Source organism: Pseudoliparis swirei, unplaced genomic scaffold (assembly GCF_029220125.1).
Source record: "Pseudoliparis swirei isolate HS2019 ecotype Mariana Trench unplaced genomic scaffold, NWPU_hadal_v1 hadal_42, whole genome shotgun sequence".
NCBI classification, from domain to species: domain Eukaryota; kingdom Metazoa; phylum Chordata; class Actinopteri; order Perciformes; family Liparidae; genus Pseudoliparis; species Pseudoliparis swirei.
In genome coordinates this window covers 1-54608 of record NW_026613278.1, presented here as the reverse complement: position 1 = coordinate 54608, position 54608 = coordinate 1, and the positions used below count along the sequence as shown (strand labels likewise).

At 50.5% G+C, this 54608-nt stretch overlaps 4 protein-coding genes, 1 long non-coding RNA gene and 1 pseudogene across 9 annotated transcripts; 2 read left to right on the top strand and 4 right to left on the bottom strand.

The window, feature by feature from the left end:
• Positions 1 to 10519: 10519 nt before the first annotated feature.
• LOC130191386 (U6 spliceosomal RNA) lies at positions 10520 to 10582 on the bottom strand (annotated as a pseudogene).
• A 2962-nt stretch (positions 10583 to 13544) lies between these two features.
• srd5a2a (steroid-5-alpha-reductase, alpha polypeptide 2a) lies at positions 13545 to 31327 on the top strand. Of its 5 annotated transcripts, XM_056411028.1 has the most exons (7): positions 13545 to 13575; positions 14825 to 14878; positions 23024 to 23410; positions 23840 to 24015; positions 24084 to 24191; positions 24583 to 24733; positions 27957 to 28066. In XM_056411028.1, the coding sequence occupies exons 3-7, from the start codon at positions 23148 to 23150 to the stop codon at positions 28021 to 28023; spliced, it is 765 nt and encodes a 254-aa protein (XP_056267003.1). In that variant the 5' UTR covers positions 13545 to 13575; positions 14825 to 14878; positions 23024 to 23147; the 3' UTR covers positions 28024 to 28066. The 5 variants fall into 5 exon arrangements, with proteins under 5 accessions (XP_056267003.1, XP_056267004.1, XP_056267006.1 ...); XM_056411029.1 differs by lacking the exon at positions 14825 to 14878 and having other exon boundaries at positions 13547 to 13575; XM_056411031.1 differs by lacking the exons at positions 13545 to 13575; positions 27957 to 28066 and adding an exon at positions 31230 to 31327 and having other exon boundaries at positions 14767 to 14878.
• On the top strand, positions 31271 to 40116 carry dpy30 (dpy-30 histone methyltransferase complex regulatory subunit). Its single transcript, XM_056411033.1, has 5 exons — positions 31271 to 31333; positions 38385 to 38425; positions 38898 to 38945; positions 39016 to 39158; positions 39959 to 40116. The coding sequence occupies exons 1-5, from the start codon at positions 31324 to 31326 to the stop codon at positions 40029 to 40031; spliced, it is 315 nt and encodes a 104-aa protein (XP_056267008.1). The 5' UTR covers positions 31271 to 31323; the 3' UTR covers positions 40032 to 40116.
• LOC130191384 (uncharacterized) lies at positions 34555 to 35779 on the bottom strand. The gene is made up of 2 exons (XR_008831194.1): positions 35385 to 35779; positions 34555 to 35221 (listed from the first exon to the last, which is right to left on the bottom strand). It is a non-coding gene; the product is annotated as an uncharacterized LOC130191384 (long non-coding RNA).
• Positions 40117 to 40490: 374 nt separating the features above from the next.
• Positions 40491 to 49593, bottom strand: psen2 (presenilin 2). Its single transcript, XM_056411027.1, has 11 exons — positions 49489 to 49593; positions 46694 to 46831; positions 46427 to 46632; positions 46060 to 46201; positions 45869 to 45936; positions 45567 to 45787; positions 45386 to 45484; positions 45231 to 45296; positions 45015 to 45101; positions 44820 to 44935; positions 40491 to 40951 (listed from the first exon to the last, which is right to left on the bottom strand). Exons 2-11 carry the CDS (start codon positions 46823 to 46825, stop codon positions 40796 to 40798), a joined length of 1293 nt encoding a protein of 430 aa, XP_056267002.1. The 5' UTR covers positions 46826 to 46831; positions 49489 to 49593; the 3' UTR covers positions 40491 to 40795.
• Positions 49594 to 50159: 566 nt separating this feature from the next.
• LOC130191380 (sodium/calcium exchanger 1-like) lies at positions 50160 to 54576 on the bottom strand. The gene is made up of 7 exons (XM_056411024.1): positions 53574 to 54576; positions 53447 to 53464; positions 52767 to 52835; positions 52513 to 52640; positions 52206 to 52305; positions 51542 to 51808; positions 50160 to 51161 (listed from the first exon to the last, which is right to left on the bottom strand). The coding sequence occupies exons 1-7, from the start codon at positions 53689 to 53691 to the stop codon at positions 50785 to 50787; spliced, it is 1077 nt and encodes a 358-aa protein (XP_056266999.1). The 5' UTR covers positions 53692 to 54576; the 3' UTR covers positions 50160 to 50784.
• Between the last annotated feature and the right edge of the window lie 32 nt (positions 54577 to 54608).

Genomic DNA, 54608 nt, shown 5'->3' with positions numbered 1-54608 from the left:
CATCATCATCATCACCACCATGTGCTTCTGGTCCCAGAGGCTCACCAGGAAGCACATGAAGTCCAGGGCCAGCACGGTGGGCACGCCCCCGAAGGGGAGGCCCTGCAGCACGGTGCTGCGGATGCGGGCCGAGTAGCAGTAGTCTTTGGACTCGCTGTGGGCGGAGCAGTTCTCCTGGCCGCTGCACGCCTCGCCGCCGCCCAGCACCGCCATGGTGAGGATCAGCACGCCCAGCATCACTGCTGCATGCTGGGAACCTGGGGGGACACGGACCCGTTAGACAAGGTGACCTTTGACCTTTCACCCTTGTGTACCGAGAAAAGGTCCTGATCTCCTCTAGCCTGATAGCTTAGACCTGCACTAGTTTAGATTATTTAAAGGTTTCAGGAGATTCTGATAAACAGCGAAACGTTCAGGAACCAAATAAAGAAACCGTCTCCTCACCACTTCCTGCGCCTGCAACCCAAAGATAACGAGACGAAGAGCCTGAACACATCATGAGATTATGAAGGCCTCAGGGCCTCGTTCATGCTCACCTCAAGAGTGATGTCATGTGACCAGATGAGCAATAGATGTCATGTGACCAGATGATCAATAGATGTCATGTGACCAGATGAACAATAGATGTCATGTGACCAGATGAACAATATATGTCATGTGACCAGGTGAACAATAGATGTCATGTGACCAGATGAACACTATAACAGTTAAACAATTCAATGCTATAGTTTATTATCGTGTTATATGTGTTATTTTCGTACTGTGTGTGTGTGTGTGTGTGTGTGTGTGTGTGTCAGTGTGTTAGTGTGTGTGTTAATGTGTGTGTGCCAGCGAGTGTGTGTTATTCCGGTGGTCCTCTCCCGGGAAGCAGCGGCTCTGCTGCGGTCTCGTCGCCGTTTGAGCTCCGGTCAGTCCGAGGTGACGTCACATCGTGGCTGCAGACAGACGTGCAGACAGACGTGCAGACAGCTCGGTGTCCCCCCCCACCCCCACACACACACCCCGGAGCCGGCCGGAGGCTGATGGATGCGGTCCGGGGAAACAGCGCGCTGCAGGCCGCCGGTGAGGCTGCAGCAGCGGCCTCACCGGCGGCCTGCAGCCGCTAATCGACCCGCCGAGGAGATCAAACTAAGCCGTCTTATGAAGAGCCAAAGCCGCGTAACAAATAAGCCCCATCAGAATCAAGCCGGTACCTGACCACCAGATACCGCCCCTCCTCTGCACCGCTAAATCGGGACCAATTCCCCGCAGAAAGAAGACCTCGCAGCGCCTCACAGGCGCCGCGCCGCCATCCGAGGGAGAAACGGCGGATTCAGACCCGAGGAAGTCGCGCGTCTGTCCGGGGGGTCGCTGGGGGAATCCCGCTGCAGAGCGTGTCCCTCCGCGGCCGCTGAGTCCGCCGCGGGCCGCTGGTCCTGCGCCGGGGTTCGGTGTTAAAATGGAGGCGGTCTCTCCGGTGAGAGACGGAACGGAACCACTGCAGCTGCACGGGCCGCCGCTGGGGGGCGCACAGCAGACACCACCGGGGCCCTTCAGAATAAGAGTCTGTCAGAGTTGTATTAGTTATTATTGTATAATCTATTGTGTTTGTCATAATCGTGGTCCTCGTGAGGACGTTGGCCTCATCATATCCCAAACATCACACATGTCCAGGTCGGACCTGCTCTACAAATAATCAATCATGGCATTAAAATGCAACAAATCAGATTTCCCGCCATTTTGAATTTTGGAAAAATAGACATGTCCATCTCCTCCTAAACGCTGGGTCAGATTATAAAAAACTGTCTGTGGTTCATTATTGGTTCAATGTCATAAAAGGTCTTCAAAAGCTTGTTGACGTCTCTTTGCATCAGAAGATATGGACCAATGAGCTTCGAAGGGGTGTGGCCAGATCACTTGGCCTATCCTCACCTAATTGCTCGCCTCTGTCTACATGGCATCCCTAAACATGCCATATTTGTCCATACATTAAAAGAATTACAGGTCGCTGCAATCAATCCCTCAATATCTGCATTGTTTGCCTTTTTTCACATTTTCGGGAGTTTTAAAATATCAAATTCCTCGAGAGAATAAACCCGATTCATCCCAAACTCGGCAGTCTGGTCTTGAGACAATAGCAGTCAAATCCTGTTGTAAGATTTAAAAAATATTCAACTATGTGCGTTCGGGGAGGTTCCGGTTATGACGTGGACGTGAGTAGTCGCAGAACCCATGTGCTCCGGCAAAATATATCATATATAAATGTAAACCCGTTCGTTTGAGTTAGCAAAAAGTCTTAGTCGAGTGATATAAGTGCACGATATAAGGAGGATCCAAAATGAAGCAGAGTAAAACAAGTTCAAGAGGTAAAGAGAGGAAGAAAGACGGCGAGTTGGAGTTGACACATGGACCAGCGAAGCTACAGAAGCCCAAGCTAGAGACGATGGAATCCTAGCAGCTATTCACGCTCTTCGAAAAGACTTCTCAGCCCAGCTCAAAGAAGTTATCACCTCAAATCACGAGATCAAAGATGCCTTGGAGTCATTCTCCGGAAGACTTGGTGGAGCAGAATCCCGAATAAGTTCCGCGGAGGACCAACTGAACAACTTAGCTAGCGTCTCTGCAACCACTCAAAGAAAGATGCTAGCACTCGCCAGATCAGTGGAGACCTTGGGAAACCAGCCGCCTGAACGTGAGACTGGTGGCCTGCCAGAAAACGCAGAGGGAGGTGACCTGGTGTCCTTCCTCAACAGGTGGTGACCCGACCTCCTTGGTAAAGACAATTTACTGACGCCACCTTCCATCGACCAAGCCTTCAGACTTCCAAAAGCAGCCACAGCTAACGCTAAAGCTAACAAGCCAAACCGTAAACCTCTTCCTCGGGCGATTCTCGTGAAACTCCGCTGGCTGGCCGACAGAGACCGGGTGATGAAGGCCGCTCGCAAGAAGAAAACGCTGCAGTTCGAGGAGAATCGTGTGATGTTGTTTCCAGACCTTTCCGCGGAGATCCAGCAGCAGAGGAGAATGTTCGACGGCGTGAAAACCCGACTGCATAAACTGGATATCGAGTTTGGATTACAGTTCCCAGCAAAGATGAGAATCTACCACAAGGGTAAAATGCTTAAGTTTCTTGCTCCATCAGATGTGGAGGTCTTCATCCGCGAGATCGAGACCGCGCGGTCTCGGACGGAACGGGACGTGAGTGAGGGAGTCCGGCTAGATCTCGCTGGCTCGCTCGGATCCAAAGCGGATGAAAGATAGACTGAGCTTGTTTGGATAAGAGTGCGTATCACATTGGCTGTGTTATTGCTGGCCCTTGGTTTGATAGTAGCAATACGTTTGGTTTCATTTTACATAATGTCACGGGTCAGTAATCGTACATACTTGGGTTTTTGTTTTATTTTATTATATACTTAAAATGTTTGCCGGACGTGGGTGCTGCCCATTTGTGTTCAATGGTTTGTATCTGCTCTTTAGTTAAGGATCAATGCAAGTTGTCCGGAATGTCAGCGTATTGCAGGAGGGTGAGAGGGGACTGTGCAATTAGGGGGCAGGGATGTAGGAGAGCTCCCTCCGTTCGAGAGGGCGTTTGTTCCTGTTTTTTCTTTTTTTTCTTTTCTTTATTACCTTTGCATTGAAAATGCCGGAAGGTTATGTTTTGATCGCCGTGTATTTATTTATTTATTTATTTATTTATGTGTATGTGTGTTATTCGCAAAACTCAAAAAGTATTGAACCGAATCGCATGAAATTTGGTGGGATGATTGTTTATTATCCGGGGACCAGTTGATTAGATTTTGGGATCGATCGGGTCAAAGGTCAAAGGTCATGAACAGGTCAAAATCTTTCGCAGAACTCAAAAAGTATTGAACCGAATCGCATGAAATTTGGTGGGATGATTGTTTATTATCCGGGGACCAATTGACTAGATTTTGGGATCGATCGGGTCAAAGGTCAAGGTCAAAGGTCATGAACAGGTCAAAATGTTCTTGAATCGCATGAAATTTGGTGGGATGATTGGTTATTATCCGGGGACCATTTGATTAGATTTTGGGATCAATTGGGTCAAAGGTCAAGGTCAAGGTCATGGAAAGGTCAAACTCTTTTTTTACCATAGCACGATAAATTTTTGTCCAATTGGCATGCAACTAATGCCAACATGTTCATAATTCAATGCCCAATCTTGTGATATGCGAAGGTATGCGCTCTACCGAGTGCCCATTCTAGTTTTTCATGTTTTGATGGCACAGTGGTCTCCAAGGGTATAAGAGGAGTTGTAGATATAACGATAATATTACTTAGACTGGGTTATGAGAAATGCTCCGTATCTCAATATTACTTCATGGAATGTCAGAGGTATGAGAAAATTGGTTAAAATTAAACTATGTGCGTTCGGTGCAGCGGCAAAAAATCCCCATTTGCCATGAACATTTAAGTTGTTGTAGCTCGGACATACATTATGTGACCTTCAGACCTGCTCAAGGACAATCATGTTGAGTCACGTGTTTCTGTTGTAACCTTTGACTTCTGTCTGAAGGACCGAGTTTTTATTATCATGTCCCCATTAAGCCAATCTGTATTTACACCAAAGTTCTAAATAAATATGATACGAGTAATAATACGTCGTACAAACATGTGACGTAACAGCAGAACTCTGACTCCTGGACCTGACGTCATAGTTCACCTGGAGACAGGGATGGATTAACCAACGGGCCTACCGGGCCTGAGCCTCCGCGCGTGACGTCGCTGTTATTACCTTCGCATTGAAAATGCCGGAAGGTTATGTTTTGATCGCCGTGTATTTATTTATTTATTTGTATGCGTGTTATTCGCAAATCTCAAAAAGTATTGAACCGAATCGCATGAAATTTGGTGGGATGATTGTTTATTATCCGGGGACCAGTTGATTAGATTTTGGGATCGATCGGGTCAAAGGTCAAAGGTCATGAACAGGTCAAAATCCTTCGCAGAACTCAAAAAGTATTGAACCGAATCGCATGAAATTTGGTGGGATGATTGTTTATTATCCGGGGACCAGTTGATTAGATTTTGGGATCGATCGGGTCAAAGGTCAAAGGTCATGAACAGGTCAAAATCTTTCGCAGAACTCAAAAAGTATTGAACCGAATCGCATGAAATTTGGTGGGATGATTGTTTATTATCCGGGGACCAGTTGATTAGATTTTGGGATCGATCGGGTCAAGGTCAAAGGTCATGAACAGGTCAAAATGTTCGCAGAACTGAAAAAGTATTGAACCGAATCGCATGAAATTTGGTGGGATGATTGTTTATTATCCGGGGACCAATTGACTAGATTTTGGGATCGATCGGGTCAAAGGTCAAGGTCAAAGGTCATGAACAGGTCAAAATGTTCTTGAATCGCATGAAATTTGGTGGGATGATTGGTTATTATCCGGGACCATTTGATTAGATTTTGGGATCAATCGGGTCAAAGGTCAAGGTCATGGAAAGGTCAAACTATTTTTTTACCATAGCACGATACATTTTTGTCCAATTGGCATGCAACTAATGCCAAAATGTTCATAATTCAATGCCCAATCTTGTGATATGCGAAGGTATGCGCTCTACCGAGTGCCCATTCTAGTTAACATTGTATTGATATGAATATGATGATATGACACGATGCGCCGTAGCTGGTATATGCTAGGCTTAAGTCATTCATGTCAGTAACAGGGCCCCAATAGTCCTACTGAGGGATGGATTACCGAACGAGCCTACTGGCACCAGGGGCCCCTGAGCTCAGGGGGCCCCTAAGCCAGAGCCTCTGCGTGAAGTAGCCGTTATTAACTTTGTATTGATATGATGATATGACACGATGCGCCATAGCCGGTATATGCTAGGCTTAAGTCATTCATGTCATGGTCATATAATTCGCGTTATGTTGTCTGCTCAGCTCCAGTATCGTTTTTTGCGGGGCCTTGACACGTCCAGGCCCAGGGGCCCGTGGTTTCTTAATCCGTCCATGCCTGGAGAGAGGACCGAGGACCCGGACCGCCCGTCTCTCCGTGGTTCTCCGGTGTCACGAGGAGCTCCGTCAGACAGAAACTCTCGTTTCCTCTCGCGAGCTTTGAGGAACGAGAGTTTCTCTCTCGGAGTTCTTCACATCACTGTCTCGTGACGTCACCGCCGCAGTACCGACAGCGGCCGCAGCCACCATGGCGGCGCCGTCTCACCCACATGCAAAGGAACAAGAGTCAAATCAGAGATAAATCATAATAAAATCATAAATAAGGAACGCTTCACGAATTTGCGTGTCATCCTTTTTTTGCGCCCTTACGGGGTCCTTCTTCAGGCCTCCCTGGGTTCTCCTCTGCCCTTCCCAGGGAGGCCCGCCCTCGCCTCAGATTGGCTCGGTCTCCCCTGATTGCTGTTCCCAATCCATCATCATTGGACGGTCTCCCCAAAAGTGAAATTTACGTGAGCTTTTGATTGGCTGCTGAGTGGAAACCCGCGAAGGTGAAGCACCTCCCTCATTCTCCAGGTGGACAGCGCTCAGTCCGACACTAGCGGGAAAACACCAGCGGCACAGGCAGCAACATTTCCCTGCGACACCGGACAGCTTTATAACGGTAAAGAAACACTCTGAAACTGTATGCACTCTTACCTGAGCAGGTAACTGAACGAACCGCCCTTTCCCGTCTACCGGAGGACAATATAATTACTGGTTTAATATCTAAAGTCTACAATGTGCGTCATTGCCGTGTTATACTGTATATTTACTGGTTTAATATCTAAAGTCTACAATGTGCGTCATTGCCGTGTTATACTGTATATTTACTGGTTTAATATCTAAAGTCTATAAATTGCTTCTGTATATAGCCTGTATATTTACTGGTTTAATATCTAAAGTCTACAATGTTTGTCAGTTATACTAATATATTTACTGGTTTTACTGGTAAAGTCTACAAGTCTACATCATTGCCGTGTTATACTGTATATTTAAATATTAAACAGTAAAGTTAACGGACTAAAATGTGCATTATTTCCATGTGATACAGGATATTTACTGGTTTAATATGTGCATTATTTCCATGTGATACAGGATATTTACTGGTTTAATATGTGCATTATTTCCATGTTATACAGGATATTTACTGATTTAATATCTACATTAATTAAATGTTAAACAGTAAAAAGCAGTAGGGTTCTCAGAGGTACGTAGTGGACCAGCGCTGCTCTGTGGATCTCGTGGTCCAGATGAGTCCTGATGATTCTCTGTGTTACAGATTCCTCCTCAGAGCTGATGGATGCTGCTGCTCAATACGAGCTTTCCCTTTCTTCAGATGAAGACCATGACGTCGCTCCACCTGCTCCGGCCCAGAGGAGTCGACCTGCCCGTCTCCCAGCGGATGTCAGTCCTGATAGAATCCAAACACATGTTGTAAGTTGTGATGCTGTTTGTTAACGTGGTTTCTATATGTGTGTGTGTGTGTTACAGGTTCTGCTCCCAGACACCTGGAAGAGAACTCTTCCCAGGGTGCAGCACGGCTGGGTGAGCCAGGCTTTGTTCACCAGGGACAAGGCTGGGAAGCCCGTGCTCAAGGCGGAGCTGCAGACCTGGTACTACCCTCCTGGACCTCGCCGGATGTACTACCAGCCTCCGGCCTCGCTCGACGCCTTCTTCCAGCGGCCGTCCTTCCTCTGGGTTCCCTACAGGATGTGGCAGTGCCCCATCAGCTGCCCAATCTGTACCCATAAGATGACCGGCTGCGGTCTGTACAAGACCGTCCGCAAGGTCCTGGACAGAGACGGCTGGTACGACATGGGCACAGAGTACCTGGAGTGCCACCGCTGTGGGAAGAAGTTGGCGTCCTGGTCCATGAGCATCATGGCCCAGCTGGACGAGGGGTACAGGATGCAGTTCCCAGCAGTGCTCAAATACAGGTACATCAAAGACTTCAATCTCTAAGGGGAGTTTGAACTCTGGAGGGAAGGGCGTGAGGAGGGGGAGGGGTGTGAGGAGCCACCACTTCACACCTCTCAAAGCTCACAACAAAGGAACAAGTGTTCACTCAGGACTCCTTTGTTCAAGGTCAAAGGGCATCTTCCCCAGCAGGAGCTGCTTAGATCTTCTCTCTGAGGAGCTGAGGTGGTTTACTTGTTATCTTCCATGACCAGTTCTGTGGTTTTCTAAATGTCTCGTTGTCTCTGCAGGCTGTCGTGTGACAAGCGGGTGGTCATGCAGATGAGCGGCCGGACGCTGGGCAACAGTGCCACCAGTCTGCGCTCCTACCTGGTGGAGCAGCACACGGCGGCCTGGTGCAAACGCGTCATCGCCTACTACTCCATCTATGGAAAATTTGTGATGCCGGGAGTGACTGTTCCTCCTCCTCTAGCCATCCCAGAGATGGAGCTGGTCCCCACCAGCAGGTGGGTGCTCTCGGCCTACATCGCCGACAGCTTCTCCCGTCTGGGGGAGATGAGAGCCAAGGTGACCTCCGTCTTTGGCTCCATCATAAAAATGGACTCCACTAAGAAGGTAGAATGTTACTTCAAGTCATTCACAATGAGAGCATCTTGACCCGATTCTCCCCCAGGATCACTGGAGTCCTTCTGCTTGTGTAGTTCACCAGGAAGCTGTCGGGCCGCGCTGCAGGGACGGCCCAGTGGATGACCAACGTGGGCAACGAGCACGGCCAGGTGCTCATGTCGGTCCTCACTGCAGCCGAGGGCTACGGGCTGAAGGAGATGACCTCTGGGCTGGTCAGGCGGTACCAGCAGGCCGGGGAGGAGCCGCCTGTGGTCCTCTACGTGGACAGGGACTGCTGCGCCGTCACCGGGGGTTCAGCAGCAGCCGCTCTGTTCCCAGAGTGGACGCAGCTCATGGTCCGGCTGGACAGCTGGCACTTTGTGAGGAGGCTGGCAGCGATGGTCACCACCGAGAGCCACCCCCTCTACGCCCACTTCATGCGCCGCCTGTCCGTCTGCCTGTCCGTCTGGGACCCGGAGGACGTGGCCCTGCTGAAGAGAGCCAAGGAGGCCGAGCGAGCCGGCAGCCGGAGGGCCGTCTCCCTCAAGGAGACGGCTCGGCACTGTCGCCGCCGCACACGCGGGGCGCAGGAGAGCGTCTCATGGAGGAGGCCCTGGGCCACTTCAAGGCGTCCTGCTGCTGGACCAGGAGAGGGTGAAGGGCCTCTGCAGTGCAGTGCCTCCAGGACCCACCGGGGCTGCAGCTGTACACCAGGACGGGCTGGCTGACCCGGGGAGGAGTCAGCCTGCCGCTGTACCGCTGCGCCCGCGGCTCCACCTCCACCTCAACAGGTTCATCCCTGGTGAGTGTCTGGAGCCTCACAAGTTAATGTTCTCTGAGAGTCTCTGCTCACCTCACTCTTCTGTCACGGTCCAGGAACCAGTGCCAACGCCATGCACTTCCAGATCTACCTGCTGGAGGGCCTGACGCGGTGGAACGAGGACCGCATGCGTGCCGCGGTGGATCGGAGTTTCAAGCCGCAGCAGCAGCAGCGAGCTCGTGTCCGAACGCCTGGCCAGGATGAGGCTGTTTCACACCTACACCCGGACGATGGACTACACAGGTACCTGCTGAGGGAGGAGCTTAGGAGGTGCGAGGACATTTGACTGTGTTCTTAATCTGGTTTTCTGTGCTGCCACAGGAGAGTTGATCGGGGTCAACTACCTGTACTCCCAGACCGGCCGGGCGCTGCAGGAGATACCGGAGGACCCCGACGTCCCAGAGGAGGAGACGGAGGAGGAGGAGGAGGAGGACGAGGAGGAGGACGAGGACGACTACTGATGGCTGCCGTTACAGGTGCGGTGGTGGTCAACAGTACTTTGATCTGATTGGCTTGGCTGACACACTGCTCTTGTGACTATGCATGTGTCTAAACTTGTGTGTGTGTGTGTGTCTCTCTCTGTGTGTGTGTGTGTGTGTGTGTGTGTATGTATGTATATAGATTCGTTCCGGGCAGCCTGACAGGTGCTGGAGACAGAGGACCTGCAACTCCTGCAAATGTAAATTGTAATTGTGTGGGATTTAAATTGTAATTGTGTGCGTGTGTGATTTAATGTGTGTGTAATTTGTCTTTAAGTTTATTTTATAAATATAAATTATGTGTGAAATAAAGATATTTTTTATTGAAATAAACACATGTATTTGTGCTTCATCTTCATGCATCATATTGAACATATTCAAAATATATGAATAAGTTTATTTTATACATATAAATTATGTGTGAAATAAAGATATTTTTTATTGAAATAAACATGTATTTGTGCTTCATGCATCATATTGAACATATTCAGAATATATGAATGCTGGTTAATGAATTTGCATTGGGAGGTGGTGAGGTTGGCAGCAGCAGGCAATGTCCTCCACCAGCAGGGGGAGTCAAGAACATTCCGGGGCTCCGACGCCCTCCGCTGACAGCTCCCCTGCTCCACTTGCTCTACCTGTCAGTCAAGGGTCCTCCATGGCGCTGCAGCTCTTGCTTTTTAGTTGGACCCCTGCTTTTGACAGGTGCTTGGCCAGCAGGGGCCGCCTGACCATTGCGTCACTTTTTCTAGGGGCCATGCTAATCTTCTCTGTATCGTTCCAATTGTAGTATTTGTGCTATCGAAATAACACAACTATACTAAGTCTCTGGAGGGGAAATAAGGCCTTCTGGCCGGGCTCGACCTCCATGAGGGTGCTGGAGCCCGGGACCCCGTGAGGGGCACAACACCGCTTCAGAGGCCTCTCTGTGGGCAGGAGGCACCGGGCTGGGAGCTGCCTGGGAGGCCCGCAGCTGCACTGGCTCCACCACCTGGTCCCGCCCGGTCTGACCCACTTCAGGTTCTGCTGAGAGGAACCCAAGAGGCTGCTGGGAAATCTAGGCAGCGAGAGTGCCTACTTCAGTGCTTCAGGATTGGTGAGCTGCACACCGGAGGACAAAAGGATCTGCTCACAGCTCCGCCTGCATTCCTGAGGCGACCTTTGACCCCCCACAGCCCCCAGGACTAAGAGGGGGGGGGGGAGAGAGAGAGAGAGAGGGGGGAGAAGGGGAGGGTCCTCTCGTCCTCTCGTCCTCCCGTCCTCTCGTCCCCCCGTCCTCTCATCCTCTCGTCCTCCCGTCCTCTCGTCCTCTCGTCCTCCCGTCCTCTCGTCCTCTCGTCCTCCCGTCCTCTCGTCCTCTCGTCCTCCCGTCCTCTCGTCCTCTCGTCCTCCCGTCCTCTCGTCCTCTCGTCCTCCCGTCTCCCCCTCCCGTCCTCTCGTCCTCTGGTCCTCTCGTCCTCCCGTCCTCTCCGTCCTCCCGTCCTCTCGTCCTCCCGTCCTCTCGTCCTCCCGTCTCCCCCTCCCGTCCTCTCCGTCCTCTCGTCCTCTCGTCCTCCCGTCCTCTCGTCCTCTCGTCCTCCCCGTCCTCCCGTCCTCCCGTCCTCTCGTCCTCCCGTCCTCTCGTCCTCTCGTCCTCTCGTCCTCCCGTCCTCTCGTCCTCTCATCCTCTCATCCTCTCGTCTCCCCCTCCCGTCCCCTCATCCTCTCATCCTCTCGTCCTCTCATCCTCTCATCCTCTCGTCCTCCCGTCCTCTCATCCTCTCATCCTCTCGTCCTCTCGTCTCCCCGTCCTCCCGTCCTCTCGTCCTCTCGTCATCCCTGTCCTCCCGTCCCCCGTCCTCCCATCCTCCCGTCCTCTTGTCCTCTCGTCCTCCCGTCCTCTTTTCCTCTCGTCCTCCCGTCCTCTCGTCTCCCCGTCCTCCCATCCTCCCGTCCTCTTGTCCTCTCATCCTCCCGTCCTCTTTTCCTCTCGTCCTCCCGTCCTCTCGTCATCCCCGTCCTCCCGTCCTCCCCGTCCTCTCATCCTCTCGTCCTCCCGTCTCCCCGTCCTCCCGTCCCCCCGTCCTCTCGTCCTCTCGTCCTCCCCATCCTCCCGTCCTCTCGTCTCCCCCTCCCATCCTCTCGTCCTCTCATCCTCTCGTCCTCTCGTCCTCCGTCCTCCTCCCCCGTCCTCTCATCCTCTCGTCCTCTCATCCCTCCCGTCCTCCGTCCTCTCCTCCTCTCGTCCTCTCCTCATCCTCCTCTCGTCCTCCTCTCCTCTCGTCCTCCCGTCTCCCCGTCCTCCCGTCCTCTCATCCTCTCGTCCTCTCATCATCCCCGTCCTCCCGTCCCCCGTCCTCTCATCCTCTCGTCCTCTCCTCCGTCTCCTGGGTCCTCCTCCCAGTCCTCTCGTCCTCTCGTCTCCCCGTCCTCCCATCCTCCTCCCGTCCTCTTTTCCTCTCGTCCTCCCGTCCTCTCGTCTCCCCGTCCTCTCATCCTCTCGTCCTCTCATCATCCCCGTCCTCCCGTCCCCCGTCCTCTCATCCTCTCGTCCTCTCGTCTCCCCGTCCTCCCGTCCTCTCGTCCTCTCGTCCTCTCATCCTCTCGTCTCCCGTCCCCGTCCTCTCATCCTCTCATCCTCTCCTCCCTCCGTCCCCGTCCTCTCGTCCTCTCGTCCTCCCCATCCTCCCGTCCGTCCTCTCGTCTCCCCCTCCCATCCTCTCGTCCTCTCATCCTCTCGTCCTCTCGTCCTCCCCGTCCTCCCGTCCCCCGTCCTCTCATCCTCTCATCCTCTCGTCCTCCCCATCCTCCCATCCTCTCGTCCTCTCATCCTCTCGTCCTCTCGTCTCCCCGTCCTCCCGTCCTCTCGTCCTCTCATCCTCTCGTCCTCCCGTCTCCCCGTCCTCCCGTCCTCCCGTCCCCGTCCTCTCATCCTCTCGTCCTCTCATCATCCCCGTCCTCCCGTCCCCCGTCCTCTCATCCTCTCGTCCTCTCGTCTCCCCGTCCTCTCGTCCTCTCGTCCTCTCATCATCCCCGTCCTCCCGTCCCCCGTCCTCTCATCCTCTCGTCCTCTCGTCCTCCTCCTGTCCTCGTCTCCTCCCCCTCCCATCCTCTCGTCATCTCATCCTCTCATCCTCTCGTCCTCTCGTCTCCCCGTCCTCTCGTCTCCCCCTCCCATCCTCTCGTCATCTCATCCTCTCATCCTCTCGTCCTCTCGTCTCCCCCTCCCATCCTCTCGTCCTCTCATCCTCTCGTCCTCCCGTCCTCTGGACTCCCAGGACCAGACTCCAGAAGAACACCAGTCTGTACTCGGTGTTCTTTGAGTTGAGAAACGGTTGTTGACTTAATGGGGACATGATAATAGAAACGAGGTCCTTCAGACAGAGGTCAAAGGTCACAGAAGCATGTGGTTCAAGGTGACTGAGCAGGTCAGAGACAGAGAAGTGTTGGTAGAGAAACACTTCACACACAAATAAAGAGAGAACAGGTAGCCGACGGGAAGGCTGGTGGTGGTCCGCCACAGAGGAGGAGCCAAGGAGTCAGCCTACGTGTGGGAGGAGCCAAGGAGTCAGCGTCCGTGTGGGAGGAGCCAAGGAGTCAGCGTCCGTGTGGGAGGAGCCATGGAGTCAGCGTCTGTGTGGGAGGAGCCAAGGAGTCAGCGTCCGTGTGGGAGGAGCCAAGGAGTCAGCGTCCGTGTGGGAGCCATGGAGTCAGCGTCCGTGTGGGAGGAGCCAAGGAGTCAGCGTTCGTGTGGGAGGAGCCATGGAGTCAGCGTCCGTGTGGGAGGAGCCAAAGAGTCAACGTCTCCCCTCTGTAGGGGGTCTCTGGTACTCTGTAGGGGGTCTCTGGTAGTCTGTAGGGGGTCTCTGGTACTCTGTAGGGGGTCTCTGGTACTCTGTAGGGGGTCTCTGGTAGTCTGTAGGGGGTCTCTGGTACTCTGTAGGGGGTCTCTGGTACTCTGTAGGGGGTCTCTGGTACTCTGTAGGGGGTCTCTGGTAGTCTGTAGGGGGTCTCTGGTACTCTGTAGGGGGTCTCTGGTACTCCGGACCAACAGGCCTCCCAGGGTTTCTTTGTTCTTCATCAAAACTCTTCATCGTCTCGTTGGTTATGAAACATTGCATCACAGCAGGAGGAGCAAAGAGGAGTTTGTTGAGGACAATCAAACTCCTCTCTCCTTCCTTTACTCCTTCCTTTACTCCTCTCTCCTTCCTTTACTCCTTACTTTACTCCTCTCTCCTTCCTTTACTCCTTCCTTTACTCCTCTCTCCTTCCTTTACTCCTTCATTTACTCCTCTCTCCTTCCTTTACTCCTCTCTCCTTCCTTTACTCCTCTCTCATTCCTTTACTCCTCTCTCCTTCCTTTACTCCTCTCTCCTTCCTTTACTCCTTCCTTTACTCCTCTCTCCTTCCTTTACTCCTCTCTCCTTCCTTTACTCCTCTCTCCTTCCTTTACTCCTTCCTTTACTCCTCTCTCCTTCCTTTACTCCTCTCTCCTTCCTTTACTCCTCTCTCCTTCCTTCTCCTCTCTCCTTCCTCTCTCCTCCTTCTCCTCTCTCCTTCCTTCTCCTCTCTCCTTCCTTTACTCCTCTCTCCTTCCTTTACTCCTCTCTCCTTCCTTTACTCCTTCCTTTACTCCTCTCTCCTTCCTTTACTCCTTCCTTTACTCCTCTCTCCTTCCTTTACTCCTCTCTCCTTCCTTTTCTCCTTCCTTTACTCCTCCTTCCTCTCCTTCCTTTACTCCTCTCTCCTTCCTTTACTCCTTCCTTTACTCCTCTCTCCTTCCTTTACTCCTCTCTCCTTCCTTTACTCCTTCCTTTACTCCTCTCTCCTTCCTTTACTCCTTTCTCCTTCTCCTTTACCCTCTCATTCTTCCTCTCTCCTTCCTTCTCCTTCCTCACTCCTCTCTCCTTCCTTCTCTCCTTCCTTTACTCTCCTCTCCTTCCTTCCTCCTCTCTCCTTCCTTTACTCCTTCCTTTACTCCTCTCTCCTTCCTTTACTCCTTCCTTTACTCCTCTCTCCTTCCTTTACTCCTCTCTCCTTCCTTGACTCCTCCCTCCTCCCTCCTATACCTTCAAGGAATTCAAAGAATGTTCCGTGTGTGACGGTGTGGAGCTCCTGAACGCAGCGCAGGTAACAGCTGTTCCTCTTTCCTTCAGAACATTAAGAGACGAAGACGAGTTAGAGACCACGAATGAGGCGCTCCCTCAAGGTGTGGCCTTCAGGCTCGTGTTGCCTTCAGGCTCGTGTTGCCTTCAGGCTCGTGTTGCCTTCAGGCTCGTGTTGCCTTCAGGCTCGTGTTGCCTTCAGGCTCAGGTGTCACATGACATCTATTGTTCATCTCGTCACATGACATCTATTGTTCATCTGGTCACATGACATCTATTGTTCATCTGGTCACATGACATCTATTGTTCACCTGGTCACATGACATCTATTGTTCATCTGGTCACATGACATCTATTGTTCACCTGGTCACATGACATCTATTGTTCATCTGGTCACATGACATCTATTGTTCACCTGGTCACATGACATCTATTGTTCATCTGGTCACATGAGATCTATTGTTCATCTAGTCACATGACATCTATTGTTCATCTGGTCACATGACATCTATTGTTCATCTGGTCACATGACATCTATTGTTCACCTGGTCACATGACATCTATTGTTCATCTGGTCACATGACATCTATTGTTCACCTGGTCACATGACATCTATTGTTCATCTGGTCACATGAGATCTATTGATCATCTGGTCACATGACATCTATTGTTCATCTAGTCACATGACATCTATTGTTCACCTGGTCACATGACATCTATTGTTCATCTGGTCACATGACATCTATTGTTCACCTGGTCACATGACATCTATTGTTCATCTGGTCACATGACATATATTGATCATCTAGTCACATGACATCTATTGATCATCTAGTCACATGACATCTATTGTTCATCTGGTCACATGACATCTATTGATCATCTGGTCACATGACATCTATTGTTCATCTGGTCACATGACATCTATTGTTCATCTGGTCACATGACATCTATTGTTCATCTGGTCACATGACATCTATTGTTCATCTAGTCACATGACATCTATTGTTCATCTGGTCACATGAGATCTATTGTTCATCTAGTCACATGACATCTATTGTTCACCTGGTCACATGACATATATTGATCATCTGGTCACATGACATCTATTGTTCATCTGGTCACATGACATCTATTGTTCATCTAGTCACATGACATCTATTGTTCATCTGGTCACATGAGATCTATTGTTCATCTGGTCACATGACATCTATTGTTCACCTGGTCACATGACATATATTGATCATCTGGTCACATGACATCTATTGTTCATCTAGTCACATGACATCTATTGTTCATCTGGTCACATGACATCTATTGTTCATCTGGTCACATGACATCTATTGTTCATCTCGTCACATGACATCTATTGTTCATCTGGTCACATGACATCTATTGTTCATCTAGTCACATGACATCTATTGTTCATCTGGTCACATGAGATCCATTGTTCATCTGGTCACATGACATCTATTGTTCACCTGGTCACATGACATCTATTGTTCATCTAGTCACATGACATCTATTGTTCATCTGGTCACATGAGATCCATTGTTCATCTAGTCACATGACATCTATTGTTCACCTGGTCACATGACATCTATTGTTCATCAGGTCACATGACATCTATTGTTCATCTAGTCACATGACATCTATTGTTCATCTGGTCACATGACATCTATTGTTCATCTAGTCACATGACATCTATTGTTCATCTGGTCACATGACATCTATTGTTCACCTGGTCACATGACATATATTGTTCATCTAGTCACATGACATCTATTGTTCATCTAGTCACATGACATCTATTGTTCATCTGGTCACATGACATCTATTGTTCATCTAGTCACATGACATCTATTGTTCATCTAGTCACATGACATCTATTGTTCATCTGGTCACATGACATCTATTGTTCATCTAGTCACATGACATCTATTGTTCATCTGGTCACATGACATCTATTGTTCACCTGGTCACATGACATATATTGATCATCTGGTCACATGACATCTATTGTTCATCTAGTCACATGACATCTATTGTTCATCTGGTCACATGACATCTATTGTTCATCTAGTAAAGTGAGATCTATTGTTCATCTGGTCACATGACATCTATTGTTCATCTAGTCACATGACATCTATTGTTCATCTGGTCACATGAGATCTATTGTTCATCTGGTCACATGCCATCTATTGTTCATCTAGTCACATGACATCTATTGTTCATCTGGTCACATGACATCTATTGTTCACCTGGTCACATGACATCTATTGTTCATCTGGTCACATGACATCTATTGTTCATCTGGTCACATGACATCTATTGTTCATCTGGTCACATGACATCTATTGTTCATCTCGTCACATGACATCTATTGTTCATCTGGTCACATGACATCTATTGTTCACCTGGTCACATGACATCTATTGTTCATCTCGTCACATGACATCTATTGTTCATCTGGTCACATGACATCTATTGTTCATCTAGTCACATGACATCTATTGTTCATCTGGTCACATGACATCTATTGTTCATCTGGTCACATGACATCTATTGTTCACCTGGTCACATGAGATCTATTGTTCATCTGGTCACATGACATCTATTGATCATCTGGTCACATGACATCTATTGTTCATCTAGTCACATGACATCTATTGTTCATCTGGTCACATGACATCTATTGATCATCTGGTCACATGACATCTATTGTTCATCTAGTCACATGACATCTATTGATCATCTGGTCACATGACATCTATTGTTCATCTGGTCACATGACATCTATTGATCATCTGGTCACATGACATATATTGTTCATCTGGTCACATGACATATATTGTTCATCTGGTCACATGACATCTATTGATCATCTGGTCACATGACATCTATTGTTCATCTGGTCACATGACATCTATTGATCATCTGGTCACATGACATCTATTGTTCATCTGGTCACATGACATCTATTGTTCATCTAGTCACATGACATTTATTGTTCATCTGGTCACATGACATCTATTGTTCATCTGGTCACATGACATCTATTGTTCATCTGGTCACATGACATCTATTGATCATCTGGTCACATGACATCTATTGTTCATCTGGTCACATGACATCTGTTGATCATCTGGTCACAATAATGTGGGCTACGTAGACAACTGGAAGACTTTCTGGGGAAAACCTGATCTGATGAGGAGAGACGGCATTCATCCCACGTTGGAGCGTCTCATTTCTGCGAATATGACCAAGTTGATCACCGGACTTAATCTATGACAACCCAGGGTTCAGATCAGGAACCGGGAGCAGAGTTGTAGTTTAACACCCTTCTCTGCTCTTCCATTCAGTGATTACCCACCCTTGACTTTAGAGTAGAGACTGTGTCCCGGCCACTTCAATTAAATAAAATCAAGTAAGCAGAAGAGGTGGTACTATTAACCTTATACAAGTTAACACAATTATTTCAGCAGTGCAACAAAATAGGTCTATTAAATGTGGTCTCCTAAATATTCGATCTCTGTCATCTAAAGCTGTGTTACTGAATGATTTAATATCAGATAATCACATTGATTTATGTTGCCTAACTGAAACCTGGCTGAGGCCATGAAGAATATGTCTGCCTGAATGAATCGACTCCTCCAAGTCATATTAATACTCGTGATGGGGGAGGCACCGGTCGAGGAGGTGGAGTAGCAGCCATCTTTGAATCGAGCCTATTAATTAATCCTCAACCAAAATTACACTACACCTCATTTGAAAGCCTTGTTCTTAGTCTTTCATCCAACCTGGAAAACACTACAGCCAATTCGATTGTGATTCTGTGCCGGTCACCAGGTCCATATTCAGAGTTTATATCTGAATTCTCAGAATTTATATCAAGTTTGGTTTTTGATTTTAATATCCATGTGGATGTTGATAATGATTGCCTTAGTGCTGCATTCATCTCCTTGTTGGACTCGATTGGCTTCTGTCAGAGAGTACAGAAACCCACTCACAGCTTTGGCCACACGCTTGATCTTGTTCTTACTTATGGCGTTGACATTGAGCATTTGAACGTCTTCCCACAGAATCCTCTTCTGTCAGACCACAACCTCATAACTTTTGAATTTATACTACCCGGGTGTACTCCGTTAGTCAAAAGTTTCTACACTAGATGTCTAACTGATAGTGCTGTAGCTAAATTTAAAGAAGCGATTCCTTCTGTATTTGATTCGATACCACGTCTCAATATAACAGAGGACTCCTGGTCTAACTTTAGTCCGTCCCAGATTGATCATCTTGTTGACAGTGCCACAGGCTCTCTGAGAATGACACTGGACTCGATAGCCCCTCTGAAGAAGAAGACAGTGAGGAAGAGGAGGTTTGCTCCCTGGTATAACCTCAGACCCGCAAACTGAAGCAAGCGTCACGAAAGCTTGACGCATATGGCGTTCAACTAATCTCGAAGAATCCCGCTTAGTTTGGCGAGATAGTCAAAACATAAGAAGGCCCTCCGTAATGCCAGAGCAGCCTATTACTCATCAATAATAGAAAAATAAAAACAACCCAGGTTTCTCTTCAGCACTGTAGCCAGGCTGACAGAGAGTCACAGCTCTGTGGGCCGGCATTCTAAACCTCAGTGGTAATGACTTTATGAACTTCTTTAATGAAAAGATTTTAACTATAGGGACAAGATTAATAATCTCTTGCCCATAACCAGTGCCAATCTGTCCTCAAGTGGAATGGCCTTGGAAACCGCTGTATGCCCTAATTGTATATATTTGGAGGATTTTCTCCTATCAACCGTGACCAATTATTTTCAACGGTTTCTACTTGAACACGCCTACCTGTCTCTTGGACCCCATCCCGACGAGGCTGCTTAAAGACGTTTTGCCTTTATGGCGGCTCTCTATTAGATATTATCAATGTGTCTCTGCTAACAGGCCACGTACCACACTCCTTCAAGGTGGCTGTTATTAAACCTCTCCTGAAGAAGCCCACTCTGGATCCAGAGTTAACTACAGACCGATCTCTAACCTCCTTCCTCTCCAGATCCTTGAGAAAGTGGTCGCAAATCAGTTGTGCGACTTTCTACATCATAATAGTTTATTTGAGAAATTTCAATCAGGATTTAGAAAACACCACAGCACCGAGACGGCACTGGTGAAAATTACAAATGACCTCTTAATGGTAGCAGATAAAGGACTCCTCTCTGTCCTGGTCTTGTTAGACCTTAGTGCTGCATTACACCATTTGACCATGACATCCTGTTACAGAGACTGGAGCAGTCGATTGGCATTTCAGGCACGGCACTAATTTGGTTTAAATCCTATTTATCAGATCGATCTCAGTTTGTATTTGTAAACGATGACGCCGATAACCACCAACGTTAATCGGAGTTCCACAAGGTTCTGTGCTTGGACCAATTTTATTTACCTTATACATGCTTCCTTTGGGCAATATTATCAGGAAACACTCCATAAACTTTCATTGTTATGCAGATGACACTCAACTATATTTATCGATAAAACCAGAGGAGAGCAACCAACTCTGTAAATTCAAGCATGTCTTAAAGACATAAAAACATGGATGACCTGCAACTTCTTGATGTTAAACTCAGACAAAACCGAAGTAATTTTAATCGGCCCTGAGCACCTCAGAGATCAATTATCTGGTGATGTGGATTCTGTAGACGGCATTGCCCTGGCATCCAACACCACTGTAAAGAATCTTGGCGTTATCTTTGATCGGGACTTGTCCTTTAACTCCCACGTAAAGCAAATCTCAAGGACTGCATTCTTTCATCTACGTAATATTTCAAAAATCAGGCACATCTTGTCTCAAAAGATGCAGAAAAATTGGTTCACGTTGCTCACATTTCGAGACTGGATTACTGCAACTCCTTATTAGCAGGCTGCTCTAATAAATCTCTTAGGTCCCTCCAGTTGATCCAGAATGCTGCAGCTCGTGTTCTCACTAAAACTAAGAAAAGAGATCACATCACTCCTGCACTAGCTGCCTGCACTGGCCCCAGTAAAATCAAGAATCACTTTTAAAAATTCTTCTCTTAACGACAAAGCCTTGATTGGTGATGCTCCATCATATCTTAAGGAGCTTGTCGTACTATATTGCCCCACTAGAGAGCTACGCTCACTAAATGCGGACTACTTGTAGTTCCTAGAGTCTTAAAAGTAGAATGGGAGCCAGAGCCTTTAGTTATCAAGCTCCTCTTTATGGAACCAGCTTCCACTTTCAGTCCGGGAGGCAGACACAGTCACCTCTTTAAGAGTAGACTTAAGACCTTCCTCTTTGACAGAGTTTATAGTTAGGGCTGAATCAGGTTCACCTGGTCCAGCCCCTTGATATGCTGCTATAGGCTTATAGCTGCCGGGGACGCTTAGGATGCAATTGAGTACCTATCTCCTCTCTCTTTTCTCTCCTTAAGGATGAATTTTCATCTCTCAATCACACGCTACTAACTCTGCTTTCTCCCCGGAAGTCCTTTGACTTTACGTCTCATGGGGTCATCGGACCCTATGAGACGGCATAGATCCCATCTGCCTGATGGATCGTCTGGGCCGTGGGAATTCCTGCTCATGACTACGCCACTGTCCTGTTGAGACTCCGCCCACTCCTCCTCCCCACCGCCATCTGCCTGATGGATCGTGGGGGTCTCCATCGTGGAATATGCCTACTATGAACTATTCATACACTCTGTCATATTCATTGAATGTATTTTAACTCTAAATCTGTCCTTCTGTACACATTACATATATTGCATCTGTCCATCCTAGGAGAGGGATCCTCCTCTGTTGCTCTCCTCCAGGTTTCTTCCTTCCTTTTTCCCCTGAAGGGTTATTTGGGAGTTTTTCCTGGTCCGATGTGAGGTTTTGGGGCAGGGATGTCTATGTGTACAGATTGTAAAGCACTCCCAGACAAATTTGTAATTTGTGAAATTGGGCTATACAAATAAACTGAATTGAAACTGAATTGAATTGTTCATCTTGTCACATGACATCTATTGTTCATCTGGTCACATGACATCTATTGTTCACCTGGTCACATGACATCTATTGTTCATCTGGTCACATGACATCTATTGTTCACCTGGTCACATGACATCTATTGTTCATCTGGTCACATGACATCTATTGTTCATCTAGTCACATGACATCTATTGTTCATCTGGTCACATAACATCTATTGTTCATCTTGTCACATGACATCTATTGATCATCTGGTCACATGACATCTATTGTTCATCTGGTCACATGACATTCATTGTTCATCTAGTCACATGACATCTATTGTTCATCTAGTCACATGACATCTATTGTTCATCTGGTCACATGACATTCATTGTTCATCTGGTCATCATCTAGTCACATGACATCTATTTTTCATCTGGTCACATAACATCTATTGTTCATCTTGTCACATGACATCTATTGATCATCTGGTCACATGACATCTATTGTTCATCTGGTCACATGACATCTATTGTTCACCTGGTCACATGACATCTATTGTTCATCTGGTCACATGACATCTATTGATCATCTGGTCACATGACATCTATTGTTCATCTGGTCACATGACATCTATTGTTCACCTGGTCACATGACATCTATTGTTCATCTGGTCACATGACATCTATTGTTCACCTGGTCACATGACATCTATTGTTCATCTGGTCACATGACATCTATTGTTCATCTAGTCACATGACATCTATTGTTCATCTGGTCACATAACATCTATTGTTCATCTTGTCACATGACATCTATTGATCATCTGGTCACATGACATCTATTGTTCATCTGGTCACATGACATCTATTGTTCATCTGGTCACATGACATCTGTTGATCATCTGGTCACATGACATCTATTGTCCATCTGGTCACATGACATCTATTGTTCATCTGGTCACATGACATCTATTGATCATCTGGTCACATGACATCTATTGTTCATCTAGTCACATGACATCTATTGTTCATCTGGTCACATGACATCTATTGATCATCTGGTCACATGACATCTATTGTTCATCTGGTCACATGACATCTATTGACCCTCCGGTCACAGACGTGTGACGTGTTCATATGTCTCTGTTGTTAACAGGTTGCCCCCTTGTGGTGAACATGGTGTATTGTCTCTCTGTTTATTCACAGCTGATGTTCCTCGTCAGTGAACCATCCCAGTGAAGTCCCTCCTCCCTCCCACCGGCCCAACACCTCCGTAGTGTTCCTCCCGGTTCTCCTCCCGGTGCTCCTCCCAGACCTCCCAGACCGGCTGATGGAGTGCCGCGCCGCCGCGGTGTGGTCCCTGAGCTGGGCTCTGATCGTGGGGGGCGTGGCCTACCTGCTGCGCCAGACGCAGAGCCACACGCCGTACGGCCGCTACCGGCCGGCCGCGGGCCGCTGCCGCCCGGCCCGACTGGCCTGGTTCCTGCAGGAGGTCCCGGCCTTCCTGCTGCCGCTGCTGCTGCTGCTGGTCACCGGGGAGACCACCGGGAGGACACTGCTGCTGAGCGCCTTCATGCTGCACTACTTCCACAGGTGAAGTCTCCAGTTCATCATCAACATCCAGATCCATCTGGTCCATCTGGTCCAGGTCCATCTGGTCCATCTGGTCCAGGTCCATCTGGTCCATCTGGTCCAGGTCCATCTGGTCCATCTGGTCCATCTAGTCCAGGTCCATCAGGTCCATCTGGTCCATCTAGTCCAGGTCCATCAGGTCCATCTGGTCCATCTGGTCCAGGTCCATCTGGTCCAGGTCCATCAGGTCCATCTGGTCCATCTGGTCCATCTAGTCCAGGTCCATCAGGTCCATCTGGTCCATCTGGTCCAGGTCCATCTGGTCCAGGTCCATCAGGTCCATCTGGTCCATCTGGTCCATCTGGTCCAGGTCCATCAGGTCCATCTGGTCCATCTGGTCCAGGCCCATCTGGTTTTGGACGTGGTCTGACCCCGGGTTCTGGTCTCCAGGAGCTTGGTCTACGCCCCCCTGACCCGAGGCCGCCCCGTGCCGCTGCCCATCGTGCTCGCCGCCGCCATCTTCTGCTCGCTCAACGGCTTCCTGCAGGCGCACCAGCTGCTGCACTGCGCCGGGCCCCGGGGCCGCGGGCCGGGGGCCCTGCTGGGGGCCGGCCGGCTGGCGGCAGGTACCCGAGCCCGTTACCATGGAGACGCCTCCAGGGTAACGGGCCTGACCCCTTGACCTCTCCCCCAGGGCTCCTCCTCTTCGTGGTCGGAATGGTCATCAACATCCACAGTGACCACATCCTGCGGGGCCTGAGGAGGCCGGGAGAGACCGCCTACAGGATCCCCCACGGTACAGGTCCTCATCCAGGTCCTCATCCAGGTCCTCATCCAGGTCCTCATCCAGGTCCTCATCCACAGTAGATCCTGATCCACAGTAGATCCTGATCCACAGTAGATCCTGATCCACAGTAGATCCTGATCCACACGAGATCCTGATCCACAGTAGATCCTGATCCACAGTAGATCCTGATCCACACGAGATCCTGATCCACAGTAGATCCTGATCCACACGAGATCCTGATCCACTCTAGATCCTGATCCACACGAGATCCTGATCCACAGTAGATCCTGATCCACTCTAGATCCTGATCCACACGAGATCCTGATCCATAGACTTCCTTACCGACATCAGAAAGACTAAGTCCACCTGTGAGACCTGGACCTTACGGACCTCTCCTGCCCCCCAGGGGGGATGTTTGAGTTTGTGTCCGGGGCCAACTTCCTGGGGGAGATCCTGGAGTGGACCGGCTTCGCTCTGGCCTCGTGGTCTCTGCCCGCCACGGCCTTCGCCTTCTTCACCGAGTGCTCCATCGGGCCGCGGGCCTACCAGCACCACAGGTAGGTCACCAACCGGTCCTGAGTCCAGCTTTAGAGTCCCCCCCCCCCCCCCAGACCCAATATCCAGTCCCCTGTTAAAGGATGTTAGAAACAGATAATATCAGGTCCTCTAAATTCAAGGGTTAGACCACTAGGTCTAACGGTCTTGTTTACTAGGCCTCAAAGGGGACCAGGTCTAACGGTCTTGTTTACTAGGCCTCAAAGGGGACCAGGTCTAACGGTCTTGTTTACGAGCCCTCAAAGGGGACCAGGTCTAACGGTCTTGTTTACTAGCCCTCAAAGGGGACCAGGTCTAACGGTCTTGTTTACTAGGCCTCAAAGGGGACCAGGTCTAACGGTCTTGTTTACTAGGCCTCAAAGGGGACCAGGTCTAACGGTCTTGTTTACTAGGCCTCAAAGGGGACCAGGTCTAACGGTCTTGTTTACTAGGCCTCAAAGGGGACCAGGTCTAACGGTCTTGTTTACTAGGCCTCAAAGGGGACCAGGTCTAATGGTCTTGTTTACTAGGCCTCAAAGGGGACCAGGTCTAACGGTCTTGTTTACTAGGCCTCAAAGGGGACCAGGTCTAACGGTCTTGTTTACTAGGCCTCAAAGGGGACCAGGTCTAACGGTCTTGTTTACTAGCCCTCAAAGGGGACCAGGTCTAACGGTCTTGTTTACGAGCCCTCAAAGGGGACCAGGTCTAACGGTCTTGTTTACTAGGCCTCAAAGGGGACCAGGTCTAACGGTCTTGTTTACTAGGCCTCAAAGGGGACCAGGTCTAACGGTCTTGTTTACTAGGCCTCAAAGGGGACCAGGTCTAACGGTCTTGTTTACTAGGCCTCAAAGGGGACCAGGTCTAACGGTCTTGTTTACTAGGCCTCAAAGGGGACCAGGTCTAACGGTCTTGTTTACGAGCCCTCAAAGGGGACCAGGTCTAACGGTCTTGTTTACTAGGCCTCAAAGGGGACCAGGTCTAACGGTCTTGTTTACTAGCCCTCAAAGGGGACCAGGTCTAACGGTCTTGTTTACTAGGCCTCAAAGGGACCAGGTCTAACGGTCTTGTTTACTAGGCCTCAAAAGGGGACCAGGTCTAATGGTCTTGTTTACTAGGCCTCAAAGGGACCAGGTCTAACGGTCTTGTTTACGAGCCTCAAGGGGACCAGGTCTAATGGTCTTGTTTACTAGGCCTCAAAGGGGACCAGGTCTAACGGTCTTGTTTACTAGGCCTCAAAGGGGACCAGGTCTAATGGTCTTGTTTACTAGGCCTCAAAGGGGACCAGGTCTAACGGTCTTGTTTACGAGCCCTCAAAGGGGACCAGGTCTAACGGTCTTGTTTACTAGGCCTCAAAGGGGACCAGGTCTAACGGTCTTGTTTACTAGGCCTCAAAGGGGACCAGGTCTAACGGTCTTGTTTACGAGCCCTCAAAGGGGACCAGGTCTAACGGTCTTGTTTACTAGGCCTCAAAGGGGACCAGGTCTAACGGTCTTGTTTACTAGGCCTCAAAGGGGACCAGGTCTAACGGTCTTGTTTACAGGCCTCAAAGGGACCAGGTCTAACGTCTTGTTTACTAGGCCTCAAAGGGGACCAGGTCTAACGGTCTTGTTTACGAGGCCCCTCAAAGGGACCAGGTCTAACGGTCTTGTTTACTAGGCCTCAAAGGGGACCAGGTCTAACGGTCTTGTTTACTAGGCCTCAAAGGGACCAGGTATTCTTGTTTACTAGCCTCAAGGGACCAGGTCTAACGGTCTTGTTTACTAGGCCTCAAAGGGGACCAGGTCTAACGGTCTTGTTTACTTAGGGCCTCAAGGGGACCAGGTCTAACGGTCTTGTTTACGAGCCTCAAAGGGGACCAGGTCTAACGGTCTTGTTTACTGTGGGCCTCAAAGGGGACCAGGTTCAACGGTCTTGTTTACTAGGCCTCAAATGGGACCAGGTCTAACGGTCTTGTTTACGAGCCCTCAAAGGGGACCAGGTCTAACGGTCTTGTTTACTAGGCCACAAAGGGGACCAGGTCTAGCGGTCTTGTTTACTAGCCCACAAAGGGGACCAGGTCTAACGGTCTTGTTTACTAGGCCCTCAAAGGGACCAGGTCTAACGGTCTTGTTCTGAGCCCTCAAAGGGACCAGGTCTAACGGTCTTGTTTACTAGGCCTCAGGGACCAGGTCTAACGGTCTTGTTTACTAGGCCTCAAAGGGGACCAGGTCTAACGGTTGTTTACGAGGCCTCAAAGGGGACCAGGTCTAGGTCTTGTTTACGAGGACCAGGTCTAACGGTCTTGTTTACTAGCCCTCAAAGGGGACCAGGTCTAACGGTCTTGTTTACGAGGCCTCAAAGGGGACCAGGTCTAACGGTCTTGTTTACGAGCCCTCAAAGGGGACCAGGTCTAACGGTCTTGTTTACTAGGCCTCAAGGGACCAGGTCGTCTTGTTTACTGACCAGGTCTAACGGTCTTGTTCTACGACCCTCAAAGGGGACCAGGTCCTCGGTCTTGTTTACGAGCCCTCAAGGGACCAGGTCTAACGGTCTTGTTTACTAGGCCTCAAAGGGGACCAGGTCTAACGGTCTTGTTTACTAGCCCTCAAAGGGGACCAGGTCTAACGGTCTTGTTTACGAGCCCTCAAAGGGGACCAGGTCTAACGGTCTTGTTTACTAGGCCTCAAAGGGGACCAGGTCTAACGGTCTTGTTTACGAGCCCTCAAAGGGGACCAGGTCTAACGGTCTTGTTTACTAGGGCCCTCAAAGGGGACCCAGTCTAACGGTCTTGTTTACGAGCCTCAAAGGGGACCAGGTCTAACGGTCTTGTTTACTAGGCCTCAAAGGGGACCAGGTCTAACGGGTCTTGTTTACTAGGCCCCAAAGGGGACCAGGTCTAACGGTCTTGTTTACTAGGCCTCAAAGGGGACCAGGTCTAACGGTCTTGTTTACGAGGCCTCAAAGGGGACCAGGTCTAACGGTCTTGTTTACTAGCCCTCAAATGGGAAGGTCTAACGTCTTGTTTAATGGAGCTCCCAAAGGACCAGGTCTAACGGTCTTGTTTACTAGGCCTCAAGGGGACCAGGTCTAACGGTCTTGGTTACTAGGCCTCAAAGGGACCAGGTCTAACGGTCTTGTTTACGAGGCCTCAAAGGGGGACCAGGTCTAACGGTCTTGTTTACTAGCCCTCAAATGGGACCAGGTCTAACGGTCTTGTTTACTAGGCCTCAAAGGGGACCAGGTCTAACGGTCTTGCTGGTCTTGCAGAGACTACCAGCAGAGGTTTAAGGACTACCCTCGCTCCAGGAAGGCTCTCCTTCCTTTCATCCTGTGACCCTGAAGACCTGAAGACCTCCTGAAGCTCCTGGAGAACCAAATAAAACCCAATGATGTAATGTTCTCGAATAAAGTGGCAAGAACTATGAAGACCTTCATGTACTAGTACTAGTGGTCCCTCTACTGTGTGGTTCTAGTACTAGTGGTCCCTCTACTGTGTGGTTCTAGTACTAGTGGTCCCTCTACTCTGTGGTTCTAGTACTAGTGGTCCCTCTACTCTGTCTAGTACTAGTGGTCCCTCTACTCTGTGGTTCTAGTACTAGTGGTCCCTCTACTCTGTGGTACTAGTACTAGTGGTCCCTCTACTGTGTGGTTCTAGTACTAGTGGTCCCTCTACTCTGTGGTTCTAGTACTAGTGGTCCCTCTACTCTGTGGTTCTAGTACTAGTGGTCCCTCTACTCTGTGGTTCTAGTACTAGTGGTCCCTCTACTCTGTGGTTCTAGTGGTCCCTCTACTCTGTGGTTCTAGTACTAGTGGTCCCTCTACTCTGTGGTACTAGTGGTCCCTCTACTGTGTGGTTCTAGTACTAGTGGTCCCTCTACTCTGTGGTTCTAGTACTAGTGGTCCCTCTACTCTGTGGTTCTAGTACTAGTGGTCCCTCTACTCTGTGGTTCTAGTACCAGTGGTCCCTCTACTCTGTGGTTCTAGTACTAGTGGTCCCTCTACTCTGTGGTTCTAGTGGTCCCTCTACTCTGTGGTTCTAGTACTAGTGGTCCCTCTACTCTGTGGTACTAGTGGTCCCTCTACTCTGTGGTACTAGTACTAGTGGTCCCTCTACTGTGTGGTTCTAGTACTAGTGGTCCCTCTACTCTGTGGTTCTAGTACTAGTGGTCCCTCTACTGTGTGGTTCTAGTACTAGTGGTCCCTCTACTCTGTGGTTCTAGTACTAGTGGTCCCTCTACTCTGTGGTTCTAGTACTAGTGGTCCCTCTACTCTGTGGTTCTAGTACTAGTGGTCCCTCTACTCTGTGGTTCTAGTACTAGTGGTCCCTCTACTCTGTGGTTCTAGTACTAGTGGTCCCTCTACTCTGTGGTTCTAGTGGTCCCTCTACTCTGTGGTTCTAGTACTAGTGGTCCCTCTACTCTGTGGTTCTAGTGGTCCCTCTACTCTGTGGTTCTAGTACTAGTGGTCCTTCTACCTGTGGTTCTAGTACTAGTGGTCCTCTACCTGTGGTTCTAGTACTAGTGGTCCCTCTACCTGTGGTTCTAGCCAGTGGTCCCTCTACTCTGTGGTTCTAGTACCAGTGGTCCTCTACTCTGTGGTACTAGTACCAGTGGTCCCTCTACTCTGTGGTTCTAGTGGTCCCTCTACTCTGTGGTTCTAGTACTAGTGGTCCTTCTACTCTGTGGTTCTAGTGGTCCCTCTACTCTGTGGTTCTAGTGGTCCCTCTACTCTGTGGTTCTAGTGGTCCCTCTACTCTGTGGTTCTAGTACTAGTGGTCCCTCTACTCTGTGGTTCTAGTACTAGTGGTCCCTCTACTCTGTGGTTCTAGTGGTCCCTCTACTCTGTGGTTCTAGTGGTCCCTTTACTCTGTAGTACTAGTGGTCCCTCTACTCTGTGGTTCTAGTGGTCCCTCTACTCTGTGGTTCTAGTACTAGTGGTCCCTCTACTCTGTGGTTCTAGTACTAGTGGTCCTTCTACTCTGTGGTTCTAGTGGTCCCTCTACTCTGTGGTTCTAGTGGTCCCTCTACTCTGTGGTTCTAGTGGTCCCTCTACTCTGTGGTTCTAGTGGTCCCTCTACTCTGTGGTTCTAGTGGTCCCTCTACTCTGTGGTTCTAGTACTAGTGGTCCCTCTACTCTGTGGTTCTAGTGGTCCCTCTACTCTGTGGTACTAGTGGTCCCTCTACTCTGTGGTTCTAGTGGTCCCTCTACTCTGTGGTTCTAGTACTAGTGGTCCCTCTACTCTGTGGTACTAGTACTTTGATGTTTTTTTCCACATACTTTTAAATTAAATTAAATTGTGACGCAAACCGTATTCCTTTTGTCTGTAAAACCTGGTTCAGGGTTCTGGTTCCAGACTCCTGGAACACAGATGAGGGTTGTTTAGTAGCTCTCAATGGGGATCAGGTCTAACGGTCTCTGAAGGTTCTCTGGACCTCTGGGTTTAGAGGATGTGAAGATGGTTGTAACTTAGCTGACTCGACTGATCTGATTGGTGGAGGTGTTAAGGCTGAATCTACACTCCACATATATTTGTATTGTTGAACTTCTTGAATGTTGAATTGTGCTCATTACATTACATCACGTGTCATTTAGCTGACGCTTTAATCCAAAGCGATTTACAATCCTGTTACATTCATACACCGTAGACGCAGCTACAGGGAGACGACACTCCAGGTGACTCTTTCAAGGACACATCGACTAGGCGGGGATTGAACCTCCAACCTCCTGATTGAAAGACGGACCTGCTACCCACTGACCCACAGTCTCCCATTAAAACACGTCCTGCTCGTCCCGAGTCATTGTGCCACAGTATTAAAAGCTCGTCCTGCTCGTCGTGTACCATCAACAGGGACACGGTTACTTATATATATATGTCTATATATATATACATATATATATATTATTGTATATATAATATGTATATATTATGTATATATTATATATTATTATATATATATTATAATATATATTATATATATATATATCTTCATCACAGTGGTGTGAATGCTTCCATCGTGGATACAACACTAGTGGTGTGTGTTGTTGTTGTTGTTGTTGTTGTGATCCCACTCCGCAGCAGCAGGTGGCGGTAAAGATCGTCAACTCAGAAGAAGAAGCCGCCTCGCGTCCTCCAGACATCTCTCGTTCGCATCCACAACAAACATGGCGGACGGTGAGTTTATTGTTGTTCATTCAACGCGTTTTGATGCTTTTGTGTGTTCGCCGCGGGGCTCCGGGTTCATTCGGCGGGTCCGACCCGGTACTCTACGCGGTACCGAGGTGTATTCACCGGGCAGCGACGCGCTGACACTCGGAGCTCTCCCCCGGTCTGGAAGCTTCTGTTGGCGCCGAACTCACGAGCCAGACAACTGATATACCAGCCATGAGTCAATATTTATTTGTATTATTATATTATTTGTATTATATATATATTATATATATATATATCTTCATCACAGTGGTGTGAATGCTTCCATCGTGGGCGGCAACACTAGTGGTGTTGTGAGTTGTTGTTGTTGTTGTTGTGATCCCACTCCGCAGCAGCAGGTGGCGGTAAAGAGCCAAAGATCGTCAACTCAGAAGAAGAAGCCGCCTCGCGTCCTCCAGACATCTCTCGTTCGCATCCACAACAAACATGGCGGACGGTGAGTTTATTGTTGTTCATTCAACGCGCGCGTTTTGATGTTGTGAAACGTTGCGCTCCGGGTTCACTATGGGTCCACCGTACCGAGGTGTGTACCGAGGTCACCGGGCAGACGCGCGCTGACACTGGAGCCTCCCCCGCCTGGAAGCTCTGGCGCGCCGAACCCACGAGCCAACAACTGAGCTTGCTGAGTCACGTCACGGTTCAGACTGTGTGTGATGGGGACTCCGAGGGGTCCGGGGGGACCAGCGGGGACTCCGAGGGGCTACGGGGGGTCCGGGGGGACCAGCGGGGACTCCGAGGGGTCCGGGGGGACCAGCGGGGACTCCGGGGGGACCAGCGGGGACTCCGAGGGGCTACGGGGGGTCCGGGGGGACCAGCGGGGACTCCGAGAGGGACTACGGGGGGTCCGGGGGGACCAGCGGGGACTCCGAGGGGTCCGGGGGGACTCCGAGGGGTCCGGGGGGACCAGCGGGGACTCCGAGGGGCTACGGGGGGTCCGGGGGGACCAGCGGGTCCACTAGAGTCATTCAGCAGCAGCCGGACGCGAGTCCGCGGCCCGGATGCTGAGAACCGCGTTCACTTCTGTGTTCAGAGAACTCAAGGAGCAGAACATGGGACAGAACATGGATTTGGCTCTCGACGAAGGCGGTCGCACTTTTCTCCCCCTCTCCTCCCCATGACCTTCCCCTCCCTGCTTGGCTTCTCTCGTCGTGTCTTGTCTGTCTCTATACTTGAGAGACTCTCTCCGCATCGCTCTTCGAACTAAAAACCATGGACGTAATCAACTGGTCCTTAAACGCAATTGACACCATCTTCTCGACGAAGCTCGGGTTCTGGGAACCTGCCTGTCCTGCAGGGACGAATGTTGCTGGATACACGATGGACGCGTGGGAAGTGGGCGGTCTTGTGCCTAGCACCACTCTCCGTGGAGGACGTGAAGACATCTACCTATTCGGAACTTTGATTACAGGATTTCTGCTGTTTGGATTTGGCGCTGCCCTGGCTTATCGGAAAATTAAGGAAACGGTGACAGCCGTTAAAAGCCCCCTAAGGCTGCCCGACATGATTGACGTTGGGCAGAGTTGTTGGCACTCAGACTTTGGCATTAAACCGTCAGAATGACAACATCGTGGAGAAGCTGACGGCTCTGCAAATGAAATTGGATCGATTTGAAATCCTATTCAAACGGGAGGAAATTGGAGGAATAGTGGGTGCGCAAAATTGAATTGCAGCTACTGGAAGACCAAACAATCCCAATCTTATCTGCTGCCTCTACCAGGACGGGCCTTGGCCTTGGCCAAGGCCGTGACTGGAACAACAACTCTCAAGATCACTGAAGTAGACTCTCTCATTCCTTCCCCTATCCACAGACACCTGTGGTTGTTTTCTCCCAGGACCCTTCAAGGCTATCTCCATGGCAACCACCATCTTGTGGACTGAGAACTTTGTCTGTTGTGGACTGGGGAGGACGATACACCGGCCACTCACACACGAACTTCAACAAACTGAAATGCACTCACTACCCCCCATCCCACGCCGCCTGCTTTGCCCCCAGGGTGACAGGACGGGTCTGTGTCCGCGCCGTGACGGCGAAGGACCGGCTGGCTGCTTGTCTGTGCTGGTTACCTTCTGCCCCCAATGACGGGGCTATCGCCCAGTCTTTGGATTACCTCCCCTCCCCCCCTTCCTACTCGCTGCAAGTCATGTCTAAGATGTATGTGCTTATGCAATGGTGTTTTTGTTTCTCCTGCTCCCACACTGTACCCTCTCGGCATAGTCGGGGTGGCTTTTTCTTTTCTCGCCTCTTCCCTCATGTTATGCTGTCACCTTTCACTCACCCTTTCCTAGATGGCGCCACGGTCGGCGCCGGTGTCTTGGTGCGCGATTCTTGCACCTTCCGCCAAAAAAAGTTCCTCGTTTGTTTGTGAAAACATTCTTTGGCAATAAACCTGTTTCTGATTCTGATTCTGAGACAGAACATGAGACAGAACATGAGACATGTTGTCTTCATGTTGTCTTCATGTTGTCCTCATGTTGTCCTCATGTTGTCCTCATGTTGTCTTCATGTTGTCCTCATGTTGTCTTCATGTTGTCTTCATGTTGTCTTCATGTTGTCTTCATGTTGTCCTCATGTTGTCTTCATGTTGTCTTCATGTTGTCCTCATGTTGTCTTCATGTTGTCCTCATGTTGTCTTCATGTTGTCCTCATGTTGTCCTCATGTTGTCCTCATGTTGTCTTTATGGTGTCCTCATGTTGTCTTCATGTTGTCCTCATGTTGTCCTCATGTTGTCTTCATGTTGTCCTCATGTTGTCTTCATGTTGTCTTCATGTTGTCCTCATGTTGTCTTCATGTTGTCCTCATGTTGTCTTCATGTTGTCTTCATGTTGTCCTCATGTTGTCTTTATGGTGTCCTCATGTTGTCCTCATGTTGTCTTCATGTTGTCTTCATGTTGTCCTCATGTTGTCCTCATGTTGTCTTCATGTTGTCTTCATGTTGTCCTCATGTTGTCTTCATGTTGTCCTCATGTTGTCCTCATGTTGTCCTCATGTTGTCTTCATGTTGTCCTCATGTTGTCTTCATGTCAAGAGATCCACTATTGTCCCTGTGCCCAAGAATGCTTCTCCAGCATGTATGAATGACTACCGACCGGTGGCCCTCACCTCGGTGGTCATGAAATGCTTTGAGAGGCTGATAAAGGACTACATCTGCGCCTTCCTCCCTTCCTCCATGGACCCGCTGCAGTTTGCTTATCGCCCAAACAGATCCACGGATGATGCTGTCTCCCAGGTACTGCACACCACACTCTCTCATCTGGACAGCCAGAGGGGGGCTATGAGACTGCTGTTCATTGATTATAGTTCAGCTTTCAACACCATAGTCCCTCCAGACTGGCCGGCAAGCTGATTGAGCTGGGACTGAACACCCCCCTGTGTGCTTGGATCCTGGACTTCCTGACCGCCAGGCCACAGGTGGTCAGGGTGGCAGACACACCTCCAAATCCTCACCCTGAACACAGGATCCCCAGGGTTGCGCCCTCAGCCCTCACTGTACTCCCTGTACACACATGACTGTGTGGCCAGGTTCAGCTCCAACACTAGGGGTGCAACGGATCAAAAAACTCACGGTTCGGATCGTTCCTCGGATCAGAGTCACGGATCGGATCATTTTTCGGATCAGCAAAAAAAAAAAAAAAAAAAAATAGACAAGACAAATAAACATGTTTTGTCTTTTTGTTTATTAACACTTTTAAATTATTCAATTGAAATATATAAAATCAACTTAAAGTGTACAATTAACATCTTCTTTTCAACATAATCAATGAAAAACAACTTAAAGTGCAACATAAAAAGGCATATCTCCTTCCTTTAAACATGGACCAATGACCATTAATAAAAAACAAATTAAAGTGCAACATAAGAAGGCACATCATCTTCCTTGAAACAAGAGCATTATTATCAAAGAAGAATTAAAGAAAGAAAACAAAGCATACATGAGCTTATAATTTTAAATTCTTTTTCAAAAAGACAAGGGTGTCTACATTGTCTGGGGAGAGTGTGGACCTCTTTGCAGTCACTATGTCCCCTGCTGTTGAGAACACTCTCTCGGAAGGAACTGAAGAGCCTGGCACAGCGAGATAGCATCTTGCCATCTTAGCAATATGAGGGTATTTAAACTCATTGCTTTTCCACCATGTCAGTGGATCACCATCCACTGCAATGCCGCTTGCTGCCAGGTAGAATGCCACCTCCTCTTTGATGTCAGCAGGAGTCTTGCTGTCCATGTCTTTGCTGGCAAAGGTCTCTCCAAAAAGCTCTGCCAACGCCGACTTCTTTTGTGGAGGAGATGTGTCCAAGTTTGCTCCTGTTGGCTCTGCAGCTTGACCCTGCAGAAAAGAATAGGTCATTAATTAAACCTATTATTTATTTTCATGTTTCATAAACATGAAAAATGCGGCAATAACATTAAATGAATGCCATTATTACTGAAAATAAAAAATGTATGAAGATTTAAATTGATCATTTTAAAATAATGTTTTTTTCCTTTACCTCATCACAGTCTTCAGTGGCCAGACTGCTCACAATCTCAGTGGTGAGGTCACTGTATGTCCTCTGGCGTAGGTCAGGGTCTATGTGAGACAGGGACTTAAACCTTGGATCCAGGGCAGTAGATCTGTGGAGGTAGTCCTGTAGAGTAGGGGGTGAAGTGTATCTGGGCTTCAGGTCCTCTCTAATGGCAGTCTTGACATCTTGAGTGATGGTGCTGTCTTCCACACTTGGAGCCATGGATTGTAGAATCCTTGTTTTCAGCGGAAGGATCATTGACACAGATGGTAACGTTTCAGTGCTCAGCAGAGATGTAACAGTTTTAAGGGGTTTAAGCACCTGGAGGACCTCCTCTGCCACTCTCACATCATCATCAGAAAGGGTTATGATGTCTTTGACATTTTCTTTAGGGTCTTGTCGGTCAATGCAGAGTATATAGCTGCCTGCTGCTCCAGATAACGCCTAACATATCATAAGTGGAGTTCCACCTTGTTGGGACATCATGTATGAGCTTATGAGTAGGCAGCTTTAGCATTTCTTGCCTTGTCTTAAGCACATGAGCAGCTGTTGTGCTTCTGTGGAAGTAGGAAACCACCTTCCTGATCCTCCCAAGGAGGCGGTCCATCCTATTGACTGAGATTCCTCTGTGATGCCAAATTTACTACATGTGCAAAGCACCCTATCTGTGGGCCCAGTCCTGCCTCATTCACTGCATTTATTTGATTTTGGCATTATCAGTTGTGACTGGGATATTAGTAGTGGGCCTCTTTATCTTCCATTCCTCCACTGCTTGTGTCAGTACCCGCGCAAGGTGACTGCCCGTGTGACTTCCGTGAGGGGCGTGGTCTGCAGCACCGGACTTCTCATCTCCCAGTCTGCTGTGATGAAGTGAGCGGTTATTGTCACATAGCTCACCGTTCCCCTCGACGTCCACCCGCCTGTTGTGAGTGGAACAGAGGGTGCTACAGCTAGCTCATCCACCACCTTATTCTTCTCCTGCTCATACAGACCTGGCACAATATTATCGCTGGAGTGGGTGCGCGACGGATGTCGAACGCGGCTCGAGCACGTTCCGCATGTGTTTGAATCCCTTGTTTTGCACAACGGAATATGGCCTCATGTCAGCACCTATAAACAGACCGATAGCGTTTGTGATTGCTTTAGCCCGGTCTGATTGTGGAGGAAGGGGCTGCTTAAATGCCGGGTGATGAGCGGTTGTTGAGCCGCCGTTTCACTCCCGCCAGTGAAACACCGTGATGTCGCTGTAAATGCGCATGCTCGATGTGTTTCCAGGAAACTTTCCACTGTTGTATGACTTTCTTGTGCCACAGTGCCTACACACCGTCACGGTTTTATCCACCAACCTCTTTCCTTCTGAATTCAATTTGACAGGGAAGCCAAAATGCTCCCAAACAGGGGATTTTCCATGTGGGGCGTTCTAGTTCTTCTGTTCCTCCGCTCGCCATGACCACGCTGTGTTGCAGGTTTTTCTTTATGTTAGCAATCGCTATGTCAGCCACGTGTTACGGCTGTGTGTGGACTGAGCATGCGCACAATTTTTTTTTCTTCATAAATCAATCCGCGGATCATGCGCGTGCCGAACCGAAATAGATGATCCGAACGGATCACGGATCAATGATGATCCGTTGCACCCCTATCCAACACCATCATCAAGTTTGCGGATGACACAGTGGTGGTGGGCCTGATCTCCCACAACGACGAGAAGGCCTACCTGGAGGAAGTTGCTGATCTGTCACTCTGGTGCCAGGACAACAGCCTCATCATGAATGTCACCAAAACTAAGGAGCTGATTGTGGACTTTAGGAGGGTACAACAACAGAGGACGTACTCACCACTGGGGATTAACGGGACTACTGTGGAGAGGGTGAGCGGGTATAAATACCTGGGAGTCCACATCACCGAGGATCTGACATGGTCAACGAACACAGACACTCTGGTGAGAAAGGCAAGGCAGCGCCTACCACCTCAGGCAGCTGAGGAAATTTAAAGTTTCCCAGAGGATCCTTCAGTCCTTCTACTCTGGAGCTGTAGAGAGCGCCCTGACAGGAAGCATCACAGCCTGGTTTGGCAACTGCTCCGCTCAGGACAGGAAGGTTTCAGAGAGTAGTGCGTTCGGCTGAACGCACTATTGAACTACACTCCCCACCCTGCAGGACTTGTACACCAGGAGGTGCAGAACCAGAGCCGGCAGGATCATGAAGGATCCTCACCACCCCAACAACAGACTGTTTCAGCTGCTGCGGTCAGGCAGGCGCCTCCGTAGTCACGCTGCAAGAACAGAGAGACTGAGACGGAGTTTCTTTCCTCAGGCCATCAGGACTGTGAACTCCGACCTCACCAGGACCCCCACATAGACCCACACAACTGCCCCTCTTAGGCACACACACACACACACTTACTGTAAATATTGTGTTGTTTTTTATTGTAAATAGTGTGTACTTGTTGCCCTTGCACATTCCTGCTGAGCATTGCCACTTTCATTTCACTGCACACCCTGTGTGTGTATGTGACAAATAAAAACATCTTGAATCTTGAATGTTGTCCTCATGTTGTCCTCATGTTGTCTTCATGTTGTCTTCATGTTGTCTTCATGTTGTCCTCATGTTGTCTTCATGTTGTCCTCATGTTGTCTTCATGTTGTCCTCATGTTGTCTTCATGTTGTCCTCATGTTGTCCTCATGTTGTCTTCATGTTGTCCTCATGTTGTCTTCATGTTGTCCTCATGTTGTCCTCATGTTGTCCTCATGTTGTCCTCATGTTGTCTTCATGTTGTCTTCATGTTGTCCTCATGTTATCTTCATGTTGTCTTCATGTTGTCTTCATGTTGTCCTCATGTTGTCTTCATGTTGTCTTCATGTTGTCTTCATGGTGTCCTGATGTTGTCTTCATGTTGTCTTCATGTTGTCCTCATGTTGTCCTCATGTTGTCTTCATGTTGTCCTCCTGGACCAGAGCAGCTCTAACCCTCCTCTCTCTCTTTCAGATCACACAGACGCAGAGCAGTCCATGGAGGGGCACCCTGCTGTAAGTACACACAGTGCTACACACAGTACTACACACAGTGCCACACTCCTGTACAACACAGTACCATCAGTCAGATATTTCATCATGTTCGTCCTGTACAGACTGACAGCAGGGGGGACTGTTAGCCTAGCTTAGCAGAACGACTGACAGTAGGGGGAACTGTTAGCCTAGCTTAGCAGAAAGACTGACAGTAGGGGGAACTGTTAGCCTAGCTTAGCACAAAGACCGTTAGCCTAGCAGGAGCTCCTGAATGAATTACTCAAATTATTTACTCAAGTAGCACAAAAGTATTTTAGGAAAATACTCAAAGTAATAAATGTTATATTGTTGCATTAATCATCACTTGTTATCAATCTGTAAAGTCACTGCGGATAAATGTAGAAATGTATAAATATATAAATGTATAAAGTATCAGAACATTTAAAATACTCAAGTAAAGTACAAGTACTTAGTAGCTTGAGTTCTTCTGCAGGTCTCTGAGAACCCTCACGCAGAGTACGGCCTGACGGAGAACATCCAGGTAACACACACACACACACACAGGAAGTGGGGTGATGGGCTGACTCCCAGCATGCCTTGCTGCTCCTCAGAGGACGGTGGACAACGAGAAGCCGGGCTCGGAGAAGACCTCGAAGCAGAAGGTGGACCTGCAGGCGCTGCCGACCCGAGCCTACCTGGACCAGACCGTCGTCCCCATCCTGCTGCAGGGCCTGTCGCTGCTCGCCAAGGACAGGTGGGACCCCCTGGCCCGGTTCTCACTGAAGCCCTCAGGGACGGAGAACCGTCCTTAGAACGTTCTCTGGTTCGTCTCAAAGACGACCAGAGAACGTAGAACGTAGAAGTCTAGAGGTAGGAGTCTAGAGGTAGAAGGCTAGGGGTAGGAGTCTAGAGGTAGAAGTCTAGAGGTAGGAGTCTAGAGGTAGAAGTCTAGGGGTAGAAGTCTAGAGGTAGGAGTCTAGAGGTAGAAGTCTAGGGGTAGAAGTCTAGAGGTAGGAGTCTAGGGGTAGGAGTCTAGAGGTAGGAGTCTAGAGGTAGGAGTCTAGAGGTAGGAGTCTAGAGGTAGGAGTCTAGGGGTAGGAGTCTAGAGGTAGAAGTCTAGGGGTAGGAGTCTAGAAGTCTAGGGGTAGGAGTCTAGAGGTAGAAGTCTAGGGGTAGGAGTCTAGAAGTCTAGGGGTAGGAGTCTAGAGGTAGAAGTCTAGGGGTAGGAGTCTAGAGGTAGAAGTCTAGAGGTAGGAGTCTAGGGGTAGGAGTCTAGGGGTAGAAGTCTAGGGGTAGGAGTCTAGAGGTAGAAGTCTAGAGGTAGGAGTCTAGGGGTAGAAGTCTAGAGGTAGGAGTCTAGAGGTAGGAGTCTAGAGGTAGAAGTCTAGGGGTAGGAGTCTAGGGGTAGGAGTCTAGAGGTAGAAGTCTAGGGGTAGGAGTCTAGGGGTAGGAGTCCACAGGTATGACTTGCTGCTGGAGGTAAGGTACTCGGTGGTCTGGGGGCGGAGCCTAGTGGCTGGTGGTATCTGGTGCTCATGGATCTCTCGTCCTCAGGCCTCCCAACCCGATCGAGTACCTGGCGGCGTTCCTGCTGAAGAACAAATCCCAGTTTGAGGAGCGGAGCTGAAGCCCGGCCTCCAGAGGAACTCATGTTTGTTCATGAATGCTACTGTTTTTTATTTTCCAGAATAAACATGTTGCTATGAAGAGTTGCTCTTTGAGGTTCATTTGTTTTGTTAAAGGTCAAATCTACTAAATAGAATCTGAAGGTCACAGAAGGTCATCAGTCTCATCTCCACCCGGAACATGTTGGAGCTGCTTTGTTTACTTGAGCGACATCACCTTCAATACTCGGACTACCAGCTGCCTTCTCAGGTCACATGATCACATGGAGTTCAGGCCGGTTCTTTTTAATGCAGTAGTAAAGATCAAGAGAACGGGATCATCCTATTGGTCGAGGATAAACGTCTCATGAGAAGATTTAAAGTGCTTCATCATCGCGTGATGACTTCTGCTGCAGGTTTGTCTCGGGTATCAGAGTTATTGATCACATGTTTATTAATCACAAGTTTATTGATCACAAATGTATTGATCACATGTTTATTGTATAAATCAGACCAATCAGCATTGAAGTGCAACAGCTGCACCAGTGTCAGGTCACATGATGCACAGCCTGCTGCGAGAACCAATCAGGACAGAGAAGCTTTACAGGGTGCGAGTTGACTGGCGGGAGCATCGGCCTATCACACGCAGCCGTCGCGGATCACCTGAGCGGGTGACCTGCCACCACCAGCTCGTCTGCACAATGTCACTTCCTGTAGGATCCCGACGTCTACAACAGGATAACGGCGATGAAGACGAGCAGACGGGCGATGTGGGCGGGGCTTCCCCTCAGATGTAGAACTGCTGGTCGGCCAGGTTGTTCATGAAGGGCTGAACCAGGAAGTCGGTGGAGAAGTAGAAGACCAAGCCGAAGGCGATGGAGATGGGCAGCGCCGGAAGAGCCTTCTTAAAGATGGCCAGCAGCAGCAGCGTCAGGCACAGGCCCTGCTCACAGGTAGTGACCACGGGTTAGTTACCACGGGTTAGTGACCACGGGTTAGTGACCACGGGTAGGGACCACAGGTAGGGACCACGGGTTAGTGACCACGGGTAGGGACCACAGGTAGGGACCACGGGTTAGTTACCACGGGTTAGTGACCACGGGTTAGTGACCACGGGTTAGTGACCACGGGTAGGGACCACGGGTAGGGACCACAGGTTAGTGACCACGGGTAGGGACCACGGGTAGGGACCACAGGTAGGGACCACAGGTAGGGACCACGGGTTAGTTACCACGGGTTAGTGACCACGGGTTAGTTACCACAGGTTAGTTACCACAGGTTAGTGACCACAGGTAGGGACCACGGGTTAGTGACCACAGGTTAGTGACCACAGGTAGGGACCACGGGTTAGTGACCACAGGTTAGTGACCACAGGTAGGGACCACGGGTTAGTGACCACGGGTTAGTTACCACAGGTTAGTGACCACAGGTAGGGACCACGGGTTAGTGACCACAGGTTAGTGACCACAGGTTAGTGACCACAGGTAGGGACCACAGGTAGGGACCACAGGTTAGTGACCACGGGTTAGGGACCACGGGTTAGTGACCACAGGTAGGGACCACGGGTTAGTTACCACGGGTTAGTGACCACGGGTTAGTTACCACAGGTTAGTGACCACAGGTAGGGACCACGGGTTAGTGACCACGGGTTAGTGACCACGGGTAGGGACCACGGGTAGGGACCACAGGTTAGTTACCACGGGTTAGTGACCACAGGTTAGTGACCACGGGTTAGTGACCACGGGTTAGTGACCACGGGTAGGGACCACAGGTAGGGACCACGGGTTAGTGACCACGGGTTAGTGACCACGGGTAGGGACCACGGGTAGGGACCACAGGTTAGTGACCACGGGTAGGGACCACGGGTAGGGACCACAGGTAGGGACCACAGGTAGGGACCACAGGTAGGGACCACAGGTAGGGACCACGGGTTAGTTACCACGGGTTAGTGACCACGGGTTAGTGACCACGGGTAGGGACCACAGGTAGGGACCACGGGTTAGTGACCACGGGTAGGGACCACAGGTAGGGACCACGGGTTAGTTACCACGGGTTAGTGACCACGGGTTAGTGACCACGGGTTAGTGACCACGGGTTAGTGACCACGGGTAGGGACCACAGGTTAGTGACCACGGGTAGGGACCACGGGTAGGGACCACAGGTAGGGACCACAGGTAGGGACCACAGGTAGGGACCACGGGTTAGTTACCACGGGTTAGTGACCACGGGTTAGTTACCACAGGTTAGTGACCACAGGTAGGGACCACGGGTTAGTGACCACAGGTTAGTGACCACAGGTAGGGACCACGGGTTAGTGACCACAGGTTAGTGACCACAGGTTAGTGACCACAGGTTAGTGACCACAGGTTAGTGACCACAGGTTAGTGACCACAGGTTAGTTACCACGGGTTAGTGACCACAGGTTAGTTACCACGGGTTAGTGACCACAGGTTAGTGACCACAGGTTAGTGACCACAGGTAGGGACCACAGGTTAGTGACCACGGGTTAGTGACCACAGGTAGGGACCACAGGTAGGGACCACGGGTTAGTGACCACAGGTTAGTGACCACAGGTAGGGACCACGGGTTAGTTACCACGGGTTAGTGACCACGGGTAGGGACCACGGGTAGGGACCACGGGTTAGTGACCACAGGTTAGTGACCACGGGTTAGTGACCACGGGTTAGTGACCACAGGTAGGGACCACGGGTTAGTGACCACAGGTAGGGACCACGGGTTAGTGACCACGGGTTAGTGACCACGGGTTAGTGACCACGGGTTAGTGACCACAGGTTAGTGACCACAGGTTAGTGACCACAGGTAGGGACCACGGGTTAGTGACCACAGGTTAGTGACCACGGGTTAGTGACCACAGGTAGGGACCACGGGTTAGTGACCACAGGTTAGTGACCACGGGTTAGTGACCACGGGTTAGTGACCACGGGTAGGGACCACAGGTAGGGACCACGGGTTAGTGACCACGGGTAGGGACCACAGGTAGGGACCACAGGTAGGGACCACAGGTTAGTTACCACGGGTAGGGACCACGGGTTAGTGACCACGGGTAGGGACCACAGGTAGGGACCACAGGTTAGTTACCACGGGTTAGTGACCACGGGTAGGGACCACAGGTAGGGACCACGGGTTAGTGACCACGGGTTAGTGACCACGGGTAGGGACCACAGGTAGGGACCACAGGTTAGTTACCACGGGTTAGTGACCACGGGTAGGGACCACAGGTAGGGACCACGGGTTAGTGACCACGGGTTAGTGACCACGGGTAGGGACCACAGGTAGGGACCACGGGTTAGTGACCACGGGTAGGGACCACAGGTAGGGACCACGGGTTAGTTACCACGGGTTAGTGACCACAGGTAGGGACCACGGGTTAGTGACCACGGGTTAGTTACCACGGGTTAGTGACCACAGGTAGGGACCACGGGTTAGTGACCACAGGTTAGTGACCACAGGTTAGTGACCACAGGTAGGGACCACAGGTTAGTGACCACAGGTTAGTGACCACAGGTTAGGGACCACGGGTTAGTGACCACGGGTTAGTGACCACGGGTTAGTGACCACAGGTAGGGACCACAGGTAGGGACCACAGGTAGGGACCACAGGTAGGGACCACAGGTAGGGACCACGGGTAGGGACCACAGGTAGGGACCACAGGTAGGGACCACGGGTAGGGACCACAGGTAGGGACCACGGGTTAGTTACCACGGGTTAGTGACCACGGGTTAGTGACCACAGGTAGGGACCATGGGTTAGTTACCACGGGTTAGTGACCACAGGTTAGTGACCACGGGTTAGTGACCACGGGTTAGTGACCACGGGTTAGTGACCACAGGTAGGGACCACAGGTAGGGACCACGGGTTAGTGACCACAGGTAGGGACCACGGGTTAGTGACCACGGGTTAGTGACCACAGGTAGGGACCACGGGTAGGGACCACAGGTAGGGACCACGGGTTAGTGACCACGGGTAGGGACCACAGGTAGGGACCACAGGTAGGGACCACGGGTAGGGACCACAGGTAGGGACCACGGGTAGGGACCACGGGTAGGAATCACAGGTAGGGACCACGGGTAGGAATCACAGGTAGGGACCACAGGTAGGGACCACGGGTTAGTTACCACGGGTTAGTGACCACAGGTAGGGACCACGGGTTAGTGACCACAGGTTAGTGACCACAGGTTAGTGACCACAGGTAGGGACCACAGGTAGGGACCACAGGTAGGGACCACAGGTTAGTGACCACAGGTTAGTGACCACGGGTTAGTGACCACGGGTAGGGACCACAGGTAGGGACCATGGGTAGGGACCACGGGTAGGGACCACGGGTTAGTGACCACGGGTTAGTGACCACGGGTAGTGACCACGGGTAGGGACCACGGGTTAGTGACCACGGGTTAGTGACCACGGGTTAGTGACCACGGGTTAGTGACCACGGGTAGGGACCACGGGTTAGTGACCACGGGTAAGGACCACGGGTAGGGACCACGGGTAGGGACCACGGGTAGGGACCACGGGTAGGGACCACAGGTAGGGACCACGGGTTAGTTACCACGGGTTAGTGACCACAGGTTAGTGACCACGGGTAGTGACCACAGGTAGTTACCACGGGTAAGTGACCACAGGTTAGTGACCACAGGTAGTGACCACAGGTTAGTTATCACAGGTAGTTACCACAGGTTGGGACCACCGGTTAGTTACCACGGGTTAGTTACCACAGGTAGTAACCACGGGTTAGTTATCACGGGTTAGTGACCGCGGGTTAGTTCCAGCTGGGTTACAGGTGAGTGACTCACGATGAGGATGGAGACGAAGCAGGCCAGCGTGGTGTTCCAGTCTCCTCCCGTCGCTGCAGCTTTGCCCACCAGCACGCTGTAGAAGATGAAGTCCCCGAGGCCGAGCTTCACCCCTCCTACGGACATTGAACGCACCTTCAGACTCCTACAGATGCTGCATGTTCCTACTCTGGTATTAACACTTGAACTACTCACGGTCCTCCTCCAGGTCGTCTTCCTGACACGACCGGGACGGTGGATTCTGAGGCTCCGCCCCCCGGCTGCTCTGCTCCGCCTCCTCGTCTGGAAGACAGAGTGGACAGGAAGTGAGCCGGGTCCACGGGACCGGTCCGTAACACGTCTGCGCAGGTGTTCCTGATATCGAGTCATTTCCCATTATGCCTTGCTGCGAATAGGTTTGCGATGTCCGACCTGCTTCCTGTCCGGAGCGCCGAGCGCCCGCCGGGCTCGCCATCCCCACCGTCCACATCATGGCGGCTGGACACAAACAGGTAAACAGAGTTTGTTGCCGATACGACTTCCTGTTGTTCTATGCTCTGAAAGCGACAGCGTCCCGCTGGACTCACAGGAGTAGATGAGGGCCGGGAAGATGGGCTCGTTGCGCTCCTGAGCCGTCTCCACCAGCATCCTGAGGGGGCCCTTAGGGGACAGCACCGCCACCAGGTCTGCAACCACAACAGAGCAATGCATGATGGGAGGCCACAGCATCGGCACCACAGTCCCCGAGGCTGTTCCTGAACCTCTCACCGTAGACGGAGATGGCTCCCAGGATGAGCCAGGCCGACCACTCGGGCAGGTACTTGATGAAGACGAGGGCCATGAGGGCGCTGATGAGGATGAGGTAGGCCTGCTGCAGCTGCAGGGGCCCCTTCCAGTGGATGCAGACCATCCCCACGGCCCCGAAGTTCCAGATAAGCACCCCGACCGTCGGGTAGTCCACCGCCAGGTTGTAGGTCTTAAACACTTCGCTGGGAGAGGAGGAACACATAATGAGGGGCTGGAGCCGGACTCGGACCCGGACTCGGAGCCGGACCCGGAGCTGGACTCACCCCAGGTACATGGAGCTGAAGGAGAAGAGCAGCATGAGGGAGGACAGGATGAGCCAGCCGTGGATGAACTGGACCCAAAACACACAAAACACGTCACGTGACGCCACGTTAAAGTCACGTGACGCCACGTTAAAGTCACGTGACGCCACGTTGAAGTCACGTGACCTTGTGTCACAGCGCGACCTCCTGACCTTGTAGCAGCGGTACTTGTAGAGCACGACCAGGAACACGGTCATGACCACGATGACGCTGATCATGATGATGGTGTTGAGGACGGAGTTCAGCAGCCGGCGGCCCACGGACGCCGTGTTCTCCGTGAACGGCGTGTAGATCCTGAGGAGACAAGCGTGGTGAGGGCGGGGCAATGAGGGCCATGGGGGCGGGGCCATGAGGGCGGGGCAATAAGGGGAATGAGGGCCATGGGGGCAACGAGGGTGGGGAAAGAGGGCGGGGCAAAGATGTCAATGAGGGCGGGGCAAAGGTGTCAATGAGGGCAATGAGGGCGGGGCCATGGGGGCGGGGCAATGAGGCGGGCGATGGGGGCGGGGCTGAACCTACAGCTGCTGGTCGGTCTTCTCCGTATAGAAGCCCACCGACTTGATGGAGGCCACCACCACCGCCATGCACAGCGTCACGGGCACGAAGAGCATGATGACGTGTTTGGCTCCGTACTTCAGCTCCTCCTCGTCCGGGTCCTGGTCCGGGTCCTGGTCCGGGTCCCGGTCCTCCTCCTGGTCCGGAGCCGCCCTCCTGCTGACCCCAGACTGACAGCAGGAAATGATTATTGATTATTATGGGCTGTATCTCAGTCACTGAGGGTCTTACCCTTTTGGACGGGGGGGCGGCGGAGAGGTGGAGGTCTGGGTCCGGTTTGTAGGACGGGACCTCCGGGTTCTCAGACGGGACCAGCGCCGTCCTCTCGTTGTACGAGTCCTCGTCACTGTCTGAGGCGCTCATGGTGGACTGGGGACCAGACCATGTGAGGGGGTCAGACCATGTGAGGGGGCAGACCATGTGAGGGGGTCAGACCATGTGAGGGGGTCAGACCATGAGGGGCAGACCATGAGGGGTCAGACCATGTGAGGGGTCAGACCATGTGAGGGGGCAGACCATGTGAGGGGGTCAGACCATGTGAGGGGGCAGACCATGTGAGGGGGCAGACCATGTGAGGGGGTCAGACCATGTGAGGGGCAGACCATGTGAGGGGTCAGACCATGTGAGGGCAGACCATGTGAGGGGCAGACCATGTGAGGGGTCAGACCATGTGAGGGGCAGACCATGTGAGGGGTCAGACCATGTGAGGGGCAGACCATGTGAGGGGGTCAGACCATGTGAGGGGTCAGACCATGTGAGGGGTCAGACCATGTGAGGGTCAGACCATGTGAGGGGCAGACCATGTGAGGGGGCAGACCATGTGAGGGGTCAGACCATGTGAGGCAGACCATGTGAGGGGCAGACCATGTGAGGGGTCAGACCATGTGAGGGTCAGACCATGTGAGGGGCAGACCATGTGAGGGGTCAGACCATGTGAGGGGTCAGACCATGTGAGGGGCAGACCATGTGAGGGGTCAGACCATGTGAGGGGCAGACCATGTGAGGGGTCAGACCATGTGAGGGTCAGACCATGTGAGGGCAGACCATGTGAGGGGTCAGACCATGTGAGGGGCAGACCATGTGAGGGGCAGACCATGTGAGGGTCAGACCAGTGAGGGCAGACCATGTGAGGGCAGACCATGTGAGGGGTCAGACCATGTGAGGGGGTCAGACCATGTGAGGGGGCAGACCATGTGAGGGGGTCAGACCATGTGAGGGGGCAGACCATGTGAGGGGGCAGACCATGTGAGGGGGTCAGACCATGTGAGGGGGTCAGACCATGTGAGGGGACAGACCATGTGAGGGGGCAGACCATGTGAGGGGTCAGACCATGTGAGGGGGTCAGACCATGTGAGGGGTCAGACCATGTGAGGTCAGACCATGAGGGGCAGACCATGTGAGGGGTCAGACCATGTGAGGTCAGACCATGTGAGGGTCAGACCATGTGAGGGGCAGACCATGTGAGGGGTCAGACCATGTGAGGGGTCAGACCATGTGGGGTCAGACCATGTGAGGTCAGACCATGTGAGGGGTCAGACCATGTGAGGGGTCAGACCATGTGAGGGTCAGACCATGTGAGGGTCAGACCATGTGAGGGTCAGACCATGTGAGGCAGACCATGTGAGGTCAGACCATGTGAGGGGCAGACCATGTGAGGGGCAGACCATGTGAGGGGCAGACCATGTGAGGGTCAGACCATGTGAGGGGTCAGACCATGTGAGGGGGTCAGACCATGTGAGGGGTCAGACCATGTGAGGTGGTCAGACCATGTGAGGGGTCAGACCATGTGAGGGGGTCAGACCATGTGAGGGGGTCAGACCATGTGAGGGGTCAGACCATGTGAGGGGTCAGACCATGTGAGGGGGTCAGACCATGTGAGGGGTCAGACCATGTGAGGGGGTCAGACCATGTGAGGGGTCAGACCATGTGAGGGGGTCAGACCATGTGAGGGGGGCAGACCATGTGAGGGGGTCAGACCATGTGAGGGGTCAGACCATGTGAGGGGGTCAGACCATGTGAGGGGGTCAGACCATGTGAGGGGGGCAGACCATGTGAGGGGGTCAGACCATGTGAGGGGGCAGACCATGTGAGGGGGTCAGACCATGTGAGGGGGTCAGACCATGTGAGGGGTCAGACCATGTGAGGGGGTCAGACCATGTGAGGGGTCAGACCATGTGAGGGGTCAGACCATGTGAGGGGGGCAGACCATGTGAGGGGGTCAGACCCTCTCCTCCTCCTGTCTCACTGATATAAATCATGGATCCAACAGAACTCTCAAACTCAGTTGCAATCAATCTGAACTCATCGGCCCTACACCCCCAAAACCCTCAGACCCCCAAAACCCCTAAACCCCCAAAACCCTCAGACCCCCAAAACCCTCAGACCCCCAAACCCTCAGAACCCCTAAACCCCCAAAACCCTCAGACCCCTAAACCCTCAGACCCCCAAACCCTCAGAACCCCTAAACCCTCAGACCCCCAAAACCCTCAGAACCCCTAAACCCCCAAAACCCTCAGACCCCTAAACCCTCAGACCCTGTTTATTTTGGTCTTCATGAGGCTTCATGTTTTACCAGCTGACGTATTTTATGTCTAAAAGTATAGAGAAGTAAAGTAAAACACCACATACGTGTCACTATGACATAACACAGAATATACTATTAAACCAATAAAACACACGAGACACATGAAACTACCAAGTAGTACAAAGTATCTCTGACTTTACCAACTACATCTAAGTCCATGAAGTTAGATGTACACTAAAGTATATACACAGTGTGTACAGTATATACCTATGTATGTCTATATACATACATAGGTAAGGTATATTTAGTATATTATTGACCTTTACTTTGAATGAATACAACATAAAACTGTGTCTAAAGTCTCTCCTGTTTCTGTAACATTTAAATAGTGTATATACATGTGTGTGTGTATATGTGTATATATATATATACATGTCTGTGTGTATGTATGTATATATATATATATATATATATATATATATATACATATATAGAGAGTTACCTCGAGTTCCTCCGCAGAAAGCCAGTCGAGCCGCAGCAAAACAAAACACGGAGCAACAACCCGGAAGTGGCTTCATCAGCTGACCCACACCACGTGACCGGCGGGCGCGTCACGAGATCACGTGGTGCCTCACATGCCTGGAGGAGCGTCACCTAAGGCTCGTTGGAGAGGACGCTGCTCATGGGGTGTAGACAGCGTCCTCTTCATCATCTTCGTCCTCTTCATCATCTTCATCCTCTTCGACATCTTTATCATCTTCCTCATCTTCATCATATTCATACTCTTGATCCTCTTCATCCTCTTTATCATCTTCAACATCTTCATCATCTTCTTCATCCTCTTTATCATCTTAATCCTCTTCATTCTCTTCATCATCTTCATCATCTTAATCCTCTTCATCATCTGGGGATGAATATATATATATATATATACATATGTATATGTGTGTGTATATGTTTATATATATGTATATATATAAACATATATACACACATATATATGTATATATATATATACATATACATGTGTGTGCATCTGCTTGTGGTCGTCGTCTCTTAGTGGTCATTAAAAACCTTTCGATGCTCCAAGTTGCTCAAAGGTTCAGAGGAAGTGTTTGAAGTCTCGTTGTCAACACAAACACTTTGAGAAAATAAATATTCAACAACACAATAATCAGTCAGGAACCTTTAATAATAAGAAGTGTTGAACCTGTGAGACCTAAAACCTGAATATCACCAGATCCTCCAGAGACCAGAACCAGGACCAGAGACCAGACCGTTATCCTCAGTTTGTTTTGATATGAACGTCCAATAAGCAGGTAGACTCAGAGGTTACTCTCAGCCAATGAACAAAGACCTGAAGCCTGGACGATAACAACAAGGAACCTACTGGAACCTTTAGAGATCCATCAGCGGTCAGAACGTAGGATGTCTGAACCCTCAGGAGGTCGGTCCAATCGGTCAAATTATGCAGGACTGCGTCAGGATCTTTAGGAAGACATCAAATCTCTTACACATTTAAATAATAGGACAGAGAGAGTCCATCAGAATATACGTAGCATTTAGAAACCTCAGAAAACCTGTTGGAACCGTTATGAGTCCATCCAGGTGTCAGCACGTTTACTCAGAACCTTTAGGACCGAATCACCTCTCAGGAAGCTTTAGACCTTTAGAGATGATCCAGAACTTTAGACCAATAACACAAATACAAGGAACCTGCCAGAACCTGCAGGAGCCTCTAGGAACCGCGAAGAACTGTTCATCAAGAACTGTTGAGGACTCGTCAGAAGCAGCACCTTCAGAAGCCTTTGACGTGGCAGTAGGCCTCCAACGAGGAGAAGACAATGTACAGTAGCCACAGACTGAAGAACAGGCAGCTGGTGAGGATCTTGGGGACTCTGGGTCCCCCCAGCTCCCCGCCGATCTCGGGGCGGCGGCGATAGATGAGGACGCCGATGCAGATGAAGGCAAAGATGGTGAAGAGAGTGACAGAGAAGGCCAGCGTGCCCGGATCCACTCTGAACTCCTGGCCTTTGGAGTAGTGGTAGACGGCAGCGATGGACCAGGCCACGCCGATGCCCAGGAAGACGTTGACGGCGTTACTTCCTGTCACGTTGCCGATGGAGGCGTCGGCGTATTGGTCCTGGATGGCTGAAACTTTACTGGCAAATGTGTCTAAGGGAGAGAGAAAGGGGAGATGATCGGCTGTGTTGGAGATCCATCAAGTGGACTCATCTGCTGTATTGATTAGTGTGAATGTTTACTGGTCCTGGTTAGTCCTCCTCAGCCTGTGAACACACTCGCATAACGTCTCCTGTGCCCAGGAGGACACACTAAGCTTGGGCTTGAAGATTTAAAAAAGAGGACGTGTGGGGTTAGAGTTGACCAGGCACTGTGACTACCTAGAATACATGCAGAGCACTAAGTCAGGGTATCAAAACCACGTCTCCACTTGGGAAGTGAAAGTCTCTGCAGATTCTGAACCTGTTGTCCTGATGTGGACCTCAGCCTCGGCCAGTTGAACATGAAGTAGTGCACATGGAAGCGACTCGCACCTGGAACAGATGTGCCCAGAGCTACGAACACCACAGCGGTGACGGAGTCCTTGAGGCCGACGGTGCAGCCAAAGTGTGAGGCCAGGTCACCGATGAAGGCCGTCAGAAGGCCGATGACGGAGATGGAGACGACGAAGCAGGCCCAGCCGTTGAAGTAGTCGGCAGGAGGAACCAAGGCAAACAGAAGCTTCCAGAAGACGGTGAGGAAGTGCATGACATAGTCAAAGCAGGAGGGCAGCTTCTCACCATCATCATCACCATCACCACCTGAGCAGGATAGGGAAGCAGAGCCACGTCACCTTAAATCTCCCAACCGGAGCCCTGCTGCCCTGAGACAGGCTCAGGTCCAGGTCCTGCTGTCCTGAGACGGGCTCAGGTCCAGGTCCTGTTGCTCTGAGACGGGCTCAGGTCCAGGTCCTGCTGCCCTGAGACGGGCTCAGGTCCAGGTCCTGTTGCTCTGAGACGGGCTCAGGTCCAGGTCCTGTTGCTCTGAGACGGGCTCAGGTCCAGGTCCTGCTGCCCTGAGACGGGCTCAGGTCCAGGTCCTGCTGCTCTGAGACGGGCTCAGGTCCAGGTCCTGTTGCTCTGAGACGGGCTCAGGTCCAGTTCCTGCTGCCCTGAGATGGGCTCAGGTCCAGGTCCTGTTGCCAGGTCCAGGTCTTACCAGCGCTGACTGTGATGGCCTCCGCAAACTGCTCCCTCCAGCTGTTGGTCCCGATCAGCAGGGCCAGGTTGGTCTTCTTGAGGAGTTTATCCACGGTGCTCTGCAAGACAAGAAGCCACAGGAAGTCACAGGAAACAACAAGAAGTCACAGGAAGCCACAGGAAGTAACAGGAAAGGAAGTCACAGGAAGAGTCACAAGAAGCCACAGGAAGTAACACAGTGAATCAGCAGGTTCATTCAGTCGTGTTCCTCTGGGTCGGGACTCGGGACCCTCCCGTTCTCTACAGGTGTCACCAGTGGAACTGACCTTGAACTCGTATGACTCCTCGATGACGACCTCCAGCTTTGTGTGCTCGCCCAGCATCGGCCGACCCATCTCTGCAATCCTCCTCTCCTCCTCCTCCTTCTGGGTCAACTCCTCCTCACCCCCCTCTTCTGAGAGGATGAATAAGTCATAAAGAGTAATGATGGAGACTGAGAGACAGATGGATGCAGGACGGATAAATTTGAGGTGGTGAATGAGTGAAGACCGACAGGTGGTGGACCAACAGATGGATGTACCTGCGATGTTGATAATGGCTGAGGGGGCGGGGTGGTCTCGTCCCTGGACCTTCCTGTAGACGTCTCGGCCTGAACAGGTAACCAGAAACTGATTAAAACAGAACCAACAAGGACCACAACCACATCCACAACCACTACCCCTACTTCTACCACTACCACAGTCACTGCTGCCACTGCTACCACAACCACAACCACTACCACTGCCACAACCACAATCACTACCACATGGTACAACCACTACCCCAACCACTACCACAACCACAATCACTACCACTACCCCAACCACTACCACAACCTCAACCACTACCACAACCACAATCACTACCACTACCCCAACCTCAAGCACAACCACTACCACAATCACTACCACTACCCCAACCTCAAGCACTACCACTACCCCAACCTCAACCACTACCTCAACCACAACCACAACCACTACCCCAACCTCAACCACTACCACAACCACAATCACTACCACTACCCCAACCACTACCACAACCTCAACCACTACCACTACCGCAACCACTACCCAAACCACTACCACTACCTCAACCACAACAATTACCAATACCACTACAACTACCAATACCACTACCCCAACCACTGCCACTACCACTACCCAGCACAGACCCTCATATTCTCAGGAGATTTTCCAGTACTATATGTTTGTGTTCACTCACCTGTTTTGACAAATCCCCCTGAATATATAGAAAACAAAGTCAAAATCAGTTGTGATTGTACAGTCATTGAACTGTATTTCAGAGATCTGATGAATGAGACAGAAAAGAAAATATGAGAGTGGCTTACCGACTTCCTGAAGCAACACAGCTGAAGAGATGAAATCAGAGAGAAGAAGAAGCAGAACGAATAAAAAGAAACAGGAAGTTAAAAGAGAGACGCTCAGATTTTCAGAGGATGGAAACATTGTTCACTTGTAGCTGAGATGATTCAGAGTTCAGGTGCAGATGAAGGATCAGGTGCAGATGAAGGATCAGGTGTGCAGAACATCTACAACATGAGAACATGCTTCACTGTGTTTAGTGTTCAAGTGAAAGCATACACCGGCAGGTTTACTGGATCACCAGGCCACAAGCATGCCTCTTCAGACCAGTCCACATAGTCAAACCTCTTCAGACCAGTCCAAACCTCTACAGACAAGTCCAAACCTCTACAGACCAGTCCAAACCTCTACAGACCAGTCCATACCTCTTCAGACCAGTCCAAACCTCTTCAGACCAGTCCAAACCTCTTCAGACCAGTCCATACCTCTACAGACCAGTTCAAACCTCTTCAGACCAGTCCATACCTCTTCAGACCAGTCCAAACCTCTTCAGACCAGTCCAAACCTCTTCAGACCAGTCCACATAGTCAACCCTCTTCAGACCAGTCCAAACCTCTACAGAGCAGTCCATACCTCTACAGACCAGTCCATACCCCTACAGACCAGTTCAAACCTCTTCAGACCAGTCCAAACCTCTTCAGACCAGTGCATACCTCTTCAGATCAGTCCAAACCTCTTCAGACCAGTCCATACCTCTACAGACCAGTCCAAACCTCTTCAGACCAGTCCATACCTCTACAGACCAGTCCGAACCTCTTCAGACTGGTCCAAACATGTCCTGAGAAGTCTGGACCTGTTGTAAGGGGTCATCAACAGACATGTTCTAACTGGACCAAACCAGTCCAGACTGGTCTTACCTGTCCCAACGTGTCCTACTCTGTTCTGGTCTCATTCTGTCCTTCAGTGTCCCACCAATGGAAAGCACCCCATCCTGTCCCGGTCTGTCCTTTCAGCTCTGACCAGTCCCTCTACCCAACCCATCCACCCAGTCCAAACTTCCC

Bases quoted from the DNA above. Each gene is read 5' to 3' on its own strand.
- psen2 (XM_056411027.1), bottom strand. From the start codon at position 46,825: ATGAGCGCCTCAGACAGTGACGAGGACTCGTACAACGAGAGGACGGCG. The intron at 45,485-45,566 runs GTGAGAGGTTCA...TTGTGGTTGCAG, and splicing joins GGGAGCCATCTCCGTCTACG to ACCTGGTGGCGGTGCTGTCC. The intron at 44,936-45,014 runs GTGAGTAGTTCA...CAATGTCCGTAG, and splicing joins AGACGACCTGGAGGAGGACC to GAGGGGTGAAGCTCGGCCTC.
- dpy30 (XM_056411033.1), top strand. The intron at 38,426-38,897 runs GTAAGTACACAC...GTTCTTCTGCAG, and splicing joins CCATGGAGGGGCACCCTGCT to GTCTCTGAGAACCCTCACGC. The intron at 39,159-39,958 runs GTGGGACCCCCT...TCTCGTCCTCAG, and splicing joins TCGCTGCTCGCCAAGGACAG to GCCTCCCAACCCGATCGAGT.
- LOC130191380 (XM_056411024.1), bottom strand. From the start codon at position 53,691: ATGTTTCCATCCTCTGAAAATCTGAGCGTCTCTCTTTTAACTTCCTGT. The intron at 52,306-52,512 runs GTCAGTTCCACT...CTTGTCTTGCAG, and splicing joins AGGAGTCATACGAGTTCAAG to AGCACCGTGGATAAACTCCT. The intron at 51,162-51,541 runs GTGCGAGTCGCT...TCTCTCCCTTAG, and splicing joins TCTGGGCACATCTGTTCCAG to ACACATTTGCCAGTAAAGTT.
- srd5a2a (XM_056411028.1), top strand. From the start codon at position 23,148: ATGGAGTGCCGCGCCGCCGCGGTGTGGTCCCTGAGCTGGGCTCTGATC. The intron at 24,016-24,083 runs GTACCCGAGCCC...CCTCTCCCCCAG, and splicing joins GGCCGGCCGGCTGGCGGCAG to GGCTCCTCCTCTTCGTGGTC. The intron at 24,734-27,956 runs GTAGGTCACCAA...CTGGTCTTGCAG, and splicing joins CGGGCCTACCAGCACCACAG to AGACTACCAGCAGAGGTTTA.